The 59,564-nt window shown below is 40.1% G+C and overlaps 2 protein-coding genes and 1 long non-coding RNA gene across 3 annotated transcripts; 1 reads left to right on the top strand and 2 right to left on the bottom strand.

Moving 5' to 3' along the window:
• Window positions 1–3,335: 3,335 nt before the first annotated feature.
• On the bottom strand, window positions 3,336–4,252 carry LOC120105063 (uncharacterized). The gene is made up of 2 exons (XR_015986988.1): window positions 4,209–4,252; window positions 3,336–3,518 (listed from the first exon to the last, which is right to left on the bottom strand). It is a non-coding gene; the product is annotated as an uncharacterized LOC120105063 (long non-coding RNA).
• A 13,511-nt stretch (window positions 4,253–17,763) lies between these two features.
• On the top strand, window positions 17,764–18,786 carry LOC148703394 (uncharacterized). The gene has a single exon (XM_088722910.2). The coding sequence runs from the start codon at window positions 17,854–17,856 to the stop codon at window positions 18,784–18,786; it is 933 nt and encodes a 310-aa protein (XP_088579036.1). The 5' UTR covers window positions 17,764–17,853.
• A 33,188-nt stretch (window positions 18,787–51,974) lies between these two features.
• LOC148703395 (uncharacterized) lies at window positions 51,975–52,818 on the bottom strand. The gene is made up of 4 exons (XM_088721670.2): window positions 52,758–52,818; window positions 52,556–52,657; window positions 52,140–52,469; window positions 51,975–52,036 (listed from the first exon to the last, which is right to left on the bottom strand). Exons 2-4 carry the CDS (start codon window positions 52,655–52,657, stop codon window positions 51,986–51,988), a joined length of 483 nt encoding a protein of 160 aa, XP_088577796.2. The 5' UTR covers window positions 52,758–52,818; the 3' UTR covers window positions 51,975–51,985.
• Window positions 52,819–59,564: the final 6,746 nt, after the last annotated feature.

A 59,564-nucleotide genomic window follows, 5' to 3' on the forward strand; every position in this document is an offset into this window, starting at 1 on the left:
GAATTGGACTGTATTCAACCAAGGTTGGTTAAGGTTTGGTTTTAAGTTGGTGATTGGTGCTAAAATAAAACTGTTCTCCCAAGTGCAGGAGAATCGCACAAGTAATATAACTCGGGAGTCCGAGGTCGATTCCTCAGGGAACGAAATATGGATTATTAGCGTAATCTCAGATTAATAATTTGTTGATTAAGATGGTGTTTTGCAAATAGAAAACAAATCAATGCACAGAGAATCAAAGTATGGATAGATTAAGATGGAGTAGGGATCTGGAATCCCCCTTGATAATTTTGCATTCAAGAAATAAATCTTCGATTCTTGATTAAAGATATCAATGTAAGATAGATCAAAGCATGGGATATATTTTAGGGACATATGAACTCTATTTCTAAGCATTTATCGTGCCTATTAAATCAACGACAAATCAAATACTAAAGCGGTCCACATGTCGATCAACATAAACCATTAAAGAACTATCTATAAAATAATTATGCAAGAATCTATAATATATTGGAAATATAAATCTATAAGAATTAAAGGTTTAGAATTTACTTCAATGATAGCAATACATCAAGGGTTCCTCCATCACCCTTCACCTAAGGGATTAGCCAGCCATCACAAACATCAACATCCTTCCCTTTCTCTCTCTCTATTTTTTTTCTCTCTTTTTATTTTCGGAAACAGGGCATCCCCTGTTTCCCTTTCTCTCTTTTTTTTTTTCGTTTGCAACCAAGGGGGCCGCCTCCTCTGTTTTCGTCAATGAGAGCCCCCTCCCTTGTTCTTCCTCCACCCCTTCTTATAGATTGCCGGAGCATGGAGTGGAGGGGAAGCGGGTGCTTCGCGGACGCTGGGACCATTCACGGGATGCTGGGGACGGCTGGATCCGACGCTGGTGAAAGGAGGAGATGATTACGGGCTGAAGCATGGGAGCGTTGATCGCGGGCTGGAGATGGAAATGGTTGCATCGCTGGGGAGAAGCTCGGACGGACGCTGTGATTGTGCACGGGAGCTGTTCACGGGCTGCTGGGAGGCGATCGCGGGCGGACGAAATTTGGGTGAGCGGAAACAGGGGATGCACGCGTGAGAGGAGCTGGAGATTGGGTGCGGGAGATCAGATCACATATCCTGATTTGGGGGAAAGATCACAGTTCTTTGGACTCGTGAATGGTTGAGGTGGGTGAAATCTGGTTGAGGGGATGCGGCTTGCACGTGGAGATGCTTGCGAGATGATGGGCTCGACTAGGCCATGGCGAGATCGGGTCGCACAGCTTGGGCTATGCATCTTCCTGAACCAAATTTGTATCAAATATGCATTTTATTTCTGATTTACGATAACCTATATGAAACAAAAGTATAATATTAACTCGACGAAATTATCATCATCTGTTAACAATAAGACTAATTTAAGTGATATATAGATCGCACTTTTGTGCTCTCATCAGTGATCTAGAAAAAACCAACTGGGTTCGTTGTGATCCCAGTAAAACAACGAGTTGGGTTGCGAACTCGCAAAACAACCGGGCTGTAATCTGAGTATTATAGTGAATTTCCAAGTGAGCTTGGGGAGTGGACATAGGAGTAAGAGTTAGCTCCGAACCACTATAAAACCTTGTGTGTTTGTGTTGTGATTTATTTGGCCTCCCTTCTTTACTGCATTTTTATTATTGCTTTAGCTTAAAATTAAGAAACCTTTCACTAAGTAAAATTTGAATAGCATAATTTTTAAAGACCCAATTCACCCCCTCTCTCTTGGGTTGTCTTCTGAGCAACATAAACTATTCCACAAAATGAGGAGATCTTTTACCGTTAGATGCTCAATTTTCAATTCCTCATGAAGATAGTGGCGAAAGAAAATCATTGCTTTGGCACGGTCCTGCAGGAAGGCTTGATTTTCTTCTTTAATAGTATTTCCAAAGTTCATCGCATCAAGATGGATCTCAGCATCAAGGATCCAAGATAAGTAATTCTTGCCAGAAATATCAAGAGCAACGAATTCAAGTTTGGTAAGATTCGACATTCTCTACAAACAAGAATCATAAGATTAAGAATTTGTATCATGTAATATTTATATAAACAATAATATTGTTCGACACTTTCTTCAAGAATAAAAGCATGATACAAATTGCAAGTGAACAATATGACCATTCTATACCAATCATGAAGAGTACAAATTAGATATTGAGAATACTAATTTGAGAAAGAAACTTACAGATTGAAGAATGGCACAGAAAATATTTTTCTTATGAAAAGAACACCACGTACTTCCATAATTAGTAGAGTCTTCGTGTTGATAACATGCTATAAAATAAAAGGTAAAGAGGTTGGAGACAAGAAAATAAATAAGACACAGAAATTGTAGAAAATTAGTTCTTCAGGAACTAATAATATTTCTCATTTCTTTCTTATGTCTTTCTTTCTCTTTTCACTTGTGTACATTTCATCCTCCTTAAGGTACCCTTTTATAGGCCAAGGGTGATAATGAGGAGGTATGATAGTCATAATGATAAAACACCCAAAAGATAAGAGAAGGTGAAAAGGTGGATGAATGTAGACATCCCCAAGGGATACGGGGCACATCTAGAAGTTACAAAAGGTGGAAAATCCAAGAGGTGGGGAAACTCAAGAGGTGAAAGTTAAGTGGTCATCCACCTAAATATGGTGGATTCATAACAGATCCCTTTTTCTTTCTTTTCTTTCTTCTTCTTTGCTTCTTCTTTTTTCTTCTTGCAAAATAGAGTAGGAAGGGGTGCGCTGGCCCGCTGATGGTGATTGGGGGTGGTTCATGACCAGAACGTCAATGACAGGCGACATTGATGACGGTGGGCATGATGACAAGTGGCTGGCAGAGGAAGAGAAAAGAAATAAAAATAGAGGGGTCGAGCCGACTTTTAGGAAGAGATAGACAGAGAATGGAGACCGAGGAATATGGTAATGGCAACGACCATTCACGGCCAGTAAGTTGAAGGCCGATGACAGTAACATTGGCGGCCACGACGTTGTTCAAAGAGAAGGAAAAGCAAAGAATCGAACAGGGGAAGAGCCATGGAAGATCTAATCCATGAGAGAATCCGATAATTTCTCACCAAAATCAGGTCAATCAAATCTCCTCTTTGATAGAAAAGATGGAGAGAGGAATTTTGAAAGAATAGACGTGGAGCTTACCTCATCTCTAAAGAGATTGAGTGTCAGCCACAATGAACTTTGAATATGTCACGCCCCCGGCCCGAGATCGCGAGCCGGGGGTCCGCGCCAACCGCCGCACACCCGTAGGAAATTCTCCCCACGAGCATGCAAGACATCTTAACCAAATCTCGAAAATATAACTAAAATAATTCAGCTGAAATAAATGCAATCTTACTCCATTGACTGACTCAAATTATAAAGTCTCACAGTTCTCAATACGCAGCGGAACAATAAAAATAAAACATTAATTTAAATAAAGCCTAATCTAAGATAACTTATGCTTCAGTTCTTCTAGTCGCTCTCCCATTTTAAATCTCCGATAAGTTAGTTCTCGGAATCTGTAAAACAACAAAAAATTGTATAATGCGCTAGACAGCCCATTAAGTAATAAAAATCTTATCTAGACGATTCATATAATAACATAAAATATCAATTGAAATAATGATGAATCAGCATAAAGACATAATCAATTTCTTTTCAAACACAAATCCATTGAAATCCGTATCTTTCAAATATCCATATACATAATCATAAATCCAATTCGAAACAAATCACATTCAACTCAACAGCCTTTAACTATGACCACAATTATACCCTGTGGCTAGGCCAGAATCAGAACCGCACTTATACCCTGTGGAGTGGGCCAGAATACCGCACTTATACCCTACGGAGTGGGCCAAAATACCACACTTATACCCTGTGGTGCGGCTAGAATTGCCAATGCATAACCTCCAATTGGCAGGGTCCAAAACATAGTCAGGCTGAGAGTTCTAAATCTGATGCACATCAAAATTCTTTTGGTAACATAATAGACATATCATAATCCGATCTAAATATGCATATACGATGCAAGAACAGTAAATATAACAATAGTCTGAAAAATATTATTCCAGTTCACATATTAATTTTTCATTCAAATCATCATCTCGTAAAATTCATAAATCACATATAAATTCATTAACAATTTATTTAATACAAAAATAATATTATATAAATGAAGAGTCTAGAAAAGGCAGTTCATTACTTACATCCAATGCGATCCAATTAATCTCACAAATCCCTCGCAGAACCTAATATCCAAAAATCATATTTTTCTTTTAAAATTCATCACAATATATATAAAACTTAAATTTTAACATTCTCACAGGGCCGACCCTGCAGAGGTGTCTAGCACCCCAGGTTCGGATTCGGATTCGGGTTCATACCCGTAAACCACCCTCTCCCTTTATTTATTTATTTATTTATTTATTTTTTCTTTCTTTCTTTTTTCTTTCTTTTCTTTTCTTTTTCTTTTCTTTTCTTTTCTTCTTCTTTTCTTTTCTTTTCTTTCCTTCTCTTTTCTTTTTCTTCTCTCCTTCTCTAGAACCTTCTCCTGACTTCTTCTCTTTCCCCCCTTTTCTTTCTTCTTCCTTCTTCTTTCTCCTGACTTCTTCTCCTTCCCCCCCTTTCTTTCTTCTTCTTTCTTCTCTCGAAGCTTCCTCTCCTTCCTTTTTTTTTTTCATCTTCTCCCCTTCCCCTCTTCTCCCATGACCATGGAGGGGGAGGTGCGACCCCATGTCGAGGCTCGGGAGGGGGCAGCCTGAGGCCGGTGGCACCGGCTGCGCCTGCGGCTAGCCGGCAATGCCCACGGTGGGGACCAGCGGCGTCGGCGACGCTTGCGGCCGCACACGGGTAAGTCCCCTCTTCCCTCTCTTCTTCTTTCGTTCTTTTTTTTCTTTTTTTTTTATCAAATGGCACAACAAGGAGGTGAAGGTTGAGAACCCTTACCTTAGCCCCGGCAAAGATCCGACGGCTTTCTTCCTCTCCGGCGGCTCTCTTCCTCTCCGGCGGCAATGGAACCACCCGGATCAAAGAAGACCGGCTTCAACGGCTCCCTCTCTCTCTCTCTCTCTCTCTCTCTCTCTCTCGGATGGCTGCACGAGTAAGAAGAACACCCAAGGAAGGAGGTCTGGCGGCTCCTCTTCCGGTGGTCTCAAAGGGAAGGAGAAGAAGCCCTAAAAACAAGGCTTCCTTCTTCTTCGGGATGGAAAGAATCCATCCCGCTGCCTCACGTGAGGCCAAGTCTTGGGACTGGGCCGGTGAAGTAGACCGGGCCCAGTTCCAGGGTCTCACAGAATAGCTAGTAGGAGATGGTAGCCAAACTCTTGAGATAAAACCAAAAACCAAGAGAGAAAGAGAGAGAAGCTCGAGATGCCTCTCTAGGGGTGGTGGGGTTCTTATATAGCTGGTGGAAGCTGGCTTTCCTAGCCTCCATCAGAAATCGGAGAGGAGCAGACTGCCTCCTCCCCATACTAAAATACGGGTCTTCACCCCGATTTGGGCTATACAAGGCCCATTTCAAACTAGTCCATGGGCCAAACTCCAGGTTGCACCCCAAATAAAACACCAGGCCTTTCAAGTGGACATGCCTGGTTCACTTTTGGCCAAGGTATTACATGCATAAAGATTGGCTCCCTCTCGTAAATCCAACAATAAGAGTACTCGACTGTGAATTAAATTATTTCATATATAATGAAATTCAAGAACTTCTAGTCATTTTACTATATGATGCAAAGGTGTTCAAATGCTATTTATTGGTTGAGAAACATTATAGAATCAAAGCAGAATCCTAATAGAATTCATGGAAGAGTTTGAAGTTTGGTTTAAGAGGCCTTTTATCACGTATAATAGTTAATGTAGAGTTATGTATTTCATTTTGGTGTTTGTGTTGGAACTCATAACAAGAGATAAATAAAAAAAAATAAGATTGGCTGTAAATGGACAAGTATATAAGTTTCATATTAAAGATATTTTATTAGATAACCAAAATTTGTTCTATTAGGTTCAAAGGTCAAGAATCAAAATTATTATATATAGTTGTTTGCTATGGAGCCTCTCCTAGAACAAGCATGCCAAAGAATTTGTTGACACAAGTTACGTGGCAGGCATATAACGTATGCACCAATATGTTACCGATATCGGATCAATTGAAAAGATGGTGATTGAAGAGAGGATAGAGAGCAGTGTGGGTTTAAGTACCTTAAACTTTAAGAACTTTTACAACCATCATACCATCAATTAAAGAAGATGGATCTAGATAGGAATAGAGATATATTATTGAGTTACTATAGTAGAGATTTTAAGTTACAACTACTCTTAAGGTAAAAACTATTAGTAAATTGAGAACTAAGATGAGATAAAATACATTGATCTGGATTGTCTAAGGATCTTTTACAACTCTGGTGGTTGCCACCAACTCTAGCCGACACTTTTAGTAGTTTAGATAACTAACTGATGCTAGTTATCCTTCACTGTGTACGGTCATCATCATAGTCGCTCTGCACCATCCATCAAACCGACAATCATATTTTTGTAGCCTCGGTCGATTCAAACTTTTACATTGCCATCTTTCTTTACTCCAGCCTACAATACGGTCTTCTGCATTTTAGGAATAACTTGGAGACTGATTCAATTATCTTAGCCTACTCTTGCCGGTTATTTGACTTCATACATCTTGTATTTTAATTGATTTGTCGGTCCACTCATTAGCATCATGGCCAAATTTTACCTCTTTGGTCTATACTAATGCAGGTAAATTTTCATATGGCAGGATCCTGTCCAACTCAGCAAGGATCATATGATTTTTATTTATGTTTACTTCATCTAATATTATCCACTTGGTGCTTACTTATGGCCTATATTGTTTGAGATATTAGTACGTTGCTCCATTATTATCATGCAAAATGCACACCGCTAATCTAATTGAACATTTACATCTTGTAAGATAGGATGAAGTGGCACCATTTTTGTAATAAATTATGCATTCAAGTAATTTTTTTTTATTTTTTGATCCCCATTTAACCCATAGACACCTACTGTATGGGTTGGTGTAGGATCCATTAAAATTTAACCCATATCTTGACGCATATAAAATTATGTACATTTTAAGAGACCCAAATCTAGACCTAAAAAATTTGATGGGTCTCTTTTGGACCAATATCCAGCTTGTAAACCCATGCATTCAGATCAGAATTATGTTTTTTTTTTAAATAAAAATATAGAAATTAAAGTAGAAAATAATGTTTATATATATATATATATTAAAAATTATTTTTAAACAAAAATGGAAGTGAGAAACATTCACATTTTTTTAAGTCGGTTTAACTGGATGGGAAAGCCCTATTTGTGCTTCCTGACTGTCCTCTCCTTCTCCTTCGCGCCCTAATCCACATTCCGCCGTGACGCTCTGATGCTCCGTCCGGCCCTCGGACGCTCCGACCCTACCCTCCCACGCTCCGGTCTAGATAAAAGTCATCCCTTCTACCTCTCTCTCTCTCTCTCTTGCCCTCGTCTCTCTGCTTTTCTCTGTAACGTACCTCCTCATGTATGCACGTGACATATTTGGTGAATGTAATGTGCCTCCTCATGCAGGCACGTGACATATTTAGTGTTTGACATGTTCAATAGTTTGTAGTTAGTCTATTTCTATTCCTACAAAAGTGGCGATTCTTTCAGGAAAAGAGTTGCACACATATTAGGTAGTTTGCTTGTATTTTGTTGGATTGTTGTAACTTCTCCCGCATGGGAAGATAGATTCTATTTTTGTGGGTTGTTGCAACTTCCCCTGCATGGGAAGATGGAGTCCAAGCTTCAGTTTTAGGAGTATTAGGAGTGGTTATAACTTCCTCCTCCAATATAGGAGAGGAATCATTTATATTTCAGTTTTGAAAGAATAGAAGGGGAACATTGAAAACCCAAATCTCGTATCCAAGTTAGGAGGTAAGGAGCTGCCTCGAATTAGTTCCAGCAAATTTCACAAACATCCTTTACACAACCCCAATTTCCACTCATAAACCACCCTCATACTTTGTTGCCTCACCTATAAAATAACCCTCGGGTACGTTCCAACTGGTATCAGAGCCTGGCTTTCCTCATCATGGCTGAATCCACACGTAATGCCAAGCTCGATGAAATGATGCATCTTCTTAAGGCAACAACAGAGGCTCATGGCAAGCTGCTCCTTGATCAAGGAAAAATTCTCCAGGAAATAATCAGGAGGATGTCTCGTGTTGATGCAATATTGGAGAGCATCTCAGCTGGGCCACAATTTGAGCGGGGGGAGACTTCAAATGCACAGTCGCCCATCCAATCAGCTAGATCTGGAGATACCAACCAGTGTATTCAAACTCGAATAGCTAGGTTGGAATTTCCCAGATTTGATGGAGCTGACCCTGCTGGTTGGTTGTATCGAGCAGATCAATTCTTCCTTCACCAACAGATCCCCAACACTCATAAGTTACTGCTGGCCTCCTTCCATCTTGAAGGAAAATCTTTGTAGTGGTTTCGATGAGTTGAGAAGGCAGGAGCTATATCCAAGTGGGAGGACTTCTCCAAGGGTCTTCTCACACGCTTCAGCCCCAAACAGTATGAAGATCCCACCGGCTTATTGACGAAGCTCCGGCAATCTACTTCTGTGGAGCACTATCAAACACTATTCGAAGAGCTTGCCAACCGCACCGAAGGACTCAATGAGTCCTTCATGATCAACTGTTTCGTGGGTGTTGCCCAAGGTGACAAGCCAAGAGGGGGGGGGGGGGTGAATTGGTTTCTCTTAATTTTAACTATCTTACTTAAGTTAGTTGATGAGTTAGTGGAATTAAAACAAATCACAATACAAACAACAAGAAGTATAGTGGTTCGGTGCTCTCCTAAGCACCTACGTCCACTCCCCAAGCGACCCCTTGGGAATTCACTATAATCCCGCGGATTACAGTTGGATTGTTTTCCGGGCTCACAATCCAAAAACCTTTACACTTTGGTTTTTCGGATTCACCAAAAACCTATGTTGGTTTTTCGGGCTCACCAACGAACCTTTACAATTGGTTTTACGGGTTCACCAATCAACCTATACCGTTGGTTTTGCAGGCTTACCAACTAACCTTTACAATGAGTTTAATAAACAAAGTAAGAAGATTTAAACTCCTAGATGAGCAAATATAACAATATAATCTACAAATAAGAGTTTAGAGAATAGTTATCACTTGATGTGACTTCTCTCTTCTTTGTCAAGGATGCTTCACTCTTCAAGGGTGGATGGAGCTCTTAATAACTCTTGGAATCTGCTCAACCACTTTCTTTTGACTCTTGAATGAAGCACTTGGATGAAGAAGATTAGGGCACTTTGTCTTTCTTGTGTACTCTTTGATATTTTGCAAAAGTATCTTCTCTCTGATGAATAGTGCCACTTTAAATAGTTTTCTTCATCCATTGGACAAGCCCCAATGGTTAGAATTCAAAAACTAGCCGTTACTCACTGTTGGAAGGACAAAAAGTACTTCTGCAGAACTAGCCGTTATGCTTCTGCCTGTGCTTGGGTCGGCTCAACCTATCCTTGGGTCGACCCAACTTTCACTTGGGTCGACTCAACCTTTTCTTGGGTCGACCCTCTCAGAACCACAGAAACTTGCAATTCAGCCTTCCTTCACTTGGGTCGACTCAACATTTCTTTGGGTCGACTCAAGGTTCAGTTGGGTCGACTCAACTTCCACTTGGGTCGACCCTCTCAGGGTTTCCAGAGAACCTATTCTGTCATGTATTCTGTCATTGCCTTTGGGTCGACCCTCTCAGTGTTTGGGTCGACTCAAGCTTGGGTCGACTCAACTTCCTCTTGGGTCGACCCTCTCAGTGTTTCCAGAGAACTGTTTTCTTGAGTCTTTGAGAAGCTTGAGGTTTGGGTCGACTCATGCTTTTCTTGGGTCGACCCAACTACTGTTCATCCGTGCCATTTTTGCAGAAGTGTGCCAGATGCTTTCTTGATGTGCCGGGGTCGACCCAATCAATCTTGGGGTCGACTCAATCCACACTTTGCTGCAACTCAAGGTTAGATTCATTCATATAAACAATGAAATGCATCTTTATCTTATTATACAAATATACTGAGAGTAACAGACTTATAAATGAAGTATCGAATTAACTTGTAACATACTCTTGATTATGACTTGTTAATCATCAAAATAACACTATCATCCTCAATCTCCCCCTTTTTGATGATTACAAAATATAGAGTATGAGCCTATTGATATTTATCTTAAAATCAGTTTTAAAAGGGCTCAAGTTGCTGAATTTCAGCTTTTCAAATATGAGAGTGAAGTCTCCCCCTATTTTATCCAAATGTTTCCAATTTGACTTTTTGAATTGCTCCCCCTTTCATTTATATTTCATTAAAGATGAAACTTCAAAAATTTGAGATAAAGCATGAGTTTCAGATTATGTATCGAGGTGTGAAAGGTATGTGCCAAATTCTGAAATTCTATGTGCCAAATTCTGAAATTTAATAGAAATTTTAGATTTGATCATTTTCATTGTTACAAATTGCTCCTCCTTAAATGTATATGCTTTCCTATTATAATTTTCAACTTGTTTGACAACTTATTTCTCTTTTATTACTCAACTTATTTTTCTTTCTTTACTTCTCCCCCTTTTTGTTATCATCAAATAGGTGCATGGGAATAGACACAATAAATAACAAACATTTAAACTTCATTGATCAAAATAGGAACATTTTAGTACAATAATGCCAAAAACAAAAACAAATACAATGTTCCTCAATCAAAGTTCAAAATACATGATCAACACAAGATATATATGAGAACTAGATACATATCCTAGGCTCTAAACAGAAATACTAATATCAGCCTAGGGAGTATCTAATGGCTGGGATCTAGTCCTCATCCTCCTAGTATAAGTGGCGAGGGGAGGTCGAGCCTGATGAGACTGAGTCTGGCGTGGAGCTCGGTGAGCTGGATGACTCTGTGCCGAAATCTCTGACTCAGCAGCCTGTGGCACAGATGGTCCATGAGTCTCTCTCTCTCCGTAGAGCTCCTATCTGCTCTCTAAGATCACTGATCTCAGCAGACATGATATCTAGTCGGCTCGTCAGCCCATCAGTGATAGTCCTCGCCTGAGCTGACATAAGCTCAGTCATCCTACTCCAGAACTCATCTGTGTCTCCTGCAGGAATAGATGACGATGGTCCAGCCTCTGAAGGTGCAGTAGGATGATCCATATGCTCCTCATCCTCAGGGATAGGGTCTCCAATGTCTGGTGCATCACCCTGAATCTCTGCTCCAGTACGAACCCACTGCCCGTTCACTTTCTCATAGCCCATGCGAATAAGTGATCGTGCAGTGTATGTATCAGTAAAAAGCAGATGCCTGGAGACCTCCCCCTCGACAGATATGTCGTGCTGTCGGAAGATCAAGGTGAGTATCATACCATAAGGCAGGGATACTCTAGAGTTGCAGATCACCTTCCTCATCTGCCTCAGTATCATGGCCGGGAGATTCAGGGGAATACCCTGAATAATATGCTCCATCACTGCTAGATCTCGCTCTGTAATGAGATCAAATCTCCCGCTCTTCGGAAATAGAATCCTATCAATGATGTTGTGCAACAACCTCATTTCTGCAGAAAGAGAGCTTGCTATAACCTTCTCCGAGAAGTCGAAGTCTTCATTCTCAAGAATTAACTGCAGGGCTCTCATCTTGTTTTCTGGCTTTTCTGGAGTTGCTCCTTCGTAGGGGAGATGAAGCAACTCACTTAAACTCTCTTCGGAAACTCGAACCCTAACTCCTCGAACTTCCGATATGAGCCCTCCCATCCCAGTTTTGAGGAAGGCATAGAACTTCCGAACTAGTCCGGGGTAGATCACCACATCTAGGGAGCAAAGATACTCCCAACCTTGCCTTCGGATCCATTCCCCCAAACGGAACCCTTCTTGATCAAAGAACTCGGAATGGATCCTTCTCCCCGTTGTAACCGGTCTTCCCGCAAACTTTGCAAGTTGTACTGAGGGGGAGGGAGGAGGAGGTGGCTCTACACGTGTCTCACCTTGTGGAGACACTGTAGATGGCTCCGTAGCTTCTCTTTCCGCACGTTGGATCCGTGAGACTCTCCCGGATCGCTTGGCTACGACTCTTTTGGGTCCCATTTCTCCAAGATCTTGAAGTAATCTACTGTTTGGAGATGATTGGAGGAGATTTGAGAGTGGGGAATAGGGTTTTCGGAAGAGGACAAAGTGTAAACAGTGCCCTAGATAGCTCACGGGTCCCCCTTTTAACAGTGGGGTCCCGACGTTGGGTCGACTCAAGAATTTTCTTGGGTCGACTCAACATTGGGTCGACCCTATTCTGGGTTGGGTCGACCCAAGTTCAGAAATTTTTCCTTTCTCTTCCTTTTCGCTTCTCAAAATTTTCCTTGCTTCCAATCCTTACAAATTCTCTCTGGGACAATGATACATGAGTAAGGAATCTATAGATGACAAGTTTGACTCATATTTCATGGGTTTTTAGAAATGGGAGGAATGTATCACGAGACTGCTTGCTCCCTTTTATATCTCTTCAATAAAAAGGATCACATATGCCTAATTCCCTCCTTAGCGTGCAGAATCTATCTTCACTCAAGGATTTTGTGAATATGTCAGCTAATTATTTTTCAGTACATATATGCTCAATACATATGTTTTCATTTTGTACATGATCCCTAATAAAATGATATCTTATTTCTATGTGTTTGGCTTTAGAATGCTGAACCGGATTTTTAGTAAGGTTGATGGCACTAGTATTATCACACTTAATAGGAATGTTATCTAGCTTAACTCCATAGTCCTCTAGTTGTTGCTTAAGCCATAGTACTTGAGCACAACAACTGCCAGCAGCTATATATTCAGCTTCAGCTGTTGACAGTGCCACTGAATTCTGCTTTTTGCTAAACCATGATACTAAGTTATTTCCTAAGAATTGACATGTTCCACTAGTGCTCTTCCTATCTAATTTGCATCCAGTAAAATCAGCATCTGAGTATGCAAGCAAATCTAGACAGGAGTCTCTTGAGTACCATAATCCTATGTTCGTAGTTCCTCTTAAATATCTAAGGATTCTTTTAACAACACTTAAATGTGACTCCTTAGGATCTAATTGGTATCTAGCACATATTCCTACACTAAACACGATGTCTGGTCTGCTAGCAGTAAGGTAGAGGAAGGATCCAATTAGTCCTCTATAAAGCTTAATATCAATACTCTTTTCTTTCTCATCTTTGTCTAGCTTACTAGTAGGATTTATTGGAGTGCCTACTCCCTTATGATTTTCATTCCCAAACTTCTTTAGTATTTTCTTTGTATACTTAGTTTGATGAATGAAGATACCTTCTTTAGTTTGTTTGATTTGTAATCCTAGAAAGAAACTTAGTTCTCCCATCAAACTCATTTCGAATTCTCCGTGCATTAAATCAGCAAATTCTTTGCAAAGAGTATCATTTGTGGCACCAAAGATTATGTCATCTACATATATTTGTACCACTAATAGATTTTCGTCCTTTCTGTTAAGAAACAGTGTTTTATCTACATTTCCTCTACTAAAGTCATTATTTAGTATAAATTTGCTTAATCGATCATACCAAGCCCTAGGAGCTTGCTTCAATCCATATAATGCCTTATGTAGTCTAAACACATGATTTGGCAATTCATGATTCTCAAAACCAGGAGGTTGCTCTACATATATTTCTTCCTCTATAAAACCGTTTAAGAATGCACTTTTTACATCCATTTGATACAATTTGAAATCCATGAAACATGCAAACGCTAGAAGTAATCTAATAGCCTCTAATCTAGCTACAAGAGCAAATGTTTCATCAAAATATATCCCCTCTTCTTGATTGTATCCCTTAGCTACAAGTCTAGCTTTATTTCTTATAACTAACCCATTTTCATCTAATTTATTTCTAAAGATCCATTTTGTTCCAATTACAGAGTTATGCTTTGGTCTTTCAGTTAATGTTCATACATTACTTCTTTTGAATTGATTTAATTCTTCTTGCATGGCATTTATCCAATTGGTATCTTTTTCAGCTTCTTCATAAGTCTTAGGTTCTAACTGTGAAACAAAAGCAAGATAATCATTTAAATTTCTAAGAGAGGATCGAGTTCTTACCCCTTGAGATGGATCACCAATGATTAAGTCTTTAGGGTGTCCATATGCATACCTCCATTCCTTTGGCAAGTTTTGAGATTGTGGTGGCACCCAATCATCTCCCTTATCTTGAATTGGCACGTCATCAATATTCAACTTTTTAAAGTTAATAATTTCTGTATCATCATCAAGAATATTTTCTTTCCTAGCATACTCACTATCAGACTCATCAAATATGATATTAACTGACTCAAATACTCTAAGATATTTAACAGTTGGTTTCTTATTCTTCCAAAGTTCATAAGGAGTTTTCTTGGTTATTGGTTGTATTAAAACCCGATTTAGAATATGGCAAGCAGTGCTTATAGCTTATCTCCTAGGTTCACAATCCTAGAGATCCAAATAAGTTCTTATGGAGAATTTTCAAAGGCTAAAGGTGAAAACAATATTTTCATATTTAGAAATGATTCTAGTTTGTTTTTCTAGATGACATACATAGCAAACTTTGACCTTGCAAAAATTAATCTAAGTGAACCAATGACAAGGTCTTTTGAGATTAAGTCCATACTAGTATGAGTTGATTTTATATGCCAAAACTAGTCTATTTAATCTTGGTATTCTTAATGCATATGTATAAAAAAAAAATATACCAAGTAGACATTCTTGTGTTTATGATCAATAGAAGATTATGCCAAGGATAAGAACTCTCAATCAAGTATATAGAGAAGTCAAAGAGTTATTCTAAGAGTATTGATTAAGTAAATAATCCATCAATAACTGAAGCATAATATAGGAAGATGGAGTGATTTGGATATATTTTCTTTTCATACCAAAAGTATCACTTATATCACAGAAATGATTAATACTAGCTACAATTTCAATATGAGAGGATGCAAGGATTACTAATTTCATTATTTCTTCCATTTTGGTCACTCTTCTTAATTATATTTTAAGTTCTATTCTTTAACACGTGTCTAGAGAACCCATTGTCCAGATAACATTTTTCATTGGAATCTTGGGTAGCTAGACACATTTGCTAAAAATGATCATGTTTTCAACTTAGAAACCCAAGCTCTTTTGGGTCCTTGCAGGTTAGCTATAATTGTTCCTTTTGGAACCCATATTCTCTTAATTACCATTTTGTCTATTAGTTTGCAGGTTTTAGGATTACAAGTAATATACTTCTGCATACTCTTGCTAAATTTAAACAACATAGATTTAGCAAAAATAGATAATGAATTTTCAGTTTTCTGTTTCTGTTTATTAGTTTCACCAGATTTGTGAAAAATTGTTTTAGGATGAATAGTGGAGGATTTAAGAAATATATTCTCGAAAGATTTTTGAGTGTACCAAGGTTGATATCCCAATCCAGCTTTGTCATATATAGCTCTTGAATTTTCTATCATTAAATTCAGTTTTTCAGAGCTGAGAGTAAATTTTTCAACTATAGGCTTAAATTTGTTAACTTCTTTAGTTAACCTTTCATTGTCTTCTGAAAGTAATTTATTATTTTTCTGAGTTATATCATAGCTTTCAGCAAGAGATAGATTTTTCTGATTTAGCTTTTTATTCTTTAAACTAAGCTTCTTATATTCTAAGTATAGATCAGAAAAAGCATCATGAAGTTCATCAAATGTAAAATCAGATTGAGTTTCAGCATGTACTTTATCTTGGAATGAGAAATCACTTTGTGTTCCAATACATACATTATCTTCATATGCCATAAAGCAAGGATTTTTAATTTCAGTTTGCTGCTCTTCTTCTTCAGAGCTAGTTTCAGATTCACTAAAAATGTTAGTGCATTCATATTTACCTTCAAGCATATTCCAGATTTCCTTAGCAGTTATGCAAAAAGATATGCTATTAAGTTCACTATCATCTAATGCACAATATAGAATATTAATTGCTTTTGCATTTAATTGTGCTAATCTTCTATCACTTTCATTTCAATCCATTTCTGGTTTGGGTATGATAGTGCCCTCTATATTAAGTGTGGGTGTGTGAGGTCCTCTAGTAATAATGTACCATAATTCATAGTCTAGAGCTTGAATGAATATCCTCATCCTAGCTTTCCAGTATGTGTAATTTGTGCCATTAAATAGAGGAGGTCTATTTGTGGATTGCCCCTCACTCATAGAACATCCCACTTGGGTTGTCATGATCTTTAACTCTTGATTGTGAGATCAATAAGTACTATTGGAGCACCTTGCTCTGATACCACTTGTTGCCCAAGGTGACAAGCCAAGAGGGGGGGGGGGGGGGTGAATTGGTTTCTCTTAATTTTAACTATCTTACTTAAGTTAGTTGATGAGTTAGTGGAATTAAAACAAATCACAATACAAACAACAACAAGTATAGTGGTTCGGTGCTCTCCTAAGCACCTACGTCTACTCCCCAAGCGACCCCTTGGGAATTCACTATAATCCCGCGGATTACAGTTGGATTGTTTTCCGGGCTCACAATCCAAAAACCTTTACACTTTGGTTTTCCGGGTTCACCAAAAATCTATGTTGGTTTTACGGGCTCACCAACGAACCTATGTTGGTTTTCCGGGCTCACCAACGAACCTTTACAATTGGTTTTACGGGTTCACCAATCAACCTATACCGTTGGTTTTGCGGGCTTACCAACTAACCTTTACAATGAGTTTAATAAACAAAGTAAGAAGATTTAAACTCCTAGATGAGCAAATATAACAATATAATCTACAAAGAAGAGTTTAGAAAATAGTTATCGCTTGATGTGACTTCTCTCTTCTTTGTCAAGGATGCTTCACTCTTCAAGGGTGGATGGAGCTCTTAATAACTCTTGGAATCTGCTCAACCACTTTCTTTTGACTCTTGAATGAAGCACTTAGATGAAGAAGATTAGGGCACTTTGTCTTTCTTGTGTACTCTTTGATATTTTGCAAAAGTATCTTCTCTCTGATGAATAGTGCCACTTTAAATAGTTTTCTTCATCCATTGGACAAGCTCCAATGGTTAGAATTCAAAAACTAGCTGTTACTCACTGTTGGAAGGACAAAAAGTACTTCTGCAGAACTAGCCGTTATGCTTCTGCCCGTGCTTGGGTCGGCTCAACCTGTCCTTGGGTCGACCCAACTTTCACTTGGGTCGACTCAACCTTTCCTTGAGTTGACCCTCTCAGAACCACAGAAACTTGCAATTCAGCCTTCCTTCACTTGGGTCGACTCAACATTTTTTTGGGTCGACTCAAGGTTCAGTTGGGTCGACTCAACTTCCACTTGGGTCGACCCTCTCAGGGTTTCCAGAGAACCTACTCTGTCATGTATTCTGTCATTGCCTTTGGGTCGACCCTCTCAGTGTTTGGGTCGACTCAAGCTTGGGTTGACTCAACTTCCTCTTGGGTCGACCCTCTCAGTGTTTCCAGAGAACTGTTTTCTTGAGTCTTTGAGAAGCTTGAGGTTTGGGTCGACTCATGCTTTCCTTGGGTCGACCCAACTACTGTTCATCCGTGCCATTTTTGCAGAAGTGTGCCAGATGCTTTCTTGATGTGCCGGGGTCGACCCAATCAATCTTGGGGTCGACTCAATCCACACTTTGCTGCAACTCAAGGTTAGATTCATTCATATAAACAATGAAATGCATCTTTATCTAATTATATAAATATACTGAGAGTAACAGACTTATAAATGAAGTATCGAATTAACTTGTAACATACTCTTGATTATGACTTGTTAATCATCAAAATAACACTATCATCCTCAATGGGCAGACTTCGGGAGGATATACGACTAAGTGTGCAAATGCTACGACCTCAGACACTTTCTGACGCTATTGGCCTCGCTCGGATGCAGGAGGAGAAGTTCAGCACTCGACGAAGGCAAAATCATCTTGATCAGAGAAGGTCTAGTACAAATTCTCCTCCTAAACCTCCTACTCTTATTATTAAGAAGCTAACACCTGTCGAAATGAAAGAAAGAAGAGACAAGGGTCTCTGTTACAACTGTGATGAAAATTTTTTTCTTGGCCACAAGTGTCGTCAACAGAAGCTATACCTAATGGAGGGTAGCTGGGCTAAGATGGGGGAGCCAGAGGTCGAAGCCGAGGCCCTCGAAGATGTCGTCAAGAAGGAAGAATGCTCTGAGCCAGAGTTGGCGATTTCCCTCCATGCAATCATAGGAAGTCGATCCCCTCAAACCATGCACGTGAAGGGGATGCTTGGCCGAGTCCCAGTCGTGGTGCTCATAGACACGGGCAGCACCCACAATTTCCTCACCCCCAGGATAGCAAGGAAGGTTGGACCCACGATCTGGAAGGATACCAAGCTTGAGGTCTCGGTTGCCAATGGAGATCGAGTGCATGGTCAAGGCAAAAGCACCGGCGTCAAGATGCGCATCCAAGGAGTCCCTCTAATCGTGGACTTCTTCATCTTGGAATTGGGAGGCTACGAAGCTGTCTTGGGAGCTGATTGGTTGCAAAAACTTGGGCCAATCACATGGGACTTTGCCAATCTCACAATGGAGTTCCAATTGGGGTCGAGTAAATACAAGCTTAATGGGAAAGCAGAGAAGAAATTGGAGTTTATAACAGAGAAGGATGTGGGCAAAAACATCTCTACCCATAACTCTTGTTTTCTACTTCAAGTACAAACGTTGCAGACAACCTCTGAAGATAGGAAGATCCTGTGGAGTGATTGATTAAAACCCTATTTGATTTTGATGAGCTCAAAGCATTTTGAGTATATCTTTTGTTTACTAATGAATTCAATTGAGTGTTTCAGTGAAAATCTTGTCTAAATGTTTCTAGACTTGGTTCAAGATATTTTAGATAAGTTAAGAAGTCAGTTTGAACCAAAGTCTGAGACTCGAGTCGACTCCGGGATATTACGAGTCGACTCCAAGCGTATCAGAATCACTGGCACGGGCTCGAGTCGACTCCGGACCATTACGAGTCGACTCCGACTAAGAACAGACAGACGAACAGAAGGGCACAACTTAAAACCTGTCAGCGAGTCGACTCCTGAAGTGCGCGAGTCGACTCCGATGTTTACTGAGTCGACTCCGGAGTAGTATGAGTCGACTCCAAGGAGTTACAGACAGAAAAGTCAGAGAGCGATTTTCGACCCTGAGATTCGAGTCGACTCCTGTGGAACGCGAGTCGACTCCGATGGTTGGCAGGTCGACTCCAAAGAAAGCGAGAGTCGACTCTCAGTGGTACACAAGGCAAAAGTCAGAGAACAATTTTCGGACTCTGAGATTCGAGTCGACTCCCGCAATGCACGAGTCGACTCCGAGACACCGCGACCCCAAAGAGACAGAAGACCAATTTGTTGTCTCTGAGAGCCGAGTTGACTCCAAGACAGCTCGAGTCGACTCCAAGGCAGCGGTACATCAAAAAGGCAGAAGGCAATGTTTCGGAAACTGAGAGCCGAGTCGACTCCGGAGAAGTTCGAGTCGACTCCAAGACTGGACGAGCCAAAAGACAGAAGATCGGGAGTTCGGGCTCTGAGCGCCGAGTCGACTCCCAGGATTGTCGAGTCGACTCGAGTGGACCAAGTTGAAAAGTAGATCTACGGATTTCATGGGATGAGCCGACTCCGAAAATGCCAAGTCAGCTCTAGAAGTTGGCGAGTCGACTCCGGGTTAAGTCGAGTCGACTCCCAGTCGAGGAGGTCACTTTAATTCAAATCCGGAACAGTTGCCGAGCCGACTCCAGAAAAGCATGAGTCGACTCCCGCTACAGCCGAGTCGACTCCTGATCGCGCGAGTCGACTCCGACCCCAACGGACACATTGTCAGGTTGTGCAGAGTGTGCAGAACGGGCAGAAAAAAGGTGTCTAACGGCTAGTTTCCGTGGGGGATGGTTTAAATAGCCACAGAGGACTGTAGCAAGGCAGAGAACTACTATTCCATTCAAAGAAATCAAGCATTCATTCTCTGCAAGTGGTTTTTCAACGAAAAGAGGGAAGAGCGCCATAACTCCATCCAACTATCTCTTCCCAAACATTGAAAGAGATCTCCTCCTCCCTTCAAGTCGTCCAGAATTTCAAGAGGAGACCCGAAGTTCAAGAAGCCCTTTCCCTTCTCCAACTTAAACGAGTTTGAGGGCTCTTAACTTTGCTTTTATTAATATTGCTGTATATTTGCTTTTGAGAAGCTCTGTGTTTCTGTTTGTTCCTTTTATTTACAACTTGTATTTGCTTGGTTCAATCGGGGGATTGAATCAAGGGTGTAGAGGTTGGTTGGTGAGCCTAGGTTAAAACCAACGTGTAAGGGTTCGATTGTGATCCCGGGAAAACAATCGGGGTGGTTCTAGTCGGTGAGCCAAGGAAAACCGACCGAGTTCGTTGTGAGCTCGTAAAACAACAAGTTTGGTTGTGAGCTTGTAAAACAACCGACTGTAATCCGAGGGGTTATAGTGAATTCCCAAGTGAGACTTGGGGAGTGGACGTAGGAGCAAGGGTTAGCTCCGAACCACTATAAAAACTTTGTGTTTGTGGTTGCTTGTGCCTCTTTCTCTTACTCTCATCTCACTCACAGCACATAGTAACCAACTAATCATCTTGCTAAAGTTTTAATTAGTCATCCACAAACGTTTTAGTTTTAAAATTATTTTAAAACCCAATTCACCCCCCCTCTTGGGTTGTCTATCTGGGCAACAAGTGGTATCAGAGCCTAAACTCTTCTACCCTAAGAGTAAAAGATCAAAATGACAACCCCATTTGGATCTTCCCACATTGAGGGTCAGTCCACCTAAAGACCCCCATTCTTTAGTGGATCCGACTACTCATATTGGAAGGCTAGGATGAGAATATTCATCCAAGCCCAACACTATGAGATGTGGACCATTGTAGTAAATGGACCATACATCCCATCCATCTATGTAGAGGGTGTCACTGTACCTAAACTAGAAAAGGATTGGGATGAACATGACATGAGAAAGGCACAACTCAATTCTAAAGCAATGAATGTGCTTTACTGTGCATTAGATAGGAATGAATTCAATAGAGTCTCTACTTGCAATTCTGCAAAAGAGATTTGGGACAGACTTGAAGTGACCCATGAGGGCACGAATCAAGTCAAAGAATCCAAAATAAATATATTAGTTCATAAGTATGAACTATTTAAGATGGATTCTAATGAGACAATCACTAGCATGTTCACTAGGTTTACTGACATTGTCAATGGCCTAAAAAGCCTTGGCAAAAACTATACTAACAGTGATCTTGTCAGAAAAATTTTTCGCTGTCTACCAAGGTCATGGGAAGCCAAGGTGACGGCAATCCAAGAAGCTAAGGACTTGAACAAGCTTCCACTTGAAGAGCTCCTTGGATCCCTAATGACTCACGAGCTAACAATGAAGCAGCACAGCGAAGAAGAGTCCTCCCATAAGAAAAAGGTAATAGCCCTCAAATCTACATCATCTAACAAAGATTTGTCTTGCAGTAGCAGCAGTGAAGAAGAAGATCATGAGGGAGATGATGATGAGGCTCTTCTTGTGCGCAAGTTCAGAAAATTCATCAACCACAAGAAGTCCTATCATCAAAGGAGAGGCCCCTCAAATTCCTATCGCAAGGATAAAGGTAAGGAAAGGGAAAATGAGGGGATTGGTTGTTATGAGTGCAAGAAGCCGGGGCACATCAGAGCTGAGTGTCCCTTACTAAAGAAGGGCAGCAAGTACAAGAAGAAGAAAGCCCTTGTCACCACCTTATCGGACTCCGACGCATCATCTTCATCATCGGATGAGGAACAAGAAGAAAAGGCCAATTTCTGTTTCATGGCCAATGAAAATGAGGTAACATCCAACACGCATCTCGATTTTACCTTTGATGAATTGTATGATGCATTTAATGAATTAATGATTGAATATAAGGCCATAAATCTTAAGAATAAAGAACTAAAAATAGCTAATCAATCTTACCTACATAAATACGATAAGTTAGTTAAGGATAACGATTGTATCACCAAAGAAAATGCAGAACTTAAAACAAGCAACCAAATCTTGATACAAAAGAATAATACCTTAACTAAAGAAAATGAAAGGCTGAACAAAGAAACATTAGAACCCAAAAACAATAAACATATAAATGAGAGTATCACAAAAGAACTGAATGATCTAAAAGCAGAAAAACAAACACTAACTAAAGAACTTGAAAAATACAAATCCTTGGTTGAAAAATTTACATATAGTTCAGAAAAACTGAATATGATACTTAATAGTCAACGAGCAGTATTCAATAGAGCAGGTTTAGGATATAAACCTAAAAATAAGCAAAAACTTCTTAGTAACTTCTTTGTTAAAGCTGGAGAAAGCAAAACTAAGAAAGTAACCTGCTTTTGTTGTGGAACTGTAGGACATAAAGCAAATGTATGTGACTATAGGAAAGGAAAAACTAAAAGAAAAATTAAAAGGGTATGGGTTCCAAAAGGAACCAATATGACTAACCATGAAGGACCCAAGAAAACTTGGGTACCTAAGATTATATGATCTGCTTGTGTAGGAGTGTCTTGCAGCCAAGGTCAACAAAAATTGCTGGTACTTGGATAGTGGCTGCTCAAGACACATGACGGGTGACAAGGATCAATTCTTCACCCTTGAAGCTAAGAAGAGAGGTGCTGTGACTTTTGGAGACAATAACCAGGGTCACATCATTGGTATAGGTAAAGTTCAAATTACCCCTTCTACTTTTATTGATAATGTTCGATATGTTGATGGTCTTAAGCATAATTTATTAAGCATTAGTCAATTATGTGATAAAGGTTATAATGTTATGTTTAAACCATCACTATGCATCATAACAAACCCAAATGACAATAGTTTAGTTTTTAAAGGAATAAGACGTGGGAATGTGTATGTTGTAGACCTTGAGGATCTTGCCAAACACAACCCATGCTTAGTTGTTAATGAAACTAAGGACAATGATGCTAGTTGGCTATGGCACCGTAAGTTAGGTCATGCAAGCATGGACACAATATCTAAACTAGTTAAAAAAGATTCCGTGATAGGTTTGCCAAAACTAAGGTTTGAAAAGAATAAAATATGTGAAGCTTGTCAATATGGCAAACAATCAAGGAACTCCTTTAAATCTATAAATTGTGTCTCAACCTCTAGATCTCTAGAACTACTACACATGGACCTATTCGGACCAACTAGAACCACAAGCCTAGGTGGAAATAAATATGGTCTAGTTATTGTAGATGATTATTCTAGATACACTTGGGTCATGTTCTTAGCTCATAAGGATCAAGCTTTTACAGTTTTCAAAAAATTTCATAAAGAAGTAACCAATGCTAGAAATACTTCAGTAATAGCTATTAGAAGTGACTATGGTACCGAATTTGAAAATCATTTATTTGATGAGTTTTGTAGTAAAAAGGGGATAACACACAATTTTTTTGCACCTAGGACACCACAACAAAATGGAGTTGTGGAGAGAAAAAATAGAACTCTAGAGGAAATGGCTAGAACTATGTTATGTGAAAGTAACCTCCCTAAGTACTTTTGGGGAGAAGCCATTAATACTTCTTGTCATATATTAAATAGAGTTCTATTGAGACCCATTATAAAGAAAACACCTTATGAACTTTGGAAAAACAGAAAACCAAAGGTAAATTACTTTCATGTTTTTGGATGTAGGTGTTTTGTTCATAATAATGGGAAAGATAATCTAGGAAAATTTGACTCTAAATCTGATGAGGGCATATTCTTAGGGTACTCTACAACTAGTAAAGCATATAGAGTCTTTAATAAAAGAACCCTAGTTATAGAAGAATCCATACATGTTGTCTTCGATGATTCTAGTGATATCTCTTCTAGTAAGAGAGTTAATTTTGATGATGATACAGAAATTCTTGAAGAAAAGATTGACGAGATGACATTACAAGATAACAGTCAAAAATTAATTGAAGATGCATCATCAAGCCAAGAGACTATAGTAGATCATGGGCTAACTAAAGCTTGGAGGTATGCTCACGGGCATCCTAAGGAATTAATTCTAGATGATCCGTCTCAACCTATTAGGACTAGAGCATCCCTTAGGAATTTAAACAATCATCTAGCCTTTGTTTCACATTTTGAGCCCAAACACATAGAAGAGGCTGAAAAAGATGTAAATTGGATAAATGCAATGCAAGAAGAATTAAACCAATTTACTAGAAACAAGATATGGAATCTAGTCGAAAGACCTTCTGAATATCCAATTATAGGTACCAAATGGATTTATAAAAATAAACTTGATGAAAATGGAATTGTAATAAGGAATAAGGCTAGACTAGTAGCAAAGGGCTATAATCAAGAAGAAGGTATAGATTTTGATGAAACCTTTGCTCCTGTAGCTAGACTTGAGGCTATTAGATTATTATTAGCATATGCATGCTCTAAGGACTTCAAACTATTTCAAATGGATGTAAAAAGTGCATTTTTAAATGGGTATATTAATGAGGAGGTATATGTAGAACAACCTCCTGGTTTTGAAAATCATCAATACCCTAATCATGTATATAAATTGAACAAAGCACTCTATGGTTTGAAACAAGCACCTAGAGCATGGTATGAGAGGCTTAGCAAATTCCTATTAGAACATGAATTCTCTAGGGGTAATGTAGATACAACACTATTTCTGAAAAAGCAAAACAAAGATATGTTGTTAGTGCAGATTTATGTTGATGATATCATTTTCGGTGCTACTAACAATCGCCTCTGCGAAGAATTTGCTGATTTGATGCAGAGTGAATTTGAGATGAGCATGATGGGAGAGCTGAATTACTTTCTTGGACTTCAAATCAAACAATCTGAAGAAGGCATCTTCATCAATCAAGCCAAATACATCAAGGAGATGCTCAAGAAGTTTGATATGGAGGGAAACAAATCAATCAGCACCCTCATGAGCTCATCATGCAAATTAGACCAAGATGAATCAGGTAAGTCTGTAGATCAGAAATTATATAGAGGTATGATAGGATCTTTATTGTATCTTACTGCAAGTAGACCTGATATCATGTTTAGTGTTTGCATGTGTGCTAGATATCAGTCTAATCCTAAGGAATCACATCTAATTGCAGTTAAGAGAATCTTTAAATACCTAATAGGAACTAAGAATATAGGTTTATGGTATTCTAAAGAATCTAGCCTAAACTTAATAGGATACACAGATTCAGACTTTGCTGGATGTAAACTTGATAGAAAAAGCACCAGCGGGTCATGTCAATTCCTAGGAGAAAACTTAATCTCATGGTTTAGCAAGAAATAAAACTCGGTTGCACTATCTACTGCTGAAGCTGAATATGTTGCAGCCGGGAGTTGTTGTGCTCAAATCTTGTGGATCAAACAACAATTAGAAGATTATGGCATTAAACAAGATAAAATTCTCATTAATTGTGATAATACAAGTGCCATTAATCTAACTAAAAATCCAATTCAGCATTCAAGAACTAAACATATTGAGATAAGACATCACTTCATAAGAGATCATGTACTGAATGGTGATGTGACACTTCAATTTGTTTGTACTGATGATCAATTAGCTGACATTTTTACAAAACCCTTAAGTGAAGAGAGATTTAGTGTGCTTAGGAGGGGATTAGAAGTGATTGATCCATCCTAGTGGTAGTTTCCACTAGATTCATTGATTTTGATGATTAGATTGTAGTTAAAATAGAGTTTCTTTTCAATGATCATCAAATCAGATCATAATTTAGTGATTTTCCCTCATTCGGCACGAACATAGCATGATTTTTAGGTGCGTGCCAAAGTTCGAGACGACTCGAGTAAGTTTCAGAGTCGGCTCGTAAGGGGTAGTCGACTCGCACATTTACGGGAGTCGACTCGAGAACGATGGCAGCAGAGGGGGAGTCGAGTCGCATACAGTCGGGAGTCGACTCGAGGTAAACAGGCGCATAAGGAGAGTCGACTCGCGCATATTTTGGAGTCGACTCGAGGTCGAGTCGACTCGCGACTCAGTGGAGTCGACTCGCAGTCGGGATCCGACTTTTTAACCCTAACTCCATCGTTTAGAAAACACATCCTTTCACCGCCGCCACTGTTCAAAACCCTAGAGTCGACTCCTAGAACGTCTCCGGCCGCCCCTAGGTCCTTTTCCCGTTGATCCTTCATCGTCCATTAGGATTTCATTCCATTCTAGGTCAACCATGCCTCGCAAAGCCACTGTCCCAAGCCGGAAGAGGCCCCATTCCGCGACTGGTGCCGAGCGGCGTTCCAAGGCTCGGAACGACCCCGTGAGGCCACAACCTCCGGCTCGTTCCCCGCCGAGGGCCGTTCCCTCGAGGCCGTGTGCCGGGAAGGCGGTCTCCACCGGGAGATACGTCGATTTCGACTATCTCTCCCGGGAGGGCTTCACTATAGGAAATAGACTTAGGGCCCAGGGTTTAGAGTACTTTTGTTCCCTAGACCTCCCCACATACCCTGGCCTAATTAGAGAGTTCTATGGTACTGTCCATAGGGGGAATGGGGGAATAGAGGGAACCGTAGCCGGTGTCCCATTGTTTATTTCCGAGGATTTCATAGCCCAAATCCTCCACCTTCCACAGTTAGGGGTGGCTCCCACACACCCCGAAGATAGGACTGAGGCCCTTACGGCCATTCTAGGGCATCCACCCCAGTCCCCTTTAGATGAGGTGTCCGCCAGCTCACTTTCAGTTGAGATGCGGCTCCTCTTGAGCATCATTTCTCGGTCTTTGTTCCCAAAGACCGGACAGTTCGATTTTGTGTCTGAGAGGGACCTAGCCCTCATGTACTACATTCTTCAGGATACCCCCATAAACTTTCCCAAGATGATATATAGATACCTATGTGAGCCACTAGATAGACCTAGGCTCACCCTCCCCTATGGCATGATGTTCACCCTTATCTTTAGGGAGGCCGAGATCCCTATTCCTGAGGGGGAACCCTCTCGCGCATTGCGATGGACAGATCGCATGCGTCCGGGGACCCTACACAGGATGGGGTTTCGGAAGGTAGAGGGGACCTGGGTTAGGAAGTCTTCCACCTCCACACATACCACCAGACATTCCCCTAGTCCTGACCCAGACTCGGATTATCCTGACTTTCCCTCCACCTCTGCTCCCACCACCTCAGCCGGACCCTCCTCCTCAGCTCCACCACCCATGGAGGTCCGTATCGCTCCTGAGCAGCTCCTAGAGTTGCGGCAGGAGATTGTCCGAGATCTCCGGGACGACCTACTTAGGGAGCTCCGGGGTTCAGTGCCAGCTCCCTCTCCTACACCTTCTTCGGCGTTGGTCCCTTCCTTGACAGCCGTGACTGAGATGACGGCCCATGTACGGGAAGAGATCTACAACGTCAGGAGCTTGATCCAGGCCCAGTTCTCCAGTATGAGTGAGGTCACGAGCACCACTCGGAAGATGCGCGATGACATAGGACATGACATGCGCACCACTACTCAGGGGGCAGAGCGCTTGGCGAATGTACTGATCGCCAAGCTGGACACACTGCAGGAGACCCTGACTGAGCTCTCCACTACACATAGCAGGGCCACCTCATCCATTATCTCTCAGCTCGGGCATGTTACAGATGCGGTCACTCTCCTCATGGAGCAGAACAGATTGAGAGGAGGAGCCACATCCTCGAGAGGAGGAGCCACATCCTCGAGGAGACCTTAGCTGCCTTTTTGCTTTATTTTGACATGTATTCCTTTTTGCTTTACTTATTGTCTTCTCAAATGTATTTACATACAAATCAATACAATGAGTAGACATATTCTCTTCAATTCTGTGCTAATTGATCTCTGTTTGCTTGTGTGTTCTATTCACTTCCTTTTTGATACGATGACAAAAAGGGGGAGAAATACTTAATAGATATGTAAATGGAATCAACATAAAAGAAATCAAAATGAGAATTAAAACATAATTTGTTCTTAGTGGATTTGGTACCTCGAGGCTCATTATCTCTCTGTTGGGGCTCCTAATGGAGTAATCTCCAGAATCTATTCAAGGGATATTCGGAGATTAGCTGAATCCAACTCAAAAACAAATTGTCAGATTTTCCCTCCAAAAAAAAAAAAAAAACCAAAAATTTCAGTTCAAAAACTTCAATGCATTAAAAGGAAATTCAGAGAATCAAAACAAAGTAGAATGCATATGTTGAGGGGGAGAATCTGAATTTTTAAGAAAGATAAATCATTAAATATATATAAGCCAAACAATTGATTGCATGATATGAAGGCTTATATAATTCCAAATGAAAGGGGGAGCTTTAACTCCAAAATTTATTGTTTCACACCTTTCAAACTTGGATAAATTAAATTACCAGACATTTGAATTCATTTATGGATTTTATTTCCTTGCTTATAGAGCAATTCACTTTACATATACTCAATGTTTTGTCATCATCAAAAAGGGGGAGATTGTGGAGTGATTGATTAAAACCCTATTTGATTTTGATGAGCTCAAAGCATTTTGAGTATATCTTTTGTTTACTAATGAATTCAATTGAGTGTTTCAGTGAAAATCTTGTCTAAATGTTTCTAGACTTGGTTCAAGATATTTTGGATAAGTTAAGAAGTCAGTTTGAACCAAAGTCTGAGACTCGAGTCGACTCCGGGATATTACGAGTCGACTCCAAGCGTATCAGAATCACTGGCACGGGCTCGAGTCGACTCCGGACCATTACGAGTCGACTCCGACTGAGAACAGACAGACGAACAGAAGGGCACAACTTAAAATCTGTCAGCGAGTCGACTCCTGAAGTGCGCGAGTCGACTCCGATGTTTACCGAGTCGACTCCGGAGTAGTATGAGTCGACTCCAAGGAGTTACAGACAGAAAAGTCAGAGAGCGATTTTCGACCCTGAGATTCGAGTCGACTCCTGTGGAACGCGAGTCGACTCCAAAGAAAGCGAGAGTCGACTCTCAGTGGTACACAAGGCAAAAGTCAGAGAACAGTTTTCGGACTCTGAGATTCGAGTCGACTCCCGCAATGCACGAGTCGACTCCGAGACACCGCGACCCCAAAGAGACAGAAGACCAATTTGTTGTCTCTGAGAGCCGAGTCGACTCCAAGACAGCTCGAGTCGACTCCAAGGCAGCGGTACATCAAAAAGGCAGAAGGCAATGTTTCGGAAACTGAAAGCCGAGTCGACTCCGGAGAAGTTCGAGTCGACTCCAAGACTGGACGAGCCAAAAGACAGAAGATCGGGAGTTCGGGCTCTGAGCGCCGAGTCGACTCCCAGGATTGTCGAGTCGACTCGAGTGGACCAAGTTGAAAAGTAGATCTACGGATTTCATGGGATGAGCCGACTCCGAAAATGCCAAGTCAGCTCCAGAAGTTGGCGAGTCGACTCCGGGTTAAGTCGAGTCGACTCCCAGTCGAGGAGGTCACTTTAATTCAAATCCGAAACAGTTGCCGAGCCGACTCCAGAAAAGCATGAGTCGACTTCCGCTACAGCCGAGTCGACTCCTGATCGCGCGAGTCGACTCCGACCCCAACGGACACATTGTCAGGTTGTGCAGAGTGTGCAGAACGGGCAGAAAAAGGTGTCTAACGGCTAGTTTCCGTGGGGGATGGTTTAAATAGCCACAGAGGACTGTAGGAAGGCAGAGAACTACTATTCCATTCAAAGAAATCAAGCATTCATTCTCTGCAAGTGGTTTTTCAACGAAAAGAGGGAAGAGCGCCATAACTCCATCCAACTACCTCTTCCCAAACATTGAAAGAGATCTCCTCCTCCCTTTAAGTCGTCCAGAATTTCAAGAGGAGACCCGAAGTTCAAGAAGCCCTTTCCCTTCTCCAACTTAAACGAGTTTGAGGGCTCTTAACTTTGCTTTTATTAATATTGCTGTATATTTGCTTTTGAGAAGCTCTGTGTTTCTGTTTGTCCCTTTTATTTACAACTTGTATTTGCTTGGTTCAATCGGGGGATTGAATCAAGGGTGTAGAGGTTGGTTGGTGAGCCTAGGTTAAAACCAATGTGTAAGGATTCGATTGTGATCCCGGAAAAACAATCGGGGTGGTTCTAGTCGGTGAGCCAGGGAAAACCGACCGAGTTCGTTGTGAGCTCGTAAAACAACAAGTTTGGTTGTGAGCTTGTAAAACAACCGACTGTAATCCGAGGGGTTATAGTGAATTCCCAAGTGAGACTTGGGGAGTGGACGTAGGAGCAAGGGTTAGCTCCGAACCACTATAAAAACTTTGTGTTTGTGGTTGCTTGTGCCTCTTTCTCTTACTCTCATCTCACTCACAGCACATAGTAACCAACTAATCATCTTGCTAAAGTTTTAATTAGTCATCCACAAATGTTTTAGTTTTAAAATTATTTTAAAACCCAATTCACCCCCCTCTTGGGTTGTCTATCTGGGCAACAGATCCCATTGCCAATAGAAGAGCTCTTGTCCAGCTATGCTGATGTGTTCCAAGAGCCATGTGGTCTTCCTCCTTCACGTACATGGGACCATCAGATACCGTTGGTGCCAGGCACTAAACCCATGAACTCTCGCCCATACAGATACCCACACTACCAGAAATCTGAAATAGAGAGGTTGGTGGGAGAATTACTACAACAGGGGGTTGTACGACCAAGTCAAGGCCCTTTTGCCTCACCTGTGTTGCTGGTGCGAAAGAACGATAGTTCGTGGAGACTTTGTGTCGACTATCGAGCGTTGAACCAGGCTACTATCGAGCGTTAAATTTTCCATTCCCATCATTGAGGAGCTGCTAGATGAGTTACATGGTGCTCAAGTCTTCTCCAAGCTCGACTTAAGGTCGGGCTACCATCAAATCAGAGTGAAGCCAGAGGACGTTTCCAAAACCGCCTTCCGAACACATGAAGGGCACTACGAGTTCCTGGTGATGCCTTTCGGCCTCACCAATACTCCATCAACCTTTCAAGGGCTTATGAATGAGGTATTTCGCCCCTTCTTGAGAAGGTTTGTTCTAGTATTTTTTGATGATATCCTCATGTACAGTCTGAATATTAAGGATCATTTGTTTCATTTAAAGACTGTACTAGAGCTGCTCCGTACTAACAAGTTGTTTGCAAAGAAAAGTAAATGTATTTTTGGAAGTACTTCTATCGAATATTTAGGACATATCATATCCAAGGATGGAGTAGCTAATCCTGAGAAGATTCAATGTATGCTGGACTGGCCTCAACCCAAGAACCTCAATTTCTTGGCCTCACGGGGTACTACCGCCGCTTTATACAAGACTATGCGAGGATTGTCCACCCCTTGACTGAAATGCTGAAGAAAAACTCATTCAATTGGACTGAAGAATCACTACGGGCATTCAACCAATTGAAGGAGGCCATGACACGACCACCAGTTCTAGCTCTCCCAGATTTTAATGAAGACTTTCAGGTTGAATGTGATGCTTCAGGGGCTGGTATTGGAGCTGTCCTATCTCAAGGTCGGCGTCCCATTGCTTTCTTCAGTAAGGCTCTCAAAGGCAAGCAACTCTTCTTGTCCACTTATGAGAAGGAGCTGTTGTCCTTAGTGTTGGTGGTGAGAAAGTGGAGACACTATCTTTTCGGAAGAAAATTCGTGGTGAAAACGGATCAGCAAAGCCTCAAATTTCTTCTCGACCAAAGGATGGGGACTCCTATGCAGTAGCAGTGGGCTGCAAAATTAATTGGGTATGATTTTACTGTTGAGTACAGGTCTGGTTCGACCAACCAAGTAGCTGGTGCACTTTTCAGGAGGACAAAAGTTGAGATTTTAGCCATTTCCATGCCAGTGGCTGATTGGTTGGAGGAGTTGAAAGGAGAGCACTCCCAAGATGCACACATCCAAGAGTTATTACAACAAATTCAAGCTGGGCAAGCGGATTCTTCCAAGTACTCGACCAAGGGAGGACTTCTATTCTCCAAGGACAGGTTTTACATATCCACTCACTCTCCATTCAAGGCTAAAGTCCTTTCTTTTATGCATGACAGTCCCATAGGAGGCCATGCTGGTTACCACAAAACTTATTAGTGGATCAAGCGAGATTTTTACTGGCAACATCTCAAAAAAGATGTACGTAGATACATCAAGGAGTGCGACCTTTGCCAGCGCACCAATGCTGAGAATGTGCATCTGGCGGGACTCCTCCAACCGCTAGACATTCCCACAAGCATCTGGACAGCCATATCAATGGACTTCATCGATGGGTTGCCTTTATCCCAAGGGAGATCAATGCACACTTCATAGCAATGGCTCATCCCTACACTGCAGCTATGGTGGCTCGTCAATTCCTCGAACACATATTCAAGCTACATGGAATGCCAACTTTAATTGTGAGTGATTGGGATGCAATATTCTTAAGCAATTTCTGGAAGTAATTTTTCAAGCTCCAAGGGACTAAACTAAACATGTCATCTGCCTATCATCCCCAATCAAATGGCCAGTCGGAGGTTGTCAACAAATGTCTAGAACGATACCTTCGCAGCTTTTGTGGTTTGAAGCCAAAAGAATGGAGTAAATGGCTTGCCAATCATCACTCAACAACTGGAATGACTCCATTTCAGATTGTGTATGGCATTCCTCCTCCCAAACTCATCTCTTATGTTCGAGGTATGGCCAGAGTGGAGGCTGTGGATGCAGCTCTTCGTAGCAGGGAAGAGATTCTGATAAGCCTCAAGGAGAACTTGAAAAAAACACAAGAGCGCATGAAGTTTATGGTTGATCGGCGTCGGACTGACCGGGAGTTCAACGTCGGTGATTAGGTATTTCTCCGTCTTTAGCCATATAGGCAACATTCCATTAATTTGAGGACTAATTTAAAGTTGTCACACAAATATTTCGGTCCTTACCGAGTCCTAGAGAGAATTGGATTGGTGGCATATCGCCTGGAGCTTCCCCCTCAATCTCGAGTTCATCTTGTTTTTCACGTCTCGTGTCTCAAGAGAAAAGTGGGAGAAAATATCTCTGTCCAAACCCATCTACCAGAATCAGATCAAGATGGTATCCTTATTATGGAACCTGAGGCTATTTTGCAGAGGAAGATGGTGAAACGAGGCAATCGGGCTGTCACCAAAGTGCTCGTTAGTTGGAAGGGATTAGAAGACGAGGACGCAACGTGGGAGGACTACTACAAGCTTCGGGAAAGATTTCCTAATCATCAGCTCGAGGATGATCCGGTTGCTGAGAGGGAGGGAATGTAACGTGCCTCCTCATGCAGGCACGTGACATATTTGGTGAATGTAACGTGCCTCCTCGTGCAGGCATGTGACATATTTAGGCCCTATTTGGGAGAGCTTTTGGAGGGCCAAAAAGCACTTTCTGGCCCTCCAAAAGTACTTTTTGATAAAAAATGATGTTTGGTAAAATTTTCAGAAAGCTGTTTCAGCTTTTGTGGGAAGCTTAAAACAGCTTTTGGGGAGAAGCTCCAATTTGGAGCTTTCCAAAAATGCTGTTTTCAGCTTTGTCGGGAAGCTATTTTTGGACCAAAATACCCCCATTTAAATCATACTTTTTCCCCCAAAAACTCTTATCTCGCTTCTTCCTTTCTCCCTTTCCCTCTCAATCTTCTTCTTCCTTTCTCTCTATTTGTTAGAGAGATAAATGGTCATTAGAAGGATAAAAAATTAATTTACACTAATAATTATAATATTTTATATATTTATTATTGTATTATACTATAAATATAAAATTATATTGCATTATATCATAATACATTGATATGTTATTTAAATAATTTAATATTATATTAAATTATTATTCTATAATACATAATGTTATATTACTATATTATAATAATATTATATTACATTACATTAATATTATACTATATCATATATTTATGTTTAATACATATTATATTTTATTATGCTCTGTTATATAATACTAGTAATGTCCTTTATGGTCATTTGTCACACAAAAGTACTTTCTCAGTTTGTTTACTAAACACATGTTAAAGTGTCATAGCACTTTAGAAATGTAGTTACCAAACATCAAACAGTTTTTTATAAATGCTCTGCTTCAAACAGCTCTACTTCTAACAGCTCTACTTCCAAAAGCTCTACTACTAACAGCTTTCCCAATCAAGGCCTTAGTATCTGACCTGTTCAGTAGTTTGTAGTTAGTCTATTTCTGTTTCCTACAAAAGTGGCGATTCTTTCAGGAAAAGAGTTGCACACATATTAGGTAGTTTGCTTGTATTTTGTTGGATTGTTGTAACTTCTCCTGCGTGGGAAGATAGATTCTATTTTTGTGGATTGTTGCAACTTTCCCTGCATGGGAAGATGGAGTCCAAGCTTCAGTTTTAGGAGTATTAGGAGTGGTTGTAACTTCCTCCTCCAATATAGGAGAGGAATCATTTATATTCCAGTTTTGAAAGAATAGAAGGGGAACATTGAAAACCCAAATCCCGTATCCAAGTTAGGAGGTAAGGAGCTACCTCGAATTAGTTCCAGCAAATTTCACAAACATCCTTTACACAACCCTAATTTCCATTCATAAACCACCATCATACTCTGTTGCCTCACCTATAAACCATCGAACAACCCTCGGGTACGTTCCATTCTCCCGTACAACATATCCGGCCTCACACGGACGATGCCAGATGACTCCACTGATTGTTCTCTTTCTACCAAGTGGGGAGAGATTTAGTGGTGGTGGTAACGGTGGTAATGGGGATGGTGATCCGTCCACAGGTGTTTGCCCCTTTTTTTTGTGTGTGTTATTGCTGCTTCAGGAAATGAACAACAGTGAAAGATCATCAGGATTTGGGAGGATTTGGGAGGAAATGAACAGCAGTGAAAGATCCATGCCTGGGGGAAGACTCATAGCCGATCATTTTCAGTGGATGATTGGTGATGGCCAGGATATTATGGTCTTCATGAAGTATTCTAATATGGATGTTGTTGATGAGGAACATACTATTGCAGATATTACTAATATTGAGGGAATGGGATGAGCAATTATTATCTAATCTATGCCCATCAGAGTTGCTATAAATTGTTGCTTCCATGGTAGTCCAAGGAACAAAGCACTTGAATGATTATGCTGGGACGAAAATTTGAGGATCCAGGTCCATGTTCAGGAATTACAGGATATAATGAAACCACCCAGACATGTTCATCATCATGAGCCGTTTGCATGGATTTGTGTGAGGACCCGTGCGGGCGTGTGTTTAGTCCCATATCGGTTATTCGCTGGATAGATCTTGGGTACTTATACATGATCAAGGAACTCAAATAATAACTTCCGGCTAGCCATTTTAGGTGAGGTCCTGGGTTGTTACAAATGGTATCAGAGCGGACCCGGCCCATAATCTATGTGGACTAGGGGACACTGCAGCACGGATCCATTGGGGCTGACCACGGACTGATTGTGGTGCTTGTGATTAGATTTGAATGGATTTGAACCCTTAGCCTGACGAGAACGTCAGGGCTTGAACGGGGGGAGTATGTGAGGACTCGTGCGGGCGTGTGTTTAGTCTCATATCGGTTATTTGCTGGGTAGATCTTGGGTACTTATACATGATCAAGGAACCCAAATAATACCTTCCGGCTAGCCATTTTGGGTGAGGTCCTACATTGTTACAAATGGTATCAGAGCGGATCCGGTCCATAACCTATGTAGACTAGGGGACACTGTAGCATCGATCCATTGGGACTGACCACGGGCCGATCGTGGTATTTGTGATTAGATTTGAATAGATTTGAACCCTTAGGCTGACGAGGATGTCAGGGCTTAAACGGGGGGAGTATGTGAGGATCCGTGCGGGCGTGTGTTTAGTCCCACATCGGTTATTCGCTGGGTAAATCTTGGGTACTTATACAAGATCAAGGAATCGAAACAATACCTTCCAGCTAGCCATTTTGGGTGAGGTGCTGGGTTGTTACAATTTGTTCCGCAAAAGTAGCAACATGGGTCTTAAATTTTTCCATTGCAAGGCCACTTAGAAACGGTTACCGTGATTTTTCCTTCCCTTGTATGACCTGAACAGGGAAAATTTGCTTGAGTACATTGACCTGAACAAAAATTCTTTTTGGCATTCGATGTATGGTGAAATTGTTTACAGGATACAAGGTGTCCTAATATGGTTTATGGTCCTAAGCAAAAGCTCTCTATCTAACAAAATTATGATACAACTTGTGAGGTTAAACCATCTCAGCTCTGAATGGCAAGCCAGAATGGTCAGTAAATGATCTAGAATTTAGATGAGAAGTGGGAAAGCAGCTTATTAACAGCTTCTGAAAGAAATTTACACTTTTGTACTGGCCAGGAATTGCATGAACCATCCAAATAAATTTTGCATATTCTAGATAGCAGAATTCAGTGCTTGATTGCTTGCAAATGCAGACTTGCTACTTTTAGATAAAAACTAATTTGTCATGGTGAAGAGCATATCGATGAATAATCTTCTATGACTGCTGTTCTTCAATTTTATATCTATGCCTTCGCTCCTGGTTCTTCAGTATAATGGCATCGTGTTATGGTTCCTTAATTACTTCTCTCATTTGTGCATGACTTTGTATTTTTTTAATTTGCCTCAATTGTCAAGTATGGTTAATTTTTTGCTGCAACTTTATGCATGATTGTGTTCTAATCAAGTATACTCCACCATAACTCTCCAATCTCACCTACTGTCATTCCAGTGTGTATTCTATACAACTGGGCCCCTTATAATCTCTGAATTGCAGGATCTAAATTTTTAGAGGTATCTTTTTGTTCAAAAGGATGATCATGTTTTTTTTGTTATTCATTTCTTTTTCCATTAGATGGTAGATTATATGAATATTATCATGCATGAAACTGAGAAAGACGATGTGGTTGAGGTTTTGCTGTATGGAAAAAAGAGAACGAAGAATTGTTCTTCTCACTTATGGAAGATATTAGATCTTAAAGGGAAAAGACCAACAACATTTTTTTCAAAATCTGCATATTTGAGAAACTTTGAATGCACAAAGTAAAAAAAAACTGTAACAACCCAGGATCTCACCCAAAATGGCTAGCCGGAAGTTATTATTTGGGTTCCTTGATTCTGTATAAGTACCCAAGATCTATCCAGCGAATAACCGATGTGGGACTAAACATACGCCCACACGGATCCTCACATACTCCCCCCGTTCAAGCCCTGACGTCCTCGTCAGGCTAAGGGTTCAAATCCATTCAAATCTAATCACAAACACCACGATCGGTCCGTGGTCAACTCCAATGGATCCGTGCTGCAGTGTCCCCTAGTCCACATAAGTTATGGGTCGGGTCCGCTCTGATACCATTTGTAACAACCCAGGATCTCACCCACAATGGCTAGCCGGAAGTTATTATTTGGGTTCCTTGATTCTGTATAAGTACCTAAGATCTACCCAGCGAATAACCGATGTGGGACTAAACATACGCCCGCACAGATCCTCACAAAAACTATACGGATGTACAACTTAGAAACAAGTTCAACTAATTGAGGACTTGGAAATGAGATTTCGCTAAGTTGATAAAAGAGACGGGAATTGGTTACCACTCATTAACCGGGGAGGTGATTGCAACTGAAGAAGTTTGGCGAAGGTTATACAAGATAAATTGAAAACTAGTAGGTCATAAATATTTACTTTTAATTTTTTAATACTTCAAAAGATATCATCTACATTGTTGACCCCCTAATGGATTTTGATAAATACAAAACACTAGAGTATAATTCCCTTTATCTTAACAATTTAATTGAGGATTTTATGTGTTTAATTAAGAATATTGTTAAGAAATGTCTAGGCATATTCTCATATTTTTCAAGAATTTATTGAAGAATTTTTGAGATGAAGAAAACAGATCAGGGACAGCCGAGACGTCTCCGGTTTGTCCCAAAGACGTCTCTGGCACGAACAGGAAGAATTGGCACGTCTGGAGACGTCCCCGGCACCTGGCGAGGCGTCTCGCAGGGTCGGAGTCGACTTCCGACTCTGCGGAGTCGACTCTCTCAGAGGCGGCAGAAAGACCGATTTCAAGGGATGCGCGCGAGTCGTCTCCGAAGGACGCGGAGTCGTCCCCACGCATAAAAAGCAAACATCCCGAGACGTCCCCAGAGAGCGCGGAGTCGACTCTCTCAGGGGATTCCAGAGGATGTGTTTTTCGTTGATAAAACTGCGGAGACGTCCCCTGAAAGCGCGGAGTCGACTCTCTCAGAGAATTCCAGAGGACTTGTTTTTCGGTGATACAACTACGGAGTCGTCCCCGACGTCGCGGAGTCGTCCCCATGCAAAAAGCGCAAACATCCCGAGACGTCCCCGTAAAGTGCCGAGCCGACTCTCTCAGAAAAATAGAAAAACAAGCATTCAAGTTGCTCTTCTTCAGAGTCGTCCCCGTAAAGCGCCGAGTCGACTCCAAGCATCGTCAAAAGTAATTTCATACAGCCGAGACGTCTCGCGTTGAAGCGGAGACGTCTCCGGAGCGCCTGGGACGCGACTGACACACTTTTGCAGGTTTGTTTGAATTTCAAACGTCCATATTTTTGTGTCTAACGGATCTATTGCTTTTTGGGCTATAAAAGGGAGCTCTTAAGTGCCTTCCAACAACTTCTCACCAACCTAACACAAGATCATTCAAGAGAGAAGAAAGAAAAAGAGGTTCAAGGGAGTTAGAGCTTTCAAGAGGAGAAATCAAGAGCATTCAAGCTTTCCCATCTGATTTCGTGCTCAACTACTCACTCCCACTCGGCATTCAAAGCTCACATTCAAGCCAACGCGATCCACATCGGAAGAACCACCATTACCCACGCTTCCAACGGCAAAAAGGATTCTTCCGGGTTTCATTATTTCTCATTGTTATATTTGCTTCTTAAGAGCTTTCAAATCTTTTGTAAAACATTGATTATTGTGCTTGTTCCAGTCAAGGGACTTGGAACAAGGGATAGGCGTCCCAAGCCTAGGTTAAATTGGAGGATTGTAGGGTTCGTTGTTAGCCCGGTGTAAAACAACGAGTTGGGTAGTGCACTCGCAAAACTACCGGACTGTAATCGCGGATTATAGTGAAATTCCCAAAGGTATTTGGGGAGTGGATGTAGGAGCAGTGGAAGCTCCGAACCACTATAAATCGTTGTGTTTGCGATTGACTGTGCGTATAGCTTTAACTTTACTTTAGCACATACACTTGTGTGTTTTTGTTTTAATTAGTCAAAAAGTTTTAAAACACCCAATTCACCCCCCTCTTGGGTGACCATCTCTGGGCAACAAGTGGTATCAGAGCGGGTGCTCTGTGTATTTCTTGAAGACCTAACCGTCTTTGCCAAAGATCTAGATGGCAACACCCTTCAACAATGTTCCTGCTGAGGGGCAGGCTACCAATAGACCTCCACTCTTCAATGGGACAAATTATTCCTATTGGAAGACTAGAATGAGGATCTTTATTCAAGCACAAGATTATGCCTTGTGGAGGGTTATAATCAAGGGACCACACGAACCATATCACATGGTTAATGGCATTCAAGTTCCCAAACCTGAAGAGGATTGGGATGAGAATGATAGTAGGATGGTTCAACTCAATGCTAGAGCCATGAACTCATTATTTTGTGCTCTAGATGTAAATGAGTTCAATAGAGTCTCCACCTGTAGTTCCGCCAAGGAAATATGGGATAGGCTTGAAGTTACCCACGAGGGTACAAATCAAGTCAAAGAGTCTAAAGTGAACATTCTAGTTCACAGATATGAGTTATTTAAGATGGAACCCAACGAAACCATTTCATGCATGTTCACACGCTTCACTGATATAATAAATGGTTTAAAGAATTTGGGTAAATCTTACACTAACCCAGAACTTGTGAGTAAAATTCTCAGGTCCTTGCCAAAAGCTTGGGAAGCGAAGGTCACGGCGATCGTAGAAGCTAAAGACCTCAACACATTGGCACTTGAACAACTATTGGGCTTATTGATGACGCATGAGCTCACAATGAAGCAACATGAAGAAGATGTGCCAAAGAAGAAGACAATCGCACTCAAGGCTACTTCGAGTGTTTGTGAAGAAGAAAGTAGTGAGAGTGAAGAAGAAAGCGAGGATGAGGACTTGGGCTTAATAGTAAGAAAGTTCAAGAAATTCATGAGAAGAAAGAAACCCTTTCCAAGAAAGAAGTTTGGAGGGAGAAATGATTGGGAAAAGGAAAAAGAAAAAGAAAGAGACCCAATCATATGTTATGATTGCAAGAGACTGGGACACATCCGCTCCGAATGTCCTCAACAGAAGAAGTACTATGGAAAGAAGAAGAAGAAGGCGTTGAAAGCAACGTGGGATGATAGTGACACATCCTCCTCCGAGGAAGAGAAGGAAGAGACCGCCAACTTGTGCTTCATGGCATTCGAAGACGATGAGGTATGTCAAAGCTCAACTGCAGATTTTACATTAAAAGAATTATATGAAGCTTTTCAAGAGCTCATGAGTGATTGTAGTATGTTAGGAGCAAAGAATAAAGAATTAAAAGCCTCCAATCAAAAACTAAAGGATGACATTGAAAACCTATTGATTGAGAAGGAGAGCCATGAAAATGTTAACACCATTGACCTAGAAAATAAACATTCAAAACTTAGCATTGAAAATGAAACGGCAAAATCACTCATTAAGGAATTAAATCTTAAAGTTAAATTCCTACTCAATAGTAACACCTCACTTGCACAAAATGTTGAATCCCTTAAAAAGGATAAGGAAGAATTAGTTAAAGAAAATTTGGATCTTAAGAATGAGGTACATAAGTACAAACCAATTGTTGAAAAATTTACACATAGCTCTGAAAAGTTAAATCTTATTCTATCCAATTAAAGAGCTGTTTTTAATAAAGCCGGATTAGGATACAAAACTAGCAAACAACAAAAATATCTAAAGAATTTTTTTGTGAAAGCAAAAGATATCAAAACTGAAAAACCTACATGCTTTCATTGTGGGAAAAGTGGACATAAAGCCTATTCATGCATTCAAAGAAAGATTCAATCTAACAAGAATACATTTGTAAAAGGTAAAAACACAACTAAAGTGTGGGTGCCTAAAGGGCCAACTACACTAACCAAGAAGGATCCAAGAAAACTTGGGTACCTAAGAGCTTCACATGATTATTTTGCAGGTATGCCTTGCAGCCGGGAGTAAAAAGAGAATGTGGTATCTTGCTAGTGGTTGCTCAAGGCATATGACCGGTGACAAGAGCCTTTTCGTCACCTTGAAATCGAAAGAAGGAGGAGTAGTCACATTTGGAGACAATGCTAAAGGACAAATCATTGGCGTTGGTAAAATCTCCATATCACCCTCCTCATTTATTGACAATGTATTGTTAGTTAATGGATTAAAACATAACTTATTAAGTATAAGTCAATTTTGTGACAAGGGCTTTAAAGTATCTTTTGAATCTTCACTATGCATAATTAGTAGTCCAGTTGACAATGAAATCATACTTACGGGACATAGGCATGGAAACGTTTACATGGTAGATCTTGATGATCTCACCATGAAGGATGGCCAATGTCTTGTAGCCATGGATGCCAAAGTCAATGAGACTAGCTGGTTATGGCATCGTAGATTAGGACATGCTAGCATGGATTTAATTTTTAAATTGATTACAAAAGATCTAGTCAAAGGACTACCAAAAATAGACTTTGAAAAGAACAAAATTTGTGCTGCATGTCAACTAGGGAAACAGACAAGAAGTTCCTTCAAGTCTAAGAACATAGTCTCAACATCAAAACTCCTAGAACTAATTCACATGGATTTATTTAGACCCACTAGAACTGCTAGTCTAGGGGGTAAGAAGTTTGGTCTTGTAATTGTTGATGATTTTTCACGTTTTACATGGGTTTCATTTCTTGCACACAAAGATGAGTCCTTTCCCGCTTTTATCAAGTTTCATAATAGGGTTTCAAATGAACTCAATCTTAAACTAAAAGCAATTAGGAGTGATCATGGTACCGAGTTTGAAAATCAGCATTTTGAAAAATTTTGTGAAGAAAATGGTATCAATCATAATTTCTCGGCACCTAGGACACCCCAACAAAATGGGGTGGTAGAAAGGAAGAATCGCACACTAGCAGATATGGCTCGTACCATGTTGTGCGAATCGGATCTACCAAAGTACTTTTGGGCTGAAGCAATAAATACTTCATGTCATATTTTAAACCGTGCTTTAGTTAGATCCATCTTAAAGAAAACACCTTATGAGTTGATGAAAAGTAAGAAACCAAATATAAGCTATTTTCATGTTTTCGGTTGTCGCTGCTTTATTTTAAACAATGGAAAGGACAATCTAAGTAAATTTAGTGCTAAATCAGATGAGGGGATCTTCTTAGGTTATTCCTCATCTAGTAGAGCATACAGGGTCTTCAACAAGAGAACTCTCGTTGTTGAAGAATCCATTCATGTTGTTTTTGATGAAGCTAATGGAGATTCTTCTAGAAAAGAAGAAGATGGTGATGCAGGTATACTTGAAGACAGAATGAAGGAATTCTCCATACAAGACAAACAACATAAGGATGAGATCAAAGAAGATTCAATTCAGCAAGGTGAAGAAGATCAACCTCTAACAAGAAATCAAGATCTTCCTAAGGAATGGAGGTATGCACATGGTCATCCAAGGGATCTAATCCTTGGTGATCCTTCACAAGGGATAAGGACAAGATCCTCTTTAAGAAACACTAGTAATTATCTTGCATTTGTTTCACAGATAGAACCTAAATCACTAGAAGAAGCCGAAAAAGTTGAAAATTGGATAAATGCCATGCAAGAAGAATTAAACCAATTTGAAAGAAATCAAGTTTGGACTCTAATGAAAAGACCCCCTAATGTTTCAATTATAGGCACCAAATGGGTATATAGAAATAAACTAGATGAAGATGGAATAGTAATAAGAAACAAAGTTAGGCTAGTAGCCAAAGGATATAATCAGGGGAAGGGATAGATTTTGATGAAATTTTTGCTCCTGTTGCTAGGTTAGAGGCTATTAGACTTCTTTTGGCATATGCATGCTTTATGGATTTCAAACTCTATCAAATGGATGTAAAAAGTGCCTTTTTAAATGGTTATATAATGGAGGAAGTTTATGTAGGACAACCTCCAGGTTTTGAGAACCACTTACATCCAGATTATGTTTTTAAATTGCATAAAGCATTGTATGGACTTAAGCAAGCCCCTAGGGCATGGTATGAAAGATTAAGTAATTTTCTAATTGAAAATAAGTTTAAGAGAGGAAATGTAGACAAAACCCTCTTCATTAAAAGAAAAGGGAATGACTTATTGCTTGTGCAAATTTATGTGGATGATATAATTTTTGGTGCTACTAATGATAGTCTTTGTCAAGAGTTTGCTAAGCTTATGCAGGGAGAATTTGAAATGAGCATGATGGGTGAGCTCAACTTCTTCCTTGGGCTACAAATAAAACAATCAGAGGAAGGCATCTTCATCAGTCAGTCCAAATACATCAAGGAAATGTTGGAAAAATTCAAGATGAAGGATGCAAAGGAAATCAGCACACCCATGGGCTCAAGTTGCAAGCTTGACAAAGATGAAAAAGGTAAAAGTATAGACTGCAAATTATACAGAGGTATGATAGGTTCTTTACTTTACCTTACTGCTAGTAGGCCAGATATATTATTCAGTGTTTGCATGTGTGCTAGATACCAAGCATGTCCTAAGGAATCACACTTGCAAGCTGTTAAAAGAATATTCAGATATCTAGTAGGGACATCTAATGCAGGCTTATGGTATTCTAAACAATCTGATATAAATTTAATTGCTTATTCCGATGCTGATTTTGCCGGGTGCAAACTCGACAGAAAAAGCACAAGTGGCACATGTCAATTCTTGGGTGCTAATTTGGTTTCTTGATTTAGCAAGAAACAAAATTCAGTTGCCTTGTCCACAGCTGAGGCTGAGTACATTGCAGCTGGAAGCTGTTGTGCCCAAGTTCTTTGGATTAAGCAACAACTTGAAGATTTCGGTATCAAAATGGACAACATACCGATTAGATGTGATAATACAAGTGCAATTAACTTAACAAAAAATCCTGTTCAACACTCTAAATCAAAACACATAGAGATTAGGCATCACTTTATAAGGGATCATGTGCTGAAAAATGATGTGATGATTGAGTATGTATGTACTGAAAATCAATTGGCCGATATCTTTACAAAGCCCCTTTGTAAAGATAGGTTCAACTTTTTAAGGAATGCTTTGTGCTTGTATGATCCTAGCAAATAAATTGAACTTGTATTGCAATGCTTTGCTACTCAAACTAATAATCCACTTCAAGGTCACAAATAGTAAACCTAGTATCTAATAAGTGCAAACATGAATCTATCAAAGTTAGATGACGAATTGTTTGACTTTCCGGAGGATGGTTACCCTCCCTTGGACTCTTCATGGAGATATTTTCAGAGCCTATTTCATAGGCATTCGAAATTTGGTCAAACATTCCTCATTTCAATATTGATAATTCAAAAATCTTTATCAAACTTTTATAGGTTGTATTATTGAAGGGAAGAATCACAAGAAAACTAACTCTATATTCACCAAAAGAAATCACGCTGATTATTGAGGTTGAATAAAATAAATTGGGAAAAGATAGAAATCTTTCTGAAATTTTTCAGTGCCGGAGACGTCTCTGGCAAATCGCAGAGACGTCCCCCCGGCGAGACGTCTCGCGTTAGTCGCGGAGACGTCTCGGGGACCGAACGAAAGTTTTTAAATTAGGTCGAAACAGCTCGAGCCGACCCGAGCTATCCTCTTTCGTCCCCAACGAAAACACAAAAACCCTAGCCTCCATTTTCTCTCCACCACAAACCGAACCAAAATCTCCCCATTTCCCTAAGATTTCCAATCCATGGCACCTAAGAGAGCTAGGAGAACGGGTGGGAGGCGTCCTAGGGTAGCGACCGACGACGAGGAACGGAGGGAAGAGCCTTCCGCGCCGTCTCCTCCGGTTGCTCCGCCAACCACGACCCTTTCCTGTGCAAATCGCACAGTAACCACGGGTAGGTTCATAGATTTCCAGTTTCTAGCGAGTGAGGGGTTCTCTATTGGAGAGAGACTCCGTGCCCAAGGTTGGGAATACCTATGTACCCTAAACACATCAACCTATCCCGGCCTAGTTAGAGAAATGTTTAGCAATATGGCCTTAGGGGACTCGGGATACACCGGATATGTCCGAGGGACATTGATAGAAATTAATGAGGATATCCTATCTAGCGTATTACAAATCCCTAAATACGGTGAGGCTCCGACCTCACATCCCCAAAGGGAAATTGCCCTAAACCTACTTTTAGGAAGAGAGGACTGCGGCCCTCTTGACGTAGTTAACTCCCAAGACCTCAATGCCGAGATGAGATTGCTTTTGAGCATTGTTAACCGGGTCTTGTTTCCAAAAACCGGTCGCTTCGATTTCGTTTCGGAGCGAGATTTAGTCATCATGCACCACATCTTGTTAGGGATTCTCCTAAACCTCCCTAGACTTATGTTGAACTACATCTCCATATGTCATAGGTATTCTAGGTTTAGCATACCATATGGGATGATCTTTACCCTATTGTTCAAACATTTCAAGGTTCCAATTCCAGAAAATGAGCTGGCAAAACCTTTAAGAAACACCGATTACTACAATGAAAGCACAATGCGTAGAATGGAGTTTCACAAGAAAGATGGGTCTTGGGTTAAGGTCCCTAAAAGAAAATCCCAAACCTTAGAGCCCGAAATCCCACATCAGGAGCCTGACCACCACTCTCCTCCACATAGCCCTATGGCCTTCCCTGATGTACCTTCCAGCTCGGCTGGACCATCCACCTCTATGCCTCCTCCTCCTCCAGTCAGTGGGCCTTTCTCCCTATCAGATGAACAGATGCACACTCTAGCATCTGTGATATGCCAGCAGATGAGGGAAGAGATGAGATCAATGATCTCTACTGAGTTGGCCCCCATCCGAACCTCACATGAAGCACTTCTACAAGAATTGAAGGAAATCAAAGCTCAGGTAGAAGCTACAGCATCAGAATTGGTTCATGTGGGTACCATCCAAACTATAAGATCAATTGAGCTACAGGAGAAATTGAAGATCATATCAGATGGTCTTCAAGAGTTGACGAGCCCTGGAGGCAATGTGGGCACCGTGGCTGCCCAACTTAGAGGAAAAATTGAAAGGGCAAGTCTTGAGTTCGAAGCATTAGTGGCAGCCTTTCATCAATCTCAGGGAGATCAGTTTAGAACTCTACTGGATTCTATAAATGCATTTATAGAGGCTGCGGCTAGGGCTATTGAGCAACGTCGCCGTTGAAGAACATTTTGTAAACATCTAGGGTTCATCTTGTTGTAAAACCCTAGGCTCATTTTTGAAACTTCTTTTGTATTAGGAATCAATACTTGTAATGATTTCCTTTCCTTTTAACCTTGTAATGACTTCAGATGATTGCAATGATATATGAATGTCATACAATTTCTTTGAAACTTTGTGTATGTTTCTAATCCTGTGGAATTAAACCTTGTGTATGTAAATCTGTGATGTGCCATAAAAATCTCAAATTTTGACACAACTTATCAATGCATATGAAACAGGGGGAGCACAACTACTTTTAAAAGGTCTGAAATGAATTCCAAAACAAAGGGGGAGTGAAATGAATGCTGAATTCATTAATAAAAAAAACTTGGACAGAGGGAGCATAACTTGAATATCCTTGAGTGATTCATGGTAATATGCTGAATTCCACTAGGAATTGTGTTTTAAGTACCTAAGGAAAATTTGTCCCCTTCATTGTTGATGACAAAAAGGGGGAGTAGAAACTTTGAACCAATGAATGCAATGAGAAAAGATAAAATTGAAGAATATTGGCTTTAAGATAATTGCCCTTCTGGAAAAGAAAGGGGGAGTCAAAAAGTATTTAGCTTTCAATTATCTTTAGCATCAATATTTCATTAATTCACATTTTAACTTGATTCAAATTCAGTTGATATGCTAAAATTGCTCAAGAGCTATTAAAATCAATACTTTTGCATGTATCTAGCTCTAACCAAAACACAATACTTGTACATCTGATCAAATACTGTGTATATGTTTAAATTTCGAATTTTGCATACACTCAGTGTTTTGTCATCATCAAAAAGGGGGAGATTGTTGACCCCCTAATGGATTTTGATAAATACAAAACACTAGAGTATAATTCCCTTTATCTTAACAATTTAATTGAGGATTTTATGTGTTTAATTAAGAATATTGTTAAGAAATGTCTAGGCATGTTCTCATATTTTTCAAGAATTTATTGAAGAATTTTTGAGATGAAGAAAACAGATCAGGGACAGCCGAGACGTCTCCGGTTTGTCCCAGAGACGTCTCTGGCACGAACAAGAAGAATTGGCACGTCTGGAGACGTCCCCGGCACCTGGCGAGGCGTCTCGCAGGGTCGGAGTCGACTCCCGACTCTGCGGAGTCGACTCTCTCAGAGGCGGCAGAAAGACCGATTTCAAGGGATGCGCGCGAGTCGTCTCCGAAGGACGCGGAGTCGTCCCCACGCATAAAAAGCAAACATCCCGAGACGTCCCCAGAGAGCGCGGAGTCGACTCTCTCAGGGGATTCCAGAGGATGTGTTTTTCGTTGATAAAACTGCGGAGACGTCCCCTGAAAGCGCGGAGTCGACTCTCTCAGAGAATTCCAGAGGACTTGTTTTTCGGTGATACAACTACGGAGTCGTCCCCGACGTCGCGGAGTCGTCCCCATGCAAAAAGCGCAAACATCCCGAGACGTCCCCGTAAAGTGCCAAGCCGACTCTCTCAGAAAAATAGAAAAACAAGCATTCAAGTTGCTCTTCTTCAGAGTCGTCCCCGTAAAGCGCCGAGTCGACTCCAAGCATCGTCAAAAGTAATTTCATACAGCCGAGACGTCTCGCGTTGAAGCGGAGACGTCTCCGGAGCGCCTGGGACGCGACTGACACACTTTTGCAGGTTTGTTTGAATTTCAAACGTCCATATTTTTGTGTCTAACGGATCTATTGCTTTTTGGGCTATAAAAGGGAGCTCTTAAGTGCCTTCCAACAACTTCTCACCAACCTAACACAAGATCATTCAAGAGAGAAGAAAGAAAAAGAGGTTCAAGGGAGTTAGAGCTTTCAAGAGGAGAAATCAAGAGCATTCAAGCTTTCCCATCTGATTTCGTGCTCAACTACTCACTCCCACTCGGCATTCAAAGCTCACATTCAAGCCAACGCGATCCACATCGGAAGAACCACCATTACCCACGCTTCCAACGGCAAAAAGGGTTCTTCCGGGTTTCATTATTTCTCATTGTTATATTTGCTTCTTAAGAGCTTTCAAATCTTTTGTAAAACATTGATTATTGTGCTTGTTCCAGTCAAGGGACTTGGAACAAGGGATAGGCGTCCCAAGCCTAGGTTAAATTGGGGGATTGTAGGGTTCGTTGTTAGCCCGGTGTAAAACAACGAGTTGGGTAGTGCACTCGCAAAACTACCGGACTGTAATCGCGGATTATAGTGAAATTCCCAAAGGTATTTGGGGAGTGGATGTAGGAGCAGTGGAAGCTCCGAACCACTATAAATCGTTGTGTTTGCGATTGACTGTGCGTATAGCTTTAACTTTACTTTAGCACATACACTTGTGTGTTTTTGTTTTAATTAGTCAAAAAGTTTTAAAACACCCAATTCACCCCCCTCTTGGGTGACCATCTCTGGGCAACATACATGGTTTGATAAAATGTTGATATATGGTGAATTTTTCTTAGGTCAACAAATCTGCAAGAAAATTTCGAAAGAAAGGATGCACTACAAGAATAATGGTCATTAGCGACGCTTTTTTTGGCCTTTAACGACGCTTTTAAGCGTCGCTAAAAACCGTCCCGACGCTTTTTTAAGCGTCGGCAAAGCGTCGCCTATGCTACAGTGGAGAAAATGTTTTCCGACGCTCTCAAAAGCGTCGAAAATTAGCGACGCTTTTTAGCGACGCTTTAAAGCGTCGTTAAATGTGATTTTAACGACGCTTTAAAGCGTCGTTAAAATATTATTTTTTTTAAAAAAAATTTCTTGATTGTAACGACGCTTTAAAGCGTCGTTAGAATATTATTTTTAAAAAAAATTCGTGATTTTAACGACGCTTTAAAGCGTCGTTAGAAATAATTAATGCGGGTGGCAGATCGCCTTTGGAGGACCATTGAAAGACCTCAGATCGAGGACCACACGTAGGGAATTCTTTATTTATTTATTAGCAGTGCAACATTCACCATAACAGACGCAGAGAACCGAACCCAACGATGGCATGCGTGTAAAATATGATAGAAGTTGATGGAAGCGAACGGCCTGCGTCCCTCTTTACCCTGATACTCTTGCATCCGGCCTGCAGTTGTCGCTGCCCTTCTGGAGGGAACCAGGGCGTCGCGGAATCCGTCAGACAGCCAAAAGTCGAAACCATTTGTCATGGTATGGAGCCAAAGAATTCACTTGGACTATTGAAACGATCACCAAGAGCCTGCTGCCCTTCGCATGCTTGTTGCCAATTGAACAGCAGATTTTGTTGACATACAAGCTGGAAAATGTAGTAACAACAGGCACCACCACCTCAACTACTACCTATACACAAGTACATTCCTCAATTTTGTAATTTTTTTCCCCATTTCATAAGTAATATGCTACAAGGACTGCCTTTTATATGACTGAATAGTCGAACACCATATGCTTTAATAAGATGAACCTACAACTCCATATTCTTTAATGAGATGAACCTACAACGAGTACATATATGATTTCCAAACAGTGTTTTACAATTTCATGGTTAATTAAAGTGTCCCCATGCTATCATAAGATGTTGACAGCAAAACATCAACAAAAATCAAATCATTGGAAACAAGTTAGGATTGAACATTTCCAAAAAGTATGAGGAAATTTCAATAATTTTGACACAAACTTATATGTTTTATGAGAGCAATGTCATCCCTCCAGTTTTTTGCTGCTGTACTGCATTGATGAAAACCATAACTCTGCCCTCATTCAGGCAAAACGTCGATCTGCACAACAAATTCCATATATCACATACCGGCCATACATTAGTAGATAAACCACTGTGGATGCATCACAGCAAGCCAAAATATAAACATGATCGCCATATAGACTATAAAAAGAATATGGACATTACAACTTAAAAAAGCATTCATTTGGAAATGAGATTTTTTTTTGTGTGTGTGAGAGAGAGAGAGAGAGACAGGGAGAGGGCGAAAGGGGCAAATTATAAGATACCCACTGCATTTGCAAATACTTAAACAATATGGACACTTCTCTCTTTGTCAATGGGTAGCAAATATTTTAATTCCTCTCCATACTAATCCATTCATTAAATTACGTGGAATATCTTGTCATCAAAAGATTCAGTTCAACAATATCCTGAAAATTCTCACCTAGGGCAACATCAATTACCACGCCCAGCTGCCAGAGGTTCATAAGCGCACCATGTTCCACCCTGCAGTTTTTTGCCTTTTCTCTAAGAAGAAGAGCTTTGAGAATAAATATTTCTAGTGCAGCAGCTAACTAATATCCTTGACTATGCATTACATAGCATAATAAATACTAATCTCAAAGCGTTAAATCATCAAAAGATTCTAAATCCTCCATGATTCCTAAAACAGAGTAATCTTAGTCTCAAATGTTGCTGTTGAACTTATTCTTTCAATTTATTACATGCACATATGTCTTCTTACTAATATATAATTTCACAACTATTTTATGCAAAATTAATTCCCGAAATCAACGCTTGATCTCGAGATGAGCAGCTGCAGTGTGTCAAGAATGGACAAATATAAATGCACTCTATTCCTTCTACAAGATGCTGCCATTTACTGCAAATAGTGGAAATAGAAGTATGATATTGTTCAGAGATAATATTAGCAGTGTTGAAAACTTTTGAAGAATTTAATGTAAAAGCACTAGCACCAAGAGAGAGAGCTATGACTTACAGAAACAGTCTCAGCACCAGTCTACAGGTTCTGCCACTGCCTCACTTCTGCATAAAATGAACAAGATTGGATTAGTACTTCCTGGAATGACAAATTCTTCCACTTCAAAAATTTTACAGAACCGCGAAATTTTACAGAACCATGAATGGAGGGTTGATAATTCATGAGCTGGAATAGGCAGGAGTTGCAAGAACTGAAGATTTCAGTCTTGCAGAATATAGCAGATTGCTGAGGAAGGGGGGATATCTAATGTGAAAAATTAGATTGCAGATTGCAGAATATAGCAGATTGTAAGCATAAACAAGAAGACTTATCCCATCTAGTTTGGGTCACGTATTTAGGAATCTTATAATATCATTGGTCCATATCCAAGCCAAGCTGTCTGAAATGATGAAGTCATTTCTCATATGAAAAATTAAACCCATGAGTATAGCAACCTAACATAATAAACAGTCAAGTAATCAAACTCCAAGAACCTTGTTGTATGTTATGTGCCAGCAATCAAGCAATTTGTGATTCATGATAATACATGAGTTAGATTACTCATAGAAAATTAAACTACTATTCGAGGAAAGAACTCACATGCTAGCATGGACAGGCAGAGTTGGAAGTTGACATTTTTCCTTGAAATGATAGTTATCAGCAGCACAGAAATGTGGAACAGTAGTAAGCATATCAACCAAGGTTCCTACAGATGCATCAAACTATAAGGCATATCACCTCAATATGTTGGAAATCAATGTGTTTGAAGAATAGACAGAGGTCCTACTCCTAGTTGGGACATTGAAAAAAGAAGAAGAACAGCTGGCTCTCAAGCACACAGAGACAGGACATGTTCTAGTGTAACTTTAAGGGTTGATGAAACACCAAAAAAACAACAAATATTTTTTATCTTCTTCTTCAGAGAGGAAAGAGAGGAACCAATGGAGATAATAGTGAAGGCCAAAACTCCAGTTCAAGGGTAGAAGAGAAGAGCAACAAGACAGCATTTAGGAAGTACAAAACAATGTACTTCAAAAAGCATAAAAAATTACATATAAACTCCGAAATAAATGCTTCAGGGGTCGCTAGCATCACCATCTCTACGTGCAGATGAACTATCAGGAACCTGTAATAAAAAAACTAAAGCAGTTAAGAATACGAAAATTATTACACTCTTTAAGAAAAATATGATACTTATGCAAAATGTTCAAGTAGATGTAGTAATTTACCTGAGGAGGGACAAACTGATGCAACAAAGATGTAATCTGATTAATCTGAGCCCTCAAAGATTGCATCTCTGTCTGGTGGCTCTGCTTCAACTCTTTTATCTCTGCCTTCAGATCATTAACCTCTGCAGTGCTACTACTCTGTCTAACATCTTGAGTATATCTACCCACTGCAGACAACTGAGTGGGGGTAACTCCAACGCCATAACCCCTCACTCTACCATAACGCTCCGAGCCCATCAACTCGGTAAACACCTGAGCTTCGACACCTCTGGTGTTGCCGATTGAAGATGACTCTCCGATACGCTCTGAAATAAGGGATGTAGCTCTGTCCTATATCTCTCAAAAACAATCAAATTAATTTTTAAAAAATTAAAATATATAAAAAATCATTGCAGAAATTATTAATAAATACATACAACTATATCTCTCGACTCCTCTCGGACAAAGCTGCCATCTCGGTGGGTGTGAGTCATCTTATAGAACTCCACCTCACCAGGTTTCCTTCCATGGTCTTCCATCTACAACAAAAAGTATATTGGAAGAGTTTCATCTTATAGAACTATATCATGATACATGCTATATGATACAAGAGTTTCAAAAAGTTTCAAAAAAACTTACAAATTCAGCTCTGAGCCTCGCATAACTCTTCGAGCCTGAAGTGTGAGGAATTGTCTGAGATGCTCGTGCGGCTCATCATCAGAGTGTATATGTTCTTCAATATGCACAAAATCAGTTGCTGTACGCTCATCACCTATTTCAGTTGCTTCTTGTCCTCCACTAATATCTGTTAAATTTCTAATACTATGTCCAAGAGCATCTCTGAGTAAGCCCCTTATATCATCTTCTCCTACAGGATTTTTTTCTGTATTACTGGATGCAAAACTAGAGGTGTCTTCTATATACGAGGGTTGGTTATATGGAGATGACAATATCAACTCTCCATGAAATACCCATTCAGTATAACCTCTTGTAAAACCATTCCACACTAAATGTTCTTCAACAGTTTTTGGAGCAAGAGAAGAAGCATTTACACATTTTCGACATGGACATAAAATCTTCCCATTCATATTAGATTTCTGAAAAGCAAATTTAATGAAATTCTGAACTCCATTCAAATATTCGTCACTGTATCTCGGCTTATTCATCCAACTTTTGTCCATTCTAAGAAAAAACAAGGTAAATGATACAGTCAAAAATATACATGCGTACACTGACTCAAGCAAAATTAAGTTAAACAAATAGCCCTTAATCAATAAATTCAATGATTGCATAGCCTACATTAACTGACATTGTCTGGAGATTAAAAAAGGGACAGAGGAAAACGAGTTCTCAAGTACCTGATAAGAGAGCAAGTCTTCCTTTGATAACTTTCCCAAATTTAAACAGTCAGAAGAAATATATGTCCTGCCAAGTTTAAAATGACCAATTTGACAGTTGCATAATGCAGGAAAATGAGACAGTACGAAAATTTAGTAAAACATTGTTTTGATTAATCAATCAGATTCAACCTAAAGTAACAGTGTCAATTTCACTGGACAATCATTATATTAGAGCATAACAAGGCATAAAAATTAATAATAATAGTATATAATGAATAAGAGCATGTGAAATCCTGTGATCCAGGATTATAACAAGAGAAAGAGCAAATTGATGGAGTGGGTACAGCGCCCAAGTCAAACAATTGGATCATTTAAGCATTTTCTCATTACATCCACGTTACGTATAACACTCTATTGCTAAAATGATCCATAAGATGATCCTGCCGTAGAAACTTTAAACTAAGTGAAGAAGTGTAGACAATGTTAAGAATCACTGATCCATGCAAATGTTATAAGACCTAATACAATTCCCCAACAAAACTTCCAGACACCAGCATCTCTGTCACCCACCAATCTAAGTCCGCACAGGAGTCTTCTTATAAACCCTAGTTAGAAACAAATTACTCCAATATCTATTCTTTGCACCTTATTATCATACCGTCATGGTAAGTCCATACACCAAAAGGATAATAACTGTAGCTATTGGGATGGTGTCCAGAATCTAAATTTGTTGTTAATGCATATGAAGTCTCCTTAATTTGTAGTTAAGTTTATTCTATCACATAGTTACATCTATTTTAGCTTACTGGCAATTTGAAACATGTAATATAGATTTAAAAAATTCATGAATCATAAAGAAAGTAAAATATTATTTCAGAAAAAATAGAACCTCATATAAAATTTTGAATTCATATTAGAAAAAAGAGAGTCTCATGCATTCACGATGCCTTTTTCCTTCACCCGAATGGTTTTCTATTTTCATTCTCATGGATGTTTGAATTTGTTTCAGAGATGAAAAAATCATAGGACAAGATATTCCGTCGGACTATAATTAGATTAGAGAAATTTCTTCTAGAAAAATTAAATTGTACACGCAAGTCCACGTTATCTACAAAATTAGGTACCTATGTCACAAAATATTTCCGTGCAAGATCGATCTAACACATAACACAACGCAGTCGCAAATATCTTATATTCCCACCTTCGCGTTTCTCAAAACCATCGTCTCTTCGAGCCTTGACAGGGAACCAACAGAGCAAGGACATGTTTTGGCTGTTGATAAAACTATAAAACAGTAAAAAAAAAAATCTAACTAAATTGGAGAAATTTTATTTCTATATCATTTCAATTGCTGTATAATCTAAACAACCAGCAAATTTAAATTTGTAATTTTAAATTCTTGAAATTATTCTTACGAACAATCGGAATATATACCGTAGAATAAAACAGATCGAACCATGAATATATCCAAATATACGACCATCTGATCATGTCGGCAAAATTCTCCCCTCACTAATCTTGTATTTTTCTCAATCCTCAATGTATTTTTCTCGAAATCAACTCTGATTAGCTGGGCTGGAAAATCCAAAACATCCAAAATTTAAAGATCGAAGCAAGAGAAGAAGATCCCAAACCTGGCCTTGTCCCCGTCCTTGCCGGCTCCAAACTTCAAACTCCGCGTGAGTGCTCTGCGGCGGAGGAGGTGGAAGATGTCCACGGAGAGGAGGCCAACGGAGAGGGGGAAGAGGGGAAGGAGATGCGGCGGAGGAACGCGATTTGGGGTCGCTTGGCGGAGGGAATGGCTGAGATCGGTGAAAAGGGTTGAGGAGGGAGCTGGGAGTCGGTCGGCGTGAGCGAGCTACGAATTTAGGGCTGCGGAGGGAGAAGCTCGATTGGGTTTTGTTGTGGGAGGGGTAAACTCCGACGACGCTTATAAGCGTCGTCGTATTTTTCGTTAAGCCGACGCTTATAAGCGTCGGTAGATGGTTTTTTGCCGACGCTTCTATAAGCGTCGTCGTATTTTCCGTTAAGCCGGCGCTTATAAGCGTCGGTAGATGTTTTTTTGCCGACGCTTCCTAGAAGCGTCGGCGGTTACTGTGGGGAGAAAAATTTTAGCCGACGCTTTTATCTAGCGTCGGCAATATAGAGTCGGCAAAAACTATTTTTGTTGTAGTGATGCCCTATGTTCGAAAAATTGAGCATGATATTTGGGACACTACAGTTTGTGGGCACTTGTTGCATCCTTCAACTAACAGTCCTTCAGACATTGAAAATTGGAAGAAGTAGGAGAGCACGAATTAGAGGTTCAGTTTGTTGATCATGATCCTCCAGTCAGAGGTCGCCGAAGTCAGTCTGCCACCCCATCAAGATCCAACCGAGAAAAAGATCCAGCTTTGGTTAATGCACTGAAGACCTTTAATCGGCAAAGGGGATTAAGAAACATGCTTATGGAGAAAAAAATTGACAAGCTCATCTACTGGATTTGGTTCTTCAGCTACATCTAACTCATCTCATACAAATCTTGTAAAAGAAAGTATGCAAGCTTTGAATGCTCTCCCAGGAGTAGACGGAACGACTTATGCAAAGGTAGTGGAGATCGAAGTTTTGTGTGGACCATGTTATGATGGAAAAGTTCATGGATTAAAGGAGATTGGCTTAAAAGCCTTTAGTGATGATATGAGACGTGACAATTTGTTAGGATTTGGCTATGTTTTCATCATGAGATCCTGGACTTCATGTCTTTGGACTTGTCTTATGTGTTTTTGGATGTCATATGTTTGGAGCTTCGTAGTCACATTTTTGTACACTTGCTTTACTTAATGTGTTTGTGGAACATCCATGTGTTGACTTTTTGAAATTTGAAACTATTTTATGAACCTGTCATAACATATATGGATATGCATTTTGGTTGACTTTATGAACATGTGATGCTTATATTTATGTCTTTCTGGATGTCATGTCTCCCTTAGTCATGTGTGTTGAGTTTTGGTTGACCGATCTAGTTCACTGCTGTATATTGACAAGTTGGAGAGATGGCATCTAATAGCTATGACCCAGACTCATCCAATGAGTTTGATTGTGATATGGATGAGATGCTATTATTTACAGTCATTGCTGAATATCATGATAAGTATTTATATAAGCGATTTTGTACAACCTCTTGTTTGACCGGGCACGTTATATAGTCGAGGTGCTCCAGGGTCATCCAGATAAATGTTATGATTAATTCAAAATGGAGCCACATATATTTATAGATTTTTGCAACTTATTGAAGGAGACACATCTTTTGAAAATTTAAAAATTTTGTTTGTAGAGGAGCATGTTGCAATATTTCTGATGACGATATCTGATAACGAGTGAAATCGAGTTATGGAAGAAAGTTTTCAACACACAGGCGAAACCATATCTCGATACTTCAATAAAGTTCTTAAGCAAATATGTCATCTTGCCAAGGAATTAATTGTTCACCCTTCTTTTGATACAACTCCTTCTGAGTTTCGATTCAATTCTAAGTATTATCCTTTTTTTAAGGTAATTTATTTTAATCAATAATTTCATATATTTTGGTATACATTATGAATTATATTTCTTGCTATATTATGAATGATGTTTCTTGTTTTTATCTTATGCAGAACTATATTGGCGCTATAGATGGAACACTTATTGCTGCTTATGTCCCAGTGAATGAGCAAATTCTGCATTGTGGGAAGAGGATAGATCTAACACAAAATATTATGGCTGCTTGTGCATTCAACATGTGCTTTACACATATACTAATTTGGTTGGGAAGGAACTGCAAATGAGTCATGATGTTCCTAGAGTGCCTAACAAACCCAGAATGCAAATTTCCTTTACCCCTTGAAGGTAATTTGATATCATGATATCTTACTTTCCTCTAATTATATAATGTTGTAACAAAGTGATATATATGTTCTTGATATAGGGAAATACTATCTCGTCGGTTCGGGGTACCCCAATATGGCAGATTTTTATCACCAAATCATGGAGAGAGATATTATCTAACTATAGAGTAGGATGGAATCCTACCAAAATGGAGGAACTATTTAACTACATGCCCTCATCCTTGCATGGTATTATCGGGCATTGCTTTGGATTAATACAATCTCCATTCCCAATTTTTAAACATATGCCTCTTTATAAACTGCACACAATGGTATCTCGTAGCTGCATGTTGTGATATACATAATTTTATCAAAAAACATTCTACAAAGGATTGTTTGTTCGAGGAATATGAGTGGGAGAATGTTATAGTCCATGATGATGTACATCCTTAAGAAGACAGCACATTCACGAGAGAGTCCTAGTAAATGCCTCATAAAGTCAAACACGTTAGATGAATCAATTTCGAGATGACATAGTAAATAGTATATGACAAAGAGAAGAGAGCAAATTAGATGTTATTTGATGTTTCATTTGGACTGATATTGTTACACACACACACTAATACAACATTGTAATATTTTTAAAATAGTTTTAGTATTCATGAAGTTTTGAATTTAAACTTGTTAAGCATTATGTCTATTACTCATTGTAAGTCTTATAGTAGATATTGCATCCTTGCTTTGATTTTTTACTTTGGCTTTCGCTAGACAATTTTTTTTTCTTGTTGTTAGAGAAAAAAATAATGACTACTAAATATATTTATGTTGTCAAAAATCTGAAAAAAGAGAGGTAAAAATAGATTTTCTGTTTCTATTTTTTTTAGAAAAAAATGGCAGCGATGCAAACAAGCTTTACCAAACAATTTTGTTCCTGTTGTCAGGCAAAATAATAGCAACCATCAAATATATTTTTATTGTCAGAAATTTGAAAAAAAAAAGTGGAAACAAATTTCTTATTTCTAATTTTAGGCTTCCTTAGGGTCTTGATTGGGTATAGGCCTCCAGGCTTTTGAGACAACCCACTCCCGATTGTCGGCATGTTGCCAGCATCTATTACTAAATTACCATAAAAAGCCAATATAGTAAAATAACAATTAAATAATTATTATTTTTTAGATATCCATTATATATAATAATGAAAGGGCCTCCAAAACCACCGCAGAAGTTGCAATGTGAAACAGTTGGTAGATTTCATTGTGCTGTATACATTACATCAGGATTGTCCATTGGCTTTCTCCTTTTCTTTCTCCAAAGCTCAATCAAATTTTTGTTCAATCGTATATCGTAACCTCCCATCAAATACCTTCTCTTCTAATTTAGTGGCATGCATATCCCATCCCTGCATTCTATTATAGATGTAATTAAATACCTTCTCTCTCTTTTTTTTTTTTTTTTTTGCTAAGAGAAGGGGTAGGGGGGAGGAAGGGACAAGCCCACCCCCGCGTAGCAGCCCCCACTGGGCCCCCGCCCCGCCAGGAGAATGTTCGATGCGGGCAGAAATGGCCGTGTGTTGGGCACCCCGACCGGTTTTACTCATACCCTCCCCACCCGTAGGCCCGGCTCAGCTACTCCTCTGAGCTCTGGCTCGAGTCCCACGTATGAGTACGTCACACCCGGCTGTTGGGAACCCGCCTATGCCGCAGAAAATTTCAAAAAATTCAGATGGCAGCGGAATCGACATAAGCGGGATCGACGTTCATCGCATGAACGTTGTTTCATGAACTGTTCGTAGATAGGTAAGGATTAAAAACTTTTAATAACTTTAAGAAGATCAGATCTTCACCTTGCGCGGGTAGATGATCACCGCAAACTGATGATCGTGGTTTTTGGATGAAGGTTCGCTTGAAGCCGTTCAAGTGCCCGGCCTCTACGGGTATCCACACGAAGCAGGATCCGATCCAAGCTCTCTATCTCACCGGGGTGCTAGCTCCCTTGCAGAGATAACTTTTGATGGCTGATCTCCTCTCTTTCTTTCAACTCTTGAATGTACTTGAGAGGAGGAAGAAGAAGGATGAAGAAGAGGAAGAAGAAGAATCCCCACGCAGCCTTCTTTTCTTCCTTGCGTTGGATGAAGGAAGGGAAGGGGAGGAGGCCGCCAACTCTTGGACCTTTGCTCTTCCTTTGCTTGCGGCTGAAACTCAAGGTGGAAGAGAGGGAGGCCACGGCTTGAAGAGGAGGAGGGGTTCATCTAGGGCGCCGGCCCT

Source organism: Phoenix dactylifera, chromosome 5 (genome assembly GCF_051530095.1).
Source record: "Phoenix dactylifera cultivar Ajwa chromosome 5, Ajwa_hap1_PhDact_Kaust_v1.1, whole genome shotgun sequence".
Lineage (NCBI taxonomy): Eukaryota > Viridiplantae > Streptophyta > Magnoliopsida > Arecales > Arecaceae > Phoenix > Phoenix dactylifera.

Coding starts and splice junctions, on each gene's coding strand:
- LOC148703394 (XM_088722910.2), top strand. CDS start 17,854: ATGGGCAGACTTCGGGAGGATATACGACTAAGTGTGCAAATGCTACGA.
- LOC148703395 (XM_088721670.2), bottom strand. CDS start 52,657: ATGGAAGACCATGGAAGGAAACCTGGTGAGGTGGAGTTCTATAAGATG. Junction 52,470..52,555: donor AGGAGTCGAGAGATATAGTT/GTATGTATTTAT, acceptor TGAGAGATATAG/GACAGAGCTACATCCCTTAT. Junction 52,037..52,139: donor ATCAGTTTGTCCCTCCTCAG/GTAAATTACTAC, acceptor TTTTTATTACAG/GTTCCTGATAGTTCATCTGC.